This window comes from Ursus americanus, chromosome 27 (assembly GCF_024610735.1).
Source record: "Ursus americanus isolate L20-20 chromosome 27, mUrsAme1.1.p, whole genome shotgun sequence".
NCBI lineage: Eukaryota > Metazoa > Chordata > Mammalia > Carnivora > Ursidae > Ursus > Ursus americanus.
In genome coordinates, this window is record NC_142153.1 from 8209825 (window position 1) to 8281913 (window position 72089).

At 44.5% G+C, this 72089-nt stretch overlaps 1 pseudogene; it reads left to right on the plus strand.

Annotated features, from left to right (window-relative positions):
* Positions 1-37374: 37374 nt before the first annotated feature.
* Positions 37375-38395, plus strand: LOC148107610 (olfactory receptor 4E1-like; annotated as a pseudogene).
* The last annotated feature ends 33694 nt before the right edge of the window (positions 38396-72089 follow it).

Consider the following 72089-nt stretch of genomic DNA (forward strand, 5'->3'; position numbering starts at 1 on the left):
GCCCACGTGCAGTGGAAGTCACGCGGCAAGTGGGCCGGGAGACTGAGCAGGGCGTCCAGTTTCCACGACGAGGACAGAAATGGTCACACCAGGGGTCAAGGGCTCCCACTCACAGAGGCTTTGGGCCAGCCCCTCCTCAGTGACCAGGTCTGCCTCAGGCAGGACTGCCACATCACAGGTGGACATGGAGTAGGAATGGGCTCTGACAGCCAGGAGCCGGGGACCCAGGGGCCCAGGTTCCCACAGGGGTTCCCTGGGGCATCCGTGTGGGAGGTGCCCCGTCCTCTGACACCTCTGCCCACCTGTCTGTCCCCAGGGCCATCTCCTCCATCCTGGGCACCTGGCTGGGCCACTACCCTGAAGATTTCTTCCAGCCCCCAGAATTTCCCTGCCTAAAGACACTACTGGCGTACGCAAGGCTCAATGTGCCAGGCTCAGACCTGGAGCAACGTGCCTGGCTCCTCCTCTCTCGGCTGCGACATCTCGAGCCCGCTGGGCCAGAGGCTGGGGGTGAGGAGGACTGGGGGTGACTGATGGAGGCCTGTGGAGGGGAGAGAATGGGCCACACAGAGCAAGCCTCCGCAGACTGCAGTGTGGCTGGGAGCAAGGAGTGGTCTCAGATCACTGTCCCCATGGGCTACAATATGGGGAGACCACCCAGGGACGGGTTCTTAGACTCAGACAATATTGAGTGGTGGGCAAAGTTGCCTTCATTTGGAAGGGACATGGAAAGACAATCATCATGACCACACTTTCTCTTCTTGGAGCCACAGCAGCGGCCCCAGAGCGAGATCCGGAACCGTGCCGAAAGCTAGTCCCAGCTCCCACTGTGCTGCCTGCTGCAGCTTCAGAGCCTGAGCTGGAAAACCCCATCACTGCTGCTGGAGCTCAGCAACTCAAAAGAGCAGGGACGTCACCTGCCGTGTCGGGCCCAGTGCAGCTGGTGGTCAGAGCTCTGATCCACCGTGAGGATGTGCAAGAGTCACCTGCGCCTTTGGAAAGCCAGGAGCCAGAGCAGGCCCCAGCACTAGCTAGAGAGGTCCCTGAAGGGCCCCTGATGCCACCTGCCCTGTCGGAGTCGGCGCAGGACAGACTCACAGCTCTAAGTCCCTGTCAGAAGCTCCAAGAGCCACCTGTGCCCTTGGCAGCCCCAGAGCCAAAGCAGGCTCCAGTCCTAGCTATGGAGGTCCCTGAAGAGCCCCTTAGGCCACATGCCATGTCAGAGCCAGCGGAGGATATACTCACAGCTCTGACTCTCTGTCAGGAGCTAGAAGAGTCACCTGCAGCTTTGGAAAGCCAGGAGCCCGAGCAGGCTCCAGCAACCACCTCTCTCAGTGGAGCAACCGGCCTCGGCCCCGGAGCAGCAGTTCCTGCTCGCTGAATCCCCAAAGGATGGCTTCCCCTCCCCTGTCCTTCCAGTGTTTCTAATTTTTGCGTTGTTCATGCACCTATTTCATTGCTTAATATATTCTGGTCTATAAATAAAGGACAAATTGAGTTTTCATGGAATTTTACTCTGATCCTTTTACATTGTACTTCCAGGTGTCATTAGGTACAGAGTGTTTCACAGCCTTGTCCTTCTACAGTATTTCCCTCCCAGAGACTCCCGTGCCACTCGTCAGATACTGTTCATTCCCTCAGCCCAGTCCCTGCAGCCACGGCTCCCCTCTCCGCCTCTGTGAGTTGCTTCTTCTGGGTTTTCATGTGTGTGGGATCAGACGGTGTGCCCTTTTTGTATCTAGCTACGTAACCTATGAGTGATTCATATTTTTTTTTCAGGTTTTTTTCTCTTAAAAAACAAACAAAACCAAAAACAGAAACAAACAAACAAACAACAAAAAAACCCCATTTTACTACAAAGGAATATTCCTGATACAATACTGCGCATGTGAAGCCCCAAAATGAAATGTTTTCATGATCTGGGATAGGCTTCCCTTTTGTAAGTGTGACCCAAGAGCCAGAAATATCTGGGTTCATGAGACACCTTCAAAATCTTTCATTTTCCTGGATAGGCCAGGTTTCAATGATTCTAATGTGCATATTAGAAAAATATTAAGACTGCATATTAAATCTTCCTCTTTATTACAAACATATCAGGTAATTAAAAAGTTCTCTAAGGTTTTAGCCAGATTACGTTTTGTTAGTAAAATAGTGATGTAAATATGAAGAAAGGAAGACACATTCCTTCTACCTTCTATCACGATAGCCCATAACACATGGCGGCCCTCTTCCAGTCCTTTCCCTTGGAGTGTATGGGTGAGTGTGTGGGGGGAGGGGGTTTGCCTGTGTGTGGGATAGGGTGGGGCAGGGAGGGTTCCACAGCTGGGCTCTTGTGCGGCCTGAGGTCCCCACAGGGGACAGGCACTGCTCCTCCTGTCCCCTTCTGCATTCTCAGGGGCTACACATCATTTACTCAGCAGCACCACCTGCCGAACAATTGAGACATCTCCAATTCTTGGAGTCTCATCCTTAAAGTGAAGAGTACAATGTGCCCTAAATCTCTTTTGCTTTAGGACTGTTTTCCTAAAAGCACAATTTCTGGAACACACTATTAGATCCCATTGTGGGAGTATTGGCTTCAGGGTCCTCTACCTATACTCTCTTTCTTTCCGTGGAGCCTTGCTCGGGAAAGGAGGGTAAGAGTTAAGATTACATAATGAACGATACGGACGGGATCGCTACTCTACTCCTGTCGCTCACTTCAACTCGAATTGTGGAGCAGGGAAGAGCCTCTCCATACCGCCCTCACGGATCCTCCCTCCACAAGCATCCCTGCCCCACCACACACACACACACACACACACACACACACACACACACACACACCCGTCCTGGAACACCCCTCATCCAGACCCCATCCCGGGACACACCCCAGCCACTCCAGCCCCTCCTGCTCTAGAACTCAGCTTCTAAGTAGAGCAACCGGGTCCTGCTTCCAGGCCAGCAGAGGGGCGTCGGCCAGGCCACACTTGTCTGCTTGCTCCGGGTCCATCCTTTTTGGGCCTTGTCCTCCCAGGAAGGAACCAAGCTCTCATGGCAGCTCAGGTCAGTGAGTCACAGACATGATCTGAATGTGTTCATCCATATGTCCACTAGGTGGCAACAGCAAGAACTGCTTGAACCTCTGTGAACAGGGGGGACCTTTACTGAGGAGGGAAGAGAAGGCTAGCTGAGGACAAAGCCGGAATTGACACCCCACACACACCCCCACCATGGGGTGTACGTGACATTCCTCAGGCACTCCTGGCTGCCCTAAAGGGCAAAGAAATAGTTAACCTATAGACACCACAATCCTGCAAGACTTAAGTCTCCCTCAGTTTCCCAATGTCTTAGCAGTTTACAAGAACCAAGCATTTCTATCAATAACTTAGCTTCCTGAAGGGAAAGTAGATACAATGAAATGTCCTTATACTCTGCAGCCTCCAGGAAGTTCCCAACCGTCTTAATGTTCATGCCTTGCTAGAGGGCAAAACCACCTTCCCGAGACAATGGCAAGGCCTCTGTACCTTGTGAGTCTTCTTTCACATATGCAAGTATTATCTCAACCTCCCTTTTTCCTTACCTTCTCCCAACCCCATAGTCTACCATCAGCCACCCCTCACAAGCCAGGGCAGCATCTCTTTCTGCCATGGGTCCTGTCATAAACCACCAATTTTGCACCAAAGACGTCTCAAGAATTCTTTCCTGGTCGTCGGCTCCAGATTCCACCCCCACTGAACCTCACCTGTATTCCACAACCTCCTCATTTCCAAAGCACACTGGGTGCTCATGGAAGCTGCAGGATGGACAGAGCCTCAACCGGCAGCTTTGGCACTGGGCATAGCCCCTCCACACCCCTCAGGCTCCTCCAGCAGTGACCCCCTGCCCCTGCCAGCCCCAATTCTTGATAACCCTGCAGTTCAGTTGTTGTGAGAGCGGTGCCTACGCTTCCTGCTCCAGACACAAGTGAGGAGAAGGGAGAGATCCCTCTCCTTGCACAAAGTCGGTTGACGGGGAGTCCACTTGATCGGAAGCTCTCCACCTGGGAGCCCTGCAAAGGACAGAAACGCTGTGACCCTCCGCCTTCCCCAAGGAGCTTTGGTGTGGGGAGCACCGCAGAAGTCTACAGAACTTGGTGCACAACAGCATCACACCTCTGCGCCTACAGATGAGGGCGGCCGTTTTTATTCTCACCCTTTCAAGAGGCAGGGAAAGCCCTCTGGGAACACAAGGCACACAGAGCAACCAGCTGACCCTGAGCCCCACCGGGCCCCCTGGCAAGGGGCAGTGCATCCCCGTCCAGGCAAAAACACCTGAGAATCAGCGCACTAGGCCCCCGCCCCCCGAAAACGAGGTGAAAGAACAAGTGAACAGCAAGTTTACAGACCAAAGAGGATGGCCAAACTCCAGCGCTAGGGGAAAATAGCACCTAGAGCTTGAGGCTTTTTCTCATGATTCATTTCTCTCTCCATTCAAAATTTTCCATTTATTTTTTTCCCTCTTTTTTTCCCTTTCCAACTACTTTTTTTTTAATTTTAGCAACTCTTCATTTTTCAATCTTTTCTGAACTGTCATTTTTTACATGGACATTTTATACATATATTCTTCATTTTTGTTTTCTTGTTTTTTTTTTAAAGAGAGTCTTTTTTTTTATATATACATTTTATTTATTAATTCGACAGAGATAGAGACAGCCAGCGAGAGAGGGAACACAAGCAGGGGGAGTGGGAGAGGAAGAAGCAGGCTCATAGCAGAAGAGCCTGATGTGGGGCTCGATCCCAGATTGCCGGGATCACGCCCTGAGCCGAAGGCAGACGCTTAACCGCTGTGCCACCCAGGCGCTCCTATATTCCTCATTTTCGGATTCCTTTCGCTATATATATATGAGTTTGGCTTTCTTTACAATTTTGGGATTTAGTGACTTCCAACACACAGACCAAAAGACAATCGGGACCAAGTGGATCACCCAGTTTTGTCCACCCTGTGAGATCCCAATCTCTCTCTCCCCCATCCATTCTTCTCTGGGAAAAGTGACTAGAGGGAGGGATTCACAGCAAAAGAAAGAGCCAGGGGTAACACTCTCTGCCACTGATCTAATGCATACGGTTTTAAGTAAGATGTCAGAGCTGGAACTCACGATGACAGTTACAAAGTTGCTAGCTGGGCTTGAAAAAAGGATAAATGACACGAGAGACTCTCATAGTGCAGAAATGAAATCGAATCAGGCCCACATTCAAAAGGCTCTAACTGAGATGCAGTCTACATTGGATGTGGATGCTCTAACGCCTAGGGTCAATGAGGCAGACGACAGAGTCAGTGACACCAAAGACAAGCTGATGGAAAGGAAGGAAGCTGAGGAAAAGAGAGAAAGCCAACGAATGGACCATGGGTGGAGGAATCGAAAAATCAGTGATGCCACAAAAGGAAACAATATTGGAATTACTTCTGGCCCTGAGGGAGAAGACACAGAGGGACAGAAGATCTATCTGTGTGGATCGTAGCTGAGAACTTCCCTAATCTGGGAGGGAAACAGGCATTCAAGTCCAAGACGTAGAGAGGACTCTTCCCCAAGGCCATAAGAATAGAGGAACACCCTAACATATACTAGTGACGTTTGCAATTTCAGACAGAAAGAGAAAATCCTGAAAGCAGCTCGAGACAAGAGGGTCTTCACCGACAGGGGTAAGCACATTAGACTAGCCACATACCTATCCACAGAGACCTGGCACACCAGAAAGGGCTGGCGTGATCGAGTCAGGGTACTAAATGAGAAAAACATGCAGCCAAGAATACTTTATCCAGCAAGGAGTCATTCCGAATAGGAGCAGAGATAAAGAGCTTCCAGGACAGAAAGAAACTCAAAGGATTTGGCCGCTAAACCACCCTGCAAGAAATAGGAAGGGGGATCCTGTAAGGGAAGAGAGACTCCAAGAGTAACACAGACCAGAAAGAAACAGAGACCATCTACACAATTAGGGACGTGACAGGTAATGCAATGGACTCATCTCCATCTGCTTTTTAGATTTTTTTCTTTAGCATTGGTCTTAAGCAATTTTATTAGGATGTAGGTTGATAAGGAGGGGTTTTTTCATGATCCTTATGTTTGGGGGTTTTGTTGGCTGGATTCCTGAATTCTTGAATCTATGGGTGTAGAGGGTTCATGCAATTCAGATAATAATCAGACATTACTTCTTCAAACATTTTTTTTTTCTGTACCTCAGCCAATTTCTTATCTACCAGGCCACTTGAAATTGCTACAAAGCTCACACCTACTCTAGTGTTTGTGTGCACGGCGTGGTTTGCACCCTTCCTTTTCTCTGCTTTATTCTGGACAACTGCTATGATCATGCATTCAAGTTCTCTCTCTGTCTCTCTCTCTCTCTTTTTGCTATGTAGTGTCTAACGTGAAAGAAAGCCCATCTACTACATTTTTCATCTTAGACATGCTACTCTTCAGCTCCAGAAGTTGGGTTTTCCTTGTTTTCATATTTTCTATATCTCTGTTTCACTTCATCCTTTGTGTACATTCTTACGTATATAAAACCTCTTTCTAACAGTTGTTTGAAAGTGCATGTGCAATACTTCCATCCTCTTTTTCATTTCTGGGTAGGTTTCTATTGTTTAATCTTTCTCCTCAGTACGAGGTGAACTTTTCTCCTTCTTTGCATCCTGGTAATCTTTGGTTGGAAGGCAGGTATTGTGAATTTTAATGGTTAGATATTAACTATTGCTTATATTTCTACACATACTCTTGAGGATTGTTCTGATGGTGAGGGTCCTGGAGAACTATTTTATCCTTCCAGACTAGCTTTCCAAAGGTTTGTTAGGGGGTATCACAGTAGTCTTCAATATATTTTGCTATTGTTCTGTTGGTATTCTGAGCTCTCTTTGCAATGTCCCACGAATTACGAGGTTTTCCACTCTGCCTGCTGCTGGTAGCACAGACTTTTCCTGGTTGTGTGTGAAGGCTAGTGACATTTTCCTCTCTGCTTCCCCTGGGCTATTATTTTCCCCACACCACATACGTTCCTCACACAGGTGCCCTATTGAGGAATTCTATGAAAACTCAAAAGTGATCCTAGATGGCTTTCTGAGGTCCTCTTTCTCTGTGCAGCTCTCCTCAGTATTCTGTACTGTAAACCACAGCCATATCGACTTCTCCAAATTTCCATCTTGCTGTCTCCAACTCATGGAAATGGCTGAGCTGCGCCTGTATTCTTCATCCCTGACCCATAGACTAGAAACTAAATCTCTTTAGGCAGTTAAGTGAGGGAAATGCACAGTCCCCCATGTCTGTCTTCCCTCTTGCACTAGTCACTTCCCTGCATTGCCTGGAAATATATCGAAAGTGTTCTTTTGCCAGGGCGCCTGGGTGGCTCAGTTGCTTAAGCTTCTGACTCGTGATCTGGACTCAGGTCACGAATTCAGGGTCTTGGGATCAAGACCAGCATTGGGCATCACACTCAGCACAGAGTCGGCTTGAGATTCTGTCTCCCCTCTCCCTCTATCCTCCCCACCCCCCACACTCTGTCTCTCAAGCCAACACAGAAAATCTTTCAACGAAAATAAAGTCAGTTACGTAAGAGACGGCCTCTGCAACAAGGGGAAGACCCTAGCAGGGTCCGTGGCTTGCCCAGAATCACAGACTGGTAAGAAGGCAGAACCAGGCCTGAACCCAGCTCTCCGAGTGTCCTCAAAGGTGGGGCCATGGCTGAACCTAGCTACTCACTGGGAGCTCGGGAAGAGGTGGTGTTCTGGAACTGGCTGTAGACCTGGAGATGGTATGGGGGTGGGAAGAAGCATCGACATCCCAGGCAGGAGGCATCCCAGCACGTACCTGTCTGAGGAGGAGCCCAGGCCAGGGCAACCCACTGACGGCACCCCTGCCCACATGACACCCAGAGGAAAGGAGGGATGGCTCGTGACACACGACTGGCAGCGTCTAGGAGTAAGGGTGGGCTCAGCCCCTCTGAGCCAAGGCTCCAATAGCTTCTGCAGGGTTTGCCTTGGAAATTAGAAAGCCTAAGACCTGGGAAAGCTATTTCCCATCCACCCCTAGGTGGGACTGGGCCTGCACAATAGGAGTACTGGGGCACACACATGTGCACAGACACACACACAACACTAGGGACTGTGGGTGGGATCGGAGGAGCTACAGACTCAGAGAAGGTGAGAAAGGAAGAAAATGTGGTGGCAGGTATTCCCTACGTGCGACACCACTCCCCCAGTTTCTTAGATGGTATCCCACCTATGCCTGTGGACTTCTGCAAGAAGTACACGCTGGAATAATCCCTATCGCACAGGCAAGACACAGACCATCCCTGACAGGCACAACGGCTTCTCCGGGGTCCAAAACAGGGAAGATGGAGAGTTGCATCAGAGCCCAGGGGTGTTTCCAAGCTGGGGCCCTGGCTGCACCCAGACCTTCCCTGGGGCCTGTGGAGAGGGTTGTGTTGGTGTCACTGGGTACACATTTGGCATGGCATGCAGAAAGGGGATGAGCAGTCGGCAGCCCAGAGCACTGTCTGTGCAGGTGCTAGTCCAGGTGTGGACTCAGGGAGGGGATCCCAGGAAGTGAAGTCACTTCCCTGATAACCGACCCCAACGGAACTCGGAACCCCGGTCACCAGGCACCCACATTCTAGTGCGGTCCCGTATCAGGCTCACTTGGCCGGAGACATTCGATAGTGAAAGATGTTCTCTTGCTGCGTGCCCATTTTCCGGGGCTCTGGCTTCCAGAATCCCCGGGGTGAGGGACGTTTCACATGCTGCAGACACTGGCTCAACCCGCGCCCCCGACACCTCAGGGCCTTTGCCAGGAGGTGCCGGAAGGTAATACCGAGCGACCTAGGCCAGGCCAGGCCACCTCTCCGAGCCATCCCTGGGCAGCCCCATTCCCCCAGTTTCAGGGAAAGAGGGGTATGTGGGGGAGGTCCCGCCCTGGGCTGGAGGAGGTTGCAGGGCAGTGGATACCCTGGTGATGCCTTCATGTTCACACCGATGCCACGGGGGGGTGGGGGGGGCAGGGTGGAAAGAGGATTCCCGAGGTGCCTCTCACCAGGGCCAGAGTGAATCCAAGGCCCTCGAGCTGTGTCACTTTTCTCTCCATGGTGGAGCTGCGTGCATCCTGGGGTGTGGTGTGTCTGGAAGGGAGTCCCCTGGGGCTGAGGACCAGCCAAGGCAGCCAGACAGACCTCTGAGGCCTCCCGCCTGGCTGCCGGGCACTGTCTTTACAGAGCTCCACACAGGAGACGGGGCAGGAGCTGAACGATGGGATCCCCTGCCCCACCTCCTTGAAGGACAGGAAGGAGTCCCCTACTGCCAACAAAGTCCAGCGCTGGCTCAGGGTGAGTGGAGGTGCCGGAGGGACCCAGCACCCAGGGCACCGATGCGGCACAAAGGGACCCAGATCCCAGAAACCAGCCTCTGGGCTCCTCGGGGCTCCGTCCTAGACTCCTGCTCCCATGTGAACCCGGATCCCCATCCCCTCCCCAAACCAGCCCTCAGGGCCCTGCCACGGCCTTGGCCCGATGCACAGTCCCTATCCACATATCTGTACGAATATCAGAAAAGCGACCTTAAACCACCTCTCATCCCTTGCTCGAGATCCTGGTGAGTTGGGAGACTTTTCCCCAAAGGGGCATGGGGCTCACGGTACTATGCCTATTGCTCTGCCCTTTGGTTGTAAAGGAGCACATCCCTGGGGCCCCTCCAGGGTCCGGAGCAGGCGCCTCCTTGTGCTGCACAACATTCCAGAAGGCCCATCAGTTACCGCAGCCATTGAGCCCTTCACAGATGCAGGACGTTCATGTGATTCCCTTCTGTTGCCACCTCACAGTGCTGCACGGAACATCCTACGTACCCTAAAATGCTGAGCACCCCCACCCATGAAACAGTCTCTGTGTTCTCAAGCGTGGGATACATCGTCAGAAATCACAGGGACGATGCCCTTAGTGCAGGGAGAGGCTGTCAATACTCAGCTAACGATCTGACCTGAGATACCAACGTCCATTCACACACCCCCCACCTCACATCCTCCTATTGTTGCCATTCTCCCTTTTCCCTAAAAGGATTGCATGAGGTATTTTTTTGAGACACAGACAGAGATAGAGACAGAGACAGAGACGGGGGTGGGAGACACAGAGGCAGAGACAGGATCCTCAAGCAGACCCCGCCCTAAGTGCGAAGCCTGAGGATGGACTCGATCTCAGGACGCGCGCATCATGACCTCAGCCGAAACCAAGAGGCGGACCCCGAACCCACGGAACCAGCCAGGCACCTTGCTCCTTTTGTCTACTGTGGGCCCTCCTGTCCCACCTCTTTGCCTACGTCACCGAGAGCCTGGGGGTTTGCTCTGGGCTCCAACCCCCAACCCTCCTGGTGACTGCAGTGAAGACCGCATGTCTCCCCTGTCCCACCTCAGGCTAGAAAGGCCTCAACCGGGAAGAGCAATGGGACCTGCGTGGTGTGGCCCCAACGGGCAGAGCTGCTGAAGAAGCGAGTAGAACACCTGCTGCCCGCCTTCCTAGCCAGAGACCTCAGCTACGTCTCCACGTTCCTGGCCACATACAGAGCTTTTGCTACCACCCAGGAGGTGCTGGACCAGCTGTTGACAAGGTGAGCACCCTGCCCCTCCACAGCCCAGTGGGATTTGCCCACCTCGTGCTTGGGAGTCTGGGGAATGCCACCCAACTTCCCGGAGCCTCAGTTGGCTCCTCGGACTGGGGCAGAGTTATTACAGGGACTCAGTGGGGTCCTGTAGGCTAAGGACACCTGGGTGCCTGGCCCTGTGGAAAGGTCCGCTACAGGGGCTGTGGTCGTGCTCGTGGACCATCGTCCCGCTCCCCATGAAGAAGCCTCTGCCTCAGCCCTCACCGTCACCACGGTCTTGAGCTGGGCTCTTTTCCCCTTGGAAAAGGACATCTGACACTCCATCTGGGCTCTGTGTCCTGGGTGAGACCAGAGCAGGCATGCCCGGGGATGAGCAGGGGGCCCCAGGCCCACTCAGCTCTCTGGGATGGGGCTGGTGGGGGCCCTGCCATTCATCGAGCATAAAGGATGGATGCCCTTCTAGGTGCAGACCTGCAGACGCTTCCCTGGGCGCTGACTGTGATCCCACGCACACAGCAGACAGCACCCGGGAGCACCCCAGGGCTCCATTCTAGTCGGCAGTCAGACAGTGACACTAGATATGATGAGAGGGAGGGTTCACAGGACATTTCATGCGATCCCCCCACCACCCCTCCGGCCTCCTCTAGCTACGGATGCGTCCTCTCTTCCTGGGACGAGATCGGCGGAGCCCAGGAGCAGCGGGGCATGTGAGTGAGCTTTGGCTAATGCACAGGGCCCTTCCTTCTTTGAGAGGGCAGCGACGGGACTGTGATCTGGGGGCTGCTGGACCCTCATCCCACACATCTGCAATTCCTGTTGGAGGGTCCAGGTCTCAGGGCTTCTTCTGCAGAAGAGGAAAGGGGTCCTGGAGAGCCCTGGGTGGGGTGTGGGCACTGTGGGAGAGCAGAGGGGGCTGGAGGGCAGCCTCAGCCCCTAACAGTGTCATTCCCCATCACCGCCGCCTCCCAGCCCTGTCTCTACCCCAATCCTGGGACCCAGAACAAAGGGCATGGCTTCCACACATCTGGTGGAACGTCGACACTGGGTGCTCAGCAGGTACTCAGAGGAGACCCAGGGAGGGCTCGGGGACTGGACGTCCCCCACCCAGTGGGAGATTGGTGTCCACGGAAGGACACCCTCTCCTGGCACCTACTGAACGAGGCAGCACGTAGGCACAGGAGGGGAAGTGGGAGGTATCGGGAGGGTCCTGGGAAGGCCAGGGATGGGACAGAGTCCCTTTGCTCCCTCCTTGGTTGGATAGACACAGAGCACTAGTGTGCACTGAGGGCAATGACCACGCCAGACACGCCACCCCTCCCTGCCCACGTGCAGTGGAAGTCACGCGGCAAGTGGGCCGGGAGACTGAGCAGGGCGTCCAGTTTCCACGACGAGGACAGAAATGGTCACACCAGGGGTCAAGGGCTCCCACTCACAGAGGCTTTGGGCCAGCCCCTCCTCAGTGACCAGGTCTGCCTCAGGCAGGACTGCCACATCACAGGTGGACATGGAGTAGGAATGGGCTCTGACAGCCAGGAGCCGGGGACCCAGGGGCCCAGGTTCCCACAGGGGTTCCCTGGGGCATCCGTGTGGGAGGTGCCCCGTCCTCTGACACCTCTGCCCACCTGTCTGTCCCCAGGGCCATCTCCTCCATCCTGGGCACCTGGCTGGGCCACTACCCTGAAGATTTCTTCCAGCCCCCAGAATTTCCCTGCCTAAAGACACTACTGGCGTACGCAAGGCTCAATGTGCCAGGCTCAGACCTGGAGCAACGTGCCTGGCTCCTCCTCTCTCGGCTGCGACATCTCGAGCCCGCTGGGCCAGAGGCTGGGGGTGAGGAGGACTGGGGGTGACTGATGGAGGCCTGTGGAGGGGAGAGAATGGGCCACACAGAGCAAGCCTCCGCAGACTGCAGTGTGGCTGGGAGCAAGGAGTGGTCTCAGATCACTGTCCCCATGGGCTACAATATGGGGAGACCACCCAGGGACGGGTTCTTAGACTCAGACAATATTGAGTGGTGGGCAAAGTTGCCTTCATTTGGAAGGGACATGGAAAGACAATCATCATGACCACACTTTCTCTTCTTGGAGCCACAGCAGCGGCCCCAGAGCGAGATCCGGAACCGTGCCGAAAGCTAGTCCCAGCTCCCACTGTGCTGCCTGCTGCAGCTTCAGAGCCTGAGCTGGAAAACCCCATCACTGCTGCTGGAGCTCAGCAACTCAAAAGAGCAGGGACGTCACCTGCCGTGTCGGGCCCAGTGCAGCTGGTGGTCAGAGCTCTGATCCACCGTGAGGATGTGCAAGAGTCACCTGCGCCTTTGGAAAGCCAGGAGCCAGAGCAGGCCCCAGCACTAGCTAGAGAGGTCCCTGAAGGGCCCCTGATGCCACCTGCCCTGTCGGAGTCGGCGCAGGACAGACTCACAGCTCTAAGTCCCTGTCAGAAGCTCCAAGAGCCACCTGTGCCCTTGGCAGCCCCAGAGCCAAAGCAGGCTCCAGTCCTAGCTATGGAGGTCCCTGAAGAGCCCCTTAGGCCACATGCCATGTCAGAGCCAGCGGAGGATATACTCACAGCTCTGACTCTCTGTCAGGAGCTAGAAGAGTCACCTGCAGCTTTGGAAAGCCAGGAGCCCGAGCAGGCTCCAGCAACCACCTCTCTCAGTGGAGCAACCGGCCTCGGCCCCGGAGCAGCAGTTCCTGCTCGCTGAATCCCCAAAGGATGGCTTCCCCTCCCCTGTCCTTCCAGTGTTTCTAATTTTTGCGTTGTTCATGCACCTATTTCATTGCTTAATATATTCTGGTCTATAAATAAAGGACAAATTGAGTTTTCATGGAATTTTACTCTGATCCTTTTACATTGTACTTCCAGGTGTCATTAGGTACAGAGTGTTTCACAGCCTTGTCCTTCTACAGTATTTCCCTCCCAGAGACTCCCGTGCCACTCGTCAGATACTGTTCATTCCCTCAGCCCAGTCCCTGCAGCCACGGCTCCCCTCTCCGCCTCTGTGAGTTGCTTCTTCTGGGTTTTCATGTGTGTGGGATCAGACGGTGTGCCCTTTTTGTATCTAGCTACGTAACCTATGAGTGATTCATATTTTTTTTTCAGGTTTTTTTCTCTTAAAAAACAAACAAAACCAAAAACAGAAACAAACAAACAAACAAACAAAAAAACCCCATTTTACTACAAAGGAATATTCCTGATACAATACTGCGCATGTGAAGCCCCAAAATGAAATGTTTTCATGATCTGGGATAGGCTTCCCTTTTGTAAGTGTGACCCAAGAGCCAGAAATATCTGGGTTCATGAGACACCTTCAAAATCTTTCATTTTCCTGGATAGGCCAGGTTTCAATGATTCTAATGTGCATATTAGAAAAATATTAAGACTGCATATTAAATCTTCCTCTTTATTACAAACATATCAGGTAATTAAAAAGTTCTCTAAGGTTTTAGCCAGATTACGTTTTGTTAGTAAAATAGTGATGTAAATATGAAGAAAGGAAGACACATTCCTTCTACCTTCTATCACGATAGCCCATAACACATGGCGGCCCTCTTCCAGTCCTTTCCCTTGGAGTGTATGGGTGAGTGTGTGGGGGGAGGGGGTTTGCCTGTGTGTGGGATAGGGTGGGGCAGGGAGGGTTCCACAGCTGGGCTCTTGTGCGGCCTGAGGTCCCCACAGGGGACAGGCACTGCTCCTCCTGTCCCCTTCTGCATTCTCAGGGGCTACACATCATTTACTCAGCAGCACCACCTGCCGAACAATTGAGACATCTCCAATTCTTGGAGTCTCATCCTTAAAGTGAAGAGTACAATGTGCCCTAAATCTCTTTTGCTTTAGGACTGTTTCCTAAAAGCACAATTTCTGGAACACACTTTAGTCCCATTGTGGGAGTATTGGCTTCAGGGTCCTCTACCTATACTCTCTTTCTTTCCGTGGAGCCTTGCTCGGGAAAGGAGGGTCCCCGGAGACTAGAGATGAACCCTGAAATCATGAGGAAGACAAGCCCACAGTGAGGCCATCAGGCTACCTGGGCGGGACCCGTGGAGCAGGGAAGAGCCTCTCCATACCGCCCTCACGGATCCTCCCTCCACAAGCATCCCTGCCCCACCACACACACACACACACACACACACACACACACACACACACACACACACCCGTCCTGGAACACCCCTCATCCAGACCCCATCCCGGGACACACCCCAGCCACTCCAGCCCCTCCTGCTCTAGAACTCAGCTTCTAAGTAGAGCAACCGGGTCCTGCTTCCAGGCCAGCAGAGGGGCGTCGGCCAGGCCACACTTGTCTGCTTGCTCCGGGTCCATCCTTTTTGGGCCTTGTCCTCCCAGGAAGGAACCAAGCTCTCATGGCAGCTCAGGTCAGTGAGTCACAGACATGATCTGAATGTGTTCATCCATATGTCCACTAGGTGGCAACAGCAAGAACTGCTTGAACCTCTGTGAACAGGGGGGACCTTTACTGAGGAGGGAAGAGAAGGCTAGCTGAGGACAAAGCCGGAATTGACACCCCACACACACCCCCACCATGGGGTGTACGTGACATTCCTCAGGCACTCCTGGCTGCCCTAAAGGGCAAAGAAATAGTTAACCTATAGACACCACAATCCTGCAAGACTTAAGTCTCCCTCAGTTTCCCAATGTCTTAGCAGTTTACAAGAACCAAGCATTTCTATCAATAACTTAGCTTCCTGAAGGGAAAGTAGATACAATGAAATGTCCTTATACTCTGCAGCCTCCAGGAAGTTCCCAACCGTCTTAATGTTCATGCCTTGCTAGAGGGCAAAACCACCTTCCCGAGACAATGGCAAGGCCTCTGTACCTTGTGAGTCTTCTTTCACATATGCAAGTATTATCTCAACCTCCCTTTTTCTTTACCTTCTCCCAACCCCATAGTCTACCATCAGCCACCCCTCACAAGCCAGGGCAGCATCTCTTTCTGCCATGGGTCCTGTCATAAACCACCAATTTTGCACCAAAGACGTCTCAAGAATTCTTTCCTGGTCGTCGGCTCCAGATTCCACCCCCACTGAACCTCACCTGTATTCCACAACCTCCTCATTTCCAAAGCACACTGGGTGCTCATGGAAGCTGCAGGATGGACAGAGCCTCAACCGGCAGCTTTGGCACTGGGCATAGCCCCTCCACACCCCTCAGGCTCCTCCAGCAGTGACCCCCTGCCCCTGCCAGCCCCAATTCTTGATAACCCTGCAGTTCAGTTGTTGTGAGAGCGGTGCCTACGCTTCCTGCTCCAGACACAAGTGAGGAGAAGGGAGAGATCCCTCTCCTTGCACAAAGTCGGTTGACGGGGAGTCCACTTGATCGGAAGCTCTCCACCTGGGAGCCCTGCAAAGGACAGAAACGCTGTGACCCTCCGCCTTCCCCAAGGAGCTTTGGTGTGGGGAGCACCGCAGAAGTCTACAGAACTTGGTGCACAACAGCATCACACCTCTGCGCCTACAGATGAGGGCGGCCGTTTTTATTCTCACCCTTTCAAGAGGCAGGGAAAGCCCTCTGGGAACACAAGGCACACAGAGCAACCAGCTGACCCTGAGCCCCACCGGGCCCCCTGGCAAGGGGCAGTGCATCCCCGTCCAGGCAAAAACACCTGAGAATCAGCGCACTAGGCCCCCGCCCCCCGAAAACGAGGTGAAAGAACAAGTGAACAGCAAGTTTACAGACCAAAGAGGATGGCCAAACTCCAGCGCTAGGGGAAAATAGCACCTAGAGCTTGAGGCTTTTTCTCATGATTCATTTCTCTCTCCATTCAAAATTTTCCATTTATTTTTTTCCCTCTTTTTTTCCCTTTCCAACTACTTTTTTTTTAATTTTAGCAACTCTTCATTTTTCAATCTTTTCTGAACTGTCATTTTTTACATGGACATTTTATACATATATTCTTCATTTTTGTTTTCTTGTTTTTTTTTAAAGAGAGTCTTTTTTTTATATATACATTTTATTTATTAATTCGACAGAGATAGAGACAGCCAGCGAGAGAGGGAACACAAGCAGGGGGAGTGGGAGAGGAAGAAGCAGGCTCATAGCAGAAGAGCCTGATGTGGGGCTCGATCCCAGATTGCCGGGATCACGCCCTGAGCCGAAGGCAGACGCTTAACCGCTGTGCCACCCAGGCGCTCCTATATTCCTCATTTTCGGATTCCTTTCGCTATATATATATGAGTTTGGCTTTCTTTACAATTTTGGGATTTAGTGACTTCCAACACACAGACCAAAAGACAATCGGGACCAAGTGGATCACCCAGTTTTGTCCACCCTGTGAGATCCCAATCTCTCTCTCCCCCATCCATTCTTCTCTGGGAAAAGTGACTAGAGGGAGGGATTCACAGCAAAAGAAAGAGCCAGGGGTAACACTCTCTGCCACTGATCTAATGCATACGGTTTTAAGTAAGATGTCAGAGCTGGAACTCACGATGACAGTTACAAAGTTGCTAGCTGGGCTTGAAAAAAGGATAAATGACACGAGAGACTCTCATAGTGCAGAAATGAAATCGAATCAGGCCCACATTCAAAAGGCTCTAACTGAGATGCAGTCTACATTGGATGTGGATGCTCTAACGCCTAGGGTCAATGAGGCAGAAGACAGAGTCAGTGACACCAAAGACAAGCTGATGGAAAGGAAGGAAGCTGAGGAAAAGAGAGAAAGCCAACGAATGGACCATGGGTGGAGGAATCGAAAAATCAGTGATGCCACAAAAGGAAACAATATTGGAATTACTTCTGGCCCTGAGGGAGAAGACACAGAGGGACAGAAGATCTATCTGTGTGGATCGTAGCTGAGAACTTCCCTAATCTGGGAGGGAAACAGGCATTCAAGTCCAAGACGTAGAGAGGACTCTTCCCCAAGGCCATAAGAATAGAGGAACACCCTAACATATACTAGTGACGTTTGCAATTTCAGACAGAAAGAGAAAATCCTGAAAGCAGCTCGAGACAAGAGGGTCTTCACCGACAGGGGTAAGCACATTAGACTAGCCACATACCTATCCACAGAGACCTGGCACACCAGAAAGGGCTGGCGTGATCGAGTCAGGGTACTAAATGAGAAAAACATGCAGCCAAGAATACTTTATCCAGCAAGGAGTCATTCCGAATAGGAGCAGAGATAAAGAGCTTCCAGGACAGAAAGAAACTCAAAGGATTTGGCCGCTAAACCACCCTGCAAGAAATAGGAAGGGGGATCCTGTAAGGGAAGAGAGACTCCAAGAGTAACACAGACCAGAAAGAAACAGAGACCATCTACACAATTAGGGACGTGACAGGTAATGCAATGGACTCATCTCCATCTGCTTTTTAGATTTTTTTCTTTAGCATTGGTCTTAAGCAATTTTATTAGGATGTAGGTTGATAAGGAGGGGTTTTTTCATGATCCTTATGTTTGGGGGTTTTGTTGGCTGGATTCCTGAATTCTTGAATCTATGGGTGTAGAGGGTTCATGCAATTCAGATAATAATCAGACATTACTTCTTCAAACATTTTTTTTTTCTGTACCTCAGCCAATTTCTTATCTACCAGGCCACTTGAAATTGCTACAAAGCTCACACCTACTCTAGTGTTTGTGTGCACGGCGTGGTTTGCACCCTTCCTTTTCTCTGCTTTATTCTGGACAACTGCTATGATCATGCATTCAAGTTCTCTCTCTGTCTCTCTCTCTCTCTTTTTGCTATGTAGTGTCTAACGTGAAAGAAAGCCCATCTACTACATTTTTCATCTTAGACGTGCTACTCTTCAGCTCCAGAAGTTGGGTTTTCCTTGTTTTCATATTTTCTATATCTCTGTTTCACTTCATCCTTTGTGTACATTCTTACGTATATAAAACCTCTTTCTAACAGTTGTTTGAAAGTGCATGTGCAATACTTCCATCCTCTTTTTCATTTCTGGGTAGGTTTCTATTGTTTAATCTTTCTCCTCAGTACGAGGTGAACTTTTCTCCTTCTTTGCATCCTGGTAATCTTTGGTTGGAAGGCAGGTATTGTGAATTTTAATGGTTAGATATTAACTATTGCTTATATTTCTACACATACTCTTGAGGATTGTTCTGATGGTGAGGGTCCTGGAGAACTATTTTATCCTTCCAGACTAGCTTTCCAAAGGTTTGTTAGGGGGTATCACAGTAGTCTTCAATATATTTTGCTATTGTTCTGTTGGTATTCTGAGCTCTCTTTGCAATGTCCCACGAATTACGAGGTTTTCCACTCTGCCTGCTGCTGGTAGCACAGACTTTTCCTGGTTGTGTGTGAAGGCTAGTGACATTTTCCTCTCTGCTTCCCCTGGGCTATTATTTTCCCCACACCACATACGTTCCTCACACAGGTGCCCTATTGAGGAATTCTATGAAAACTCAAAAGTGATCCTAGATGGCTTTCTGAGGTCCTCTTTCTCTGTGCAGCTCTCCTCAGTATTCTGTACTGTAAACCACAGCCATATCGACTTCTCCAAATTTCCATCTTGCTGTCTCCAACTCATGGAAATGGCTGAGCTGCGCCTGTATTCTTCATCCCTGACCCATAGACTAGAAACTAAATCTCTTTAGGCAGTTAAGTGAGGGAAATGCACAGTCCCCCATGTCTGTCTTCCCTCTTGCACTAGTCACTTCCCTGCATTGCCTGGAAATATATCGAAAGTGTTCTTTTGCCAGGGCGCCTGGGTGGCTCAGTTGCTTAAGCTTCTGACTCGTGATCTGGACTCAGGTCACGAATTCAGGGTCTTGGGATCAAGACCAGCATTGGGCATCACACTCAGCACAGAGTCGGCTTGAGATTCTGTCTCCCCTCTCCCTCTATCCTCCCCACCCCCCACACTCTGTCTCTCAAGCCAACACAGAAAATCTTTCAACGAAAATAAAGTCAGTTACGTAAGAGACGGCCTCTGCAACAAGGGGAAGACCCTAGCAGGGTCCGTGGCTTGCCCAGAATCACAGACTGGTAAGAAGGCAGAACCAGGCCTGAACCCAGCTCTCCGAGTGTCCTCAAAGGTGGGGCCATGGCTGAACCTAGCTACTCACTGGGAGCTCGGGAAGAGGTGGTGTTCTGGAACTGGCTGTAGACCTGGAGATGGTATGGGGGTGGGAAGAAGCATCGACATCCCAGGCAGGAGGCATCCCAGCACGTACCTGTCTGAGGAGGAGCCCAGGCCAGGGCAACCCACTGACGGCACCCCTGCCCACATGACACCCAGAGGAAAGGAGGGATGGCTCGTGACACACGACTGGCAGCGTCTAGGAGTAAGGGTGGGCTCAGCCCCTCTGAGCCAAGGCTCCAATAGCTTCTGCAGGGTTTGCCTTGGAAATTAGAAAGCCTAAGACCTGGGAAAGCTATTTCCCATCCACCCCTAAGTGGGACTGGGCCTGCACAATAGGAGTACTGGGGCACACACATGTGCACAGACACACACACAACACTAGGGACTGTGGGTGGGATCGGAGGAGCTACAGACTCAGAGAAGGTGAGAAAGGAAGAAAATGTGGTGGCAGGTATTCCCTACGTGCGACACCACTCCCCCAGTTTCTTAGATGGTATCCCACCTATGCCTGTGGACTTCTGCAAGAAGTACACGCTGGAATAATCCCTATCGCACAGGCAAGACACAGACCATCCCTGACAGGCACAACGGCTTCTCCGGGGCCCAAAACAGGGAAGATGGAGAGTTGCATCAGAGCCCAGGGGTGTTTCCAAGCTGGGGCCCTGGCTGCACCCAGACCTTCCCTGGGGCCTGTGGAGAGGGTTGTGTTGGTGTCACTGGGTACACATTTGGCATGGCATGCAGAAAGGGGATGAGCAGTCGGCAGCCCAGAGCACTGTCTGTGCAGGTGCTAGTCCAGGTGTGGACTCAGGGAGGGGATCCCAGGAAGTGAAGTCACTTCCCTGATAACCGACCCCAACGGAACTCGGAACCCCGGTCACCAGGCACCCACATTCTAGTGCGGTCCCGTATCAGGCTCACTTGGCCGGAGACATTCGATAGTGAAAGATGTTCTCTTGCTGCGTGCCCATTTTCCGGGGCTCTGGCTTCCAGAATCCCCGGGGTGAGGGACGTTTCACATGCTGCAGACACTGGCTCAACCCGCGCCCCCGACACCTCAGGGCCTTTGCCAGGAGGTGCCGGAAGGTAATACCGAGCGACCTAGGCCAGGCCAGGCCACCTCTCCGAGCCATCCCTGGGCAGCCCCATTCCCCCAGTTTCAGGGAAAGAGGGGTATGTGGGGGAGGTCCCGCCCTGGGCTGGAGGAGGTTGCAGGGCAGTGGATACCCTGGTGATGCCTTCATGTTCACACCGATGCCACGGGGGGGTGGGGGGGGCAGGGTGGAAAGAGGATTCCCGAGGTGCCTCTCACCAGGGCCAGAGTGAATCCAAGGCCCTCGAGCTGTGTCACTTTTCTCTCCATGGTGGAGCTGCGTGCATCCTGGGGTGTGGTGTGTCTGGAAGGGAGTCCCCTGGGGCTGAGGACCAGCCAAGGCAGCCAGACAGACCTCTGAGGCCTCCCGCCTGGCTGCCGGGCACTGTCTTTACAGAGCTCCACACAGGAGACGGGGCAGGAGCTGAACGATGGGATCCCCTGCCCCACCTCCTTGAAGGACAGGAAGGAGTCCCCTACTGCCAACAAAGTCCAGCGCTGGCTCAGGGTGAGTGGAGGTGCCGGAGGGACCCAGCACCCAGGGCACCGATGCGGCACAAAGGGACCCAGATCCCAGAAACCAGCCTCTGGGCTCCTCGGGGCTCCGTCCTAGACTCCTGCTCCCATGTGAACCCGGATCCCCATCCCCTCCCCAAACCAGCCCTCAGGGCCCTGCCACGGCCTTGGCCCGATGCACAGTCCCTATCCACATATCTGTACGAATATCAGAAAAGCGACCTTAAACCACCTCTCATCCCTTGCTCGAGATCCTGGTGAGTTGGGAGACTTTTCCCCAAAGGGGCATGGGGCTCACGGTACTATGCCTATTGCTCTGCCCTTTGGTTGTAAAGGAGCACATCCCTGGGGCCCCTCCAGGGTCCGGAGCAGGCGCCTCCTTGTGCTGCACAACATTCCAGAAGGCCCATCAGTTACCGCAGCCATTGAGCCCTTCACAGATGCAGGACGTTCATGTGATTCCCTTCTGTTGCCACCTCACAGTGCTGCACGGAACATCCTACGTACCCTAAAATGCTGAGCACCCCCACCCATGAAACAGTCTCTGTGTTCTCAAGCGTGGGATACATCGTCAGAAATCACAGGGACGATGCCCTTAGTGCAGGGAGAGGCTGTCAATACTCAGCTAACGATCTGACCTGAGATACCAACGTCCATTCACACACCCCCCACCTCACATCCTCCTATTGTTGCCATTCTCCCTTTTCCCTAAAAGGATTGCATGAGGTATTTTTTTGAGACACAGACAGAGATAGAGACAGAGACAGAGACGGGGGTGGGAGACACAGAGGCAGAGACAGGATCCTCAAGCAGACCCCGCCCTAAGTGCGAAGCCTGAGGATGGACTCGATCTCAGGACGCGCGCATCATGACCTCAGCCGAAACCAAGAGGCGGACCCCGAACTCACGGAACCAGCCAGGCACCTTGCTCCTTTTGTCTACTGTGGGCCCTCCTGTCCCACCTCTTTGCCTACGTCACCGAGAGCCTGGGGGTTTGCTCTGGGCTCCAACCCCCAACCCTCCTGGTGACTGCAGTGAAGACCGCATGTCTCCCCTGTCCCACCTCAGGCTAGAAAGGCCTCAACCGGGAAGAGCAATGGGACCTGCGTGGTGTGGCCCCAACGGGCAGAGCTGCTGAAGAAGCGAGTAGAACACCTGCTGCCCGCCTTCCTAGCCAGAGACCTCAGCTACGTCTCCACGTTCCTGGCCACATACAGAGCTTTTGCTACCACCCAGGAGGTGCTGGACCAGCTGTTGACAAGGTGAGCACCCTGCCCCTCCACAGCCCAGTGGGATTTGCCCACCTCGTGCTTGGGAGTCTGGGGAATGCCACCCAACTTCCCGGAGCCTCAGTTGGCTCCTCGGACTGGGGCAGAGTTATTACAGGGACTCAGTGGGGTCCTGTAGGCTAAGGACACCTGGGTGCCTGGCCCTGTGGAAAGGTCCGCTACAGGGGCTGTGGTCGTGCTCGTGGACCATCGTCCCGCTCCCCATGAAGAAGCCTCTGCCTCAGCCCTCACCGTCACCACGGTCTTGAGCTGGGCTCTTTTCCCCTTGGAAAAGGACATCTGACACTCCATCTGGGCTCTGTGTCCTGGGTGAGACCAGAGCAGGCATGCCCGGGGATGAGCAGGGGGCCCCAGGCCCACTCAGCTCTCTGGGATGGGGCTGGTGGGGGCCCTGCCATTCATCGAGCATAAAGGATGGATGCCCTTCTAGGTGCAGACCTGCAGACGCTTCCCTGGGCGCTGACTGTGATCCCACGCACACAGCAGACAGCACCCGGGAGCACCCCAGGGCTCCATTCTAGTCGGCAGTCAGACAGTGACACTAGATATGATGAGAGGGAGGGTTCACAGGACATTTCATGCGATCCCCCCACCACCCCTCCGGCCTCCTCTAGCTACGGATGCGTCCTCTCTTCCTGGGACGAGATCGGCGGAGCCCAGGAGCAGCGGGGCATGTGAGTGAGCTTTGGCTAATGCACAGGGCCCTTCCTTCTTTGAGAGGGCAGCGACGGGACTGTGATCTGGGGGCTGCTGGACCCTCATCCCACACATCTGCAATTCCTGTTGGAGGGTCCAGGTCTCAGGGCTTCTTCTGCAGAAGAGGAAAGGGGTCCTGGAGAGCCCTGGGTGGGGTGTGGGCACTGTGGGAGAGCAGAGGGGGCTGGAGGGCAGCCTCAGCCCCTAACAGTGTCATTCCCCATCACCGCCGCCTCCCAGCCCTGTCTCTACCCCAATCCTGGGACCCAGAACAAAGGGCATGGCTTCCACACATCTGGTGGAACGTCGACACTGGGTGCTCAGCAGGTACTCAGAGGAGACCCAGGGAGGGCTCGGGGACTGGACGTCCCCCACCCAGTGGGAGATTGGTGTCCACGGAAGGACACCCTCTCCTGGCACCTACTGAACGAGGCAGCACGTAGGCACAGGAGGGGAAGTGGGAGGTATCGGGAGGGTCCTGGGAAGGCCAGGGATGGGACAGAGTCCCTTTGCTCCCTCCTTGGTTGGATAGACACAGAGCACTAGTGTGCACTGAGGGCAATGACCACGCCAGACACGCCACCCCTCCCTGCCCACGTGCAGTGGAAGTCACGCGGCAAGTGGGCCGGGAGACTGAGCAGGGCGTCCAGTTTCCACGACGAGGACAGAAATGGTCACACCAGGGGTCAAGGGCTCCCACTCACAGAGGCTTTGGGCCAGCCCCTCCTCAGTGACCAGGTCTGCCTCAGGCAGGACTGCCACATCACAGGTGGACATGGAGTAGGAATGGGCTCTGACAGCCAGGAGCCGGGGACCCAGGGGCCCAGGTTCCCACAGGGGTTCCCTGGGGCATCCGTGTGGGAGGTGCCCCGTCCTCTGACACCTCTGCCCACCTGTCTGCCCCCAGGGCCATCTCCTCCATCCTGGGCACCTGGCTGGGCCACTACCCTGAAGATTTCTTCCAGCCCCCAGAATTTCCCTGCCTAAAGACACTACTGGCGTACGCAAGGCTCAATGTGCCAGGCTCAGACCTGGAGCAACGTGCCTGGCTCCTCCTCTCTCGGCTGCGACATCTCGAGCCCGCTGGGCCAGAGGCTGGGGGTGAGGAGGACTGGGGGTGACTGATGGAGGCCTGTGGAGGGGAGAGAATGGGCCACACAGAGCAAGCCTCCGCAGACTGCAGTGTGGCTGGGAGCAAGGAGTGGTCTCAGATCACTGTCCCCATGGGCTACAATATGGGGAGACCACCCAGGGACGGGTTCTTAGACTCAGACAATATTGAGTGGTGGGCAAAGTTGCCTTCATTTGGAAGGGACATGGAAAGACAATCATCATGACCACACTTTCTCTTCTTGGAGCCACAGCAGCGGCCCCAGAGCGAGATCCGGAACCGTGCCGAAAGCTAGTCCCAGCTCCCACTGTGCTGCCTGCTGCAGCTTCAGAGCCTGAGCTGGAAAACCCCATCACTGCTGCTGGAGCTCAGCAACTCAAAAGAGCAGGGACGTCACCTGCCGTGTCGGGCCCAGTGCAGCTGGTGGTCAGAGCTCTGATCCACCGTGAGGATGTGCAAGAGTCACCTGCGCCTTTGGAAAGCCAGGAGCCAGAGCAGGCCCCAGCACTAGCTAGAGAGGTCCCTGAAGGGCCCCTGATGCCACCTGCCCTGTCGGAGTCGGCGCAGGACAGACTCACAGCTCTAAGTCCCTGTCAGAAGCTCCAAGAGCCACCTGTGCCCTTGGCAGCCCCAGAGCCAAAGCAGGCTCCAGTCCTAGCTATGGAGGTCCCTGAAGAGCCCCTTAGGCCACATGCCATGTCAGAGCCAGCGGAGGATATACTCACAGCTCTGACTCTCTGTCAGGAGCTAGAAGAGTCACCTGCAGCTTTGGAAAGCCAGGAGCCCGAGCAGGCTCCAGCAACCACCTCTCTCAGTGGAGCAACCGGCCTCGGCCCCGGAGCAGCAGTTCCTGCTCGCTGAATCCCCAAAGGATGGCTTCCCCTCCCCTGTCCTTCCAGTGTTTCTAATTTTTGCGTTGTTCATGCACCTATTTCATTGCTTAATATATTCTGGTCTATAAATAAAGGACAAATTGAGTTTTCATGGAATTTTACTCTGATCCTTTTACATTGTACTTCCAGGTGTCATTAGGTACAGAGTGTTTCACAGCCTTGTCCTTCTACAGTATTTCCCTCCCAGAGACTCCCGTGCCACTCGTCAGATACTGTTCATTCCCTCAGCCCAGTCCCTGCAGCCACGGCTCCCCTCTCCGCCTCTGTGAGTTGCTTCTTCTGGGTTTTCATGTGTGTGGGATCAGACGGTGTGCCCTTTTTGTATCTAGCTACGTAACCTATGAGTGATTCATATTTTTTTTTCAGGTTTTTTTCTCTTAAAAAACAAACAAAACCAAAAACAGAAACAAACAAACAAACAAAAAAACCCCATTTTACTACAAAGGAATATTCCTGATACAATACTGCGCATGTGAAGCCCCAAAATGAAATGTTTTCATGATCTGGGATAGGCTTCCCTTTTGTAAGTGTGACCCAAGAGCCAGAAATATCTGGGTTCATGAGACACCTTCAAAATCTTTCATTTTCCTGGATAGGCCAGGTTTCAATGATTCTAATGTGCATATTAGAAAAATATTAAGACTGCATATTAAATCTTCCTCTTTATTACAAACATATCAGGTAATTAAAAAGTTCTCTAAGGTTTTAGCCAGATTACGTTTTGTTAGTAAAATAGTGATGTAAATATGAAGAAAGGAAGACACATTCCTTCTACCTTCTATCACGATAGCCCATAACACATGGCGGCCCTCTTCCAGTCCTTTCCCTTGGAGTGTATGGGTGAGTGTGTGGGGGGAGGGGGTTTGCCTGTGTGTGGGATAGGGTGGGGCAGGGAGGGTTCCACAGCTGGGCTCTTGTGCGGCCTGAGGTCCCCACAGGGGACAGGCACTGCTCCTCCTGTCCCCTTCTGCATTCTCAGGGGCTACACATCATTTACTCAGCAGCACCACCTGCCGAACAATTGAGACATCTCCAATTCTTGGAGTCTCATCCTTAAAGTGAAGAGTACAATGTGCCCTAAAATCTCTTTTGCTTTAGGACTGTTTCCTAAAAGCACAATTTCTGGAACACACTTTAGTCCCACTGTGGGAGTATTGACTACAGGGTCCTCTATCTATACTCTCTTTCATTCCGTGGAGCCTTGCTCGGGAAAGGAGGGTCCCCGGAGACTAGAGATGAACCCTGAAATCATGAGGAAGACAAGCCCACAGTGAGGCCATCAGGATACCTGGGCGGGACCCGTGGAGCAGGGAAGAGCCTCTCCATACCGCCCTCACGGATCCTCCCTCCACAAGCATCCCTGCCCCACCACACACACACACACACACACACACACACACACACACACACACACACACACACCCGTCCTGGAACACCCCTCATCCAGACCCCATCCCGGGACACACCCCAGCCACTCCAGCCCCTCCTGCTCTAGAACTCAGCTTCTAAGTAGAGCAACCGGGTCCTGCTTCCAGGCCAGCAGAGGGGCGTCGGCCAGGCCACACTTGTCTGCTTGCTCCGGGTCCATCCTTTTTGGGCCTTGTCCTCCCAGGAAGGAACCAAGCTCTCATGGCAGCTCAGGTCAGTGAGTCACAGACATGACCTGAATGTGTTCATCCATATGTCCACTAGGTGGCAACAGCAAGAACTGCTTGAACCTCTGTGAACAGGGGGGACCTTTACTGAGGAGGGAAGAGAAGGCTAGCTGAGGACAAAGCCGGAATTGACACCCCACACACACCCCCACCATGGGGTGTACGTGACATTCCTCAGGCACTCCTGGCTGCCCTAAAGGGCAAAGAAATAGTTAACCTATAGACACCACAATCCTGCAAGACTTAAGTCTCCCTCAGTTTCCCAATGTCTTAGCAGTTTACAAGAACCAAGCATTTCTATCAATAACTTAGCTTCCTGAAGGGAAAGTAGATACAATGAAATGTCCTTATACTCTGCAGCCTCCAGGAAGTTCCCAACCGTCTTAATGTTCATGCCTTGCTAGAGGGCAAAACCACCTTCCCGAGACAATGGCAAGGCCTCTGTACCTTGTGAGTCTTCTTTCACATATGCAAGTATTATCTCAACCTCCCTTTTTCCTTACCTTCCCCCAACCCCATGGTCTGTTATCAGCCACCCCTCACAAGCCAGGGCAGCATCTCTTTCTGCCATGGGTCCTGTCATAAACCACCAATTTTGCACCAAAGACGTCTCAAGAATTCTTTCCTGGTCGTCGGCTCCAGATTCCACCCCCACTGAACCTCACCTGTATTCCACAACCTCCTCATTTCCAAAGCACACTGGGTGCTCATGGAAGCTGCAGGATGGACAGAGCCTCAACCGGCAGCTTTGGCACTGGGCATAGCCCCTCCACACCCCTCAGGCTCCTCCAGCAGTGACCCCCTGCCCCTGCCAGCCCCAATTCCTGATAACCCTGCAGTTCAGTTGTTGTGAGAGCGGTGCCTACGCTTCCTGCTCCAGACACAAGTGAGGAGAAGGGAGAGATCCCTCTCCTTGCACAAAGTCGGTTGACGGGGAGTCCACTTGATCGGAAGCTCTCCACCTGGGAGCCCTGCAAAGGACAGAAGCGCTGTGACCCTCCGCCTTCCCCAAGGAGCTTTGGTGTGGGGAGCACCGCAGAAGTCTACAGAACTTGGTGCACAACAGCATCACACCTCTGCGCCTACAGATGAGGGCGGCCGTTTTTATTCTCACCCTTTCAAGAGGCAGGGAAAGCCCTCTGGGAACACAAGGCACACAGAGCAACCAGCTGACCCTGAGCCCCACCGGGCCCCCTGGCAAGGGGCAGTGCATCCCCGTCCAGGCAAAAACACCCGAGAATCAGCGCACTAGGCCCCCGCCCCCCGAAAACGAGGTGAAAGAACAAGTGAACAGCAAGTTTACAGACCAAAGAGGATGGCCAAACTCCAGCGCTAGGGGAAAATAGCACCTAGAGCTTGAGGCTTTTTCTCATGATTCATTTCTCTCTCCATTCAAAATTTTCCATTTCTTTTTTTTCCCTCTTTTTTCCCTTTCCAACCACTTTTTTTTTTATTTTAGCAAGTCTTCATTTTTCAATCTTTTCTGAACTGTCATTTTTTACATTGACATTTTATACACATATTCTTCATTTTTGTTTTTTTTTTTTTAAAGAGAGTCTTTCTTTTTTTAATGGATTTTATTTATTTATTCAACAGAGATAGAGACAGCCAGCGAGAGAGGGAACACAAGCAGGGGGAGTGGGAGAGGAAGAAGCAGGCTCATAGCAGAAGAGCCTGATGTGGGGCTCGATCCCAGATCGCCGGGATCACGCCCTGAGCCCAAAGGCAGACGCTTAACCGCTGTGCCACCCAGGCGCTCCTATATTCCTCATTTTTGGATTCCTTTCGCTATATATATATATATGAGTATGGCTTTCTTTATAATTTTGGGATTGAGTGACTTCCAACACACAGACCAAAAGACACTTGGGACCAAGTGGATCACCCTGTTTTGTCCACCCTGTGAGATCCCAATCTCTCTCTCCCCCATTCATTCTTCTCTGGGAAAAGTGACTAGAGGGAGGGATTCACAGCAAAAGAAAGAGCCAGAGGTAACACTCTCTGCCACTGATCTAATGCATACGGTTTTAAGTAAGATGTCAGAGCTGGAACTCAGGATGACAATTACAAAGTTGCTAGCTGGGCTTGAAAAAAGGATAAATGACACGAGAGACTCTCATAGTGCAGAAATGAAATCGAATCAGGCCCACATTCAAAAGGCTCTAACTGAGATGCAGTCTACATTGGATGTGGATGCTCTAACGCCTAGGGTCAATGAGGCAGAAGACAGAGTCAGTGACACCAAAGACAAGCTGATGGAAAGGAAGGAAGCTGAGGAAAAGAGAGAAAGCCAACGAATGGACCATGGGTGGAGGAATCGAAAAATCAGTGATGCCACAAAAGGAAACAATATTGGAATTACTTCTGGCCCTGAGGGAGAAGACACAGAGGGACAGAAGATCTATCTTTGTGGATCGTAGCTGAGAACTTCCCTAATCTGGGAGGGAAACAGGCATTCAAGTCCAAGAGGTAGAGAGTACTCTTCCCCAAATCCATAAGAATAGAGGAACACCCTAACATATACTAGTGACGTTTGCAATTTCAGACAGAAAGAGAAAATCCTGAAAGCAGCTCGAGACAAGAGGGTCTTCACCGACAGGGGTAAGCACCATAGACTAGCCACATACCTATCCACAGAGACCTGGCACACCAGAAAAGGCTGGCGTGATCGAGTCAGGGTACTAAATGAGAAAAACATGCAGCCAAGAATACTTTATCCAGCAAGGAGTCATTCCGAATAGGAGCAGAGATAAAGAGCTTCCAGGACAGAAAGAAACTCAAAGGATTTGGCCGCTAAACCACCCTGCAAGAAATAGGAAGGGGGATCCTGTAAGGGAAGAGAGACTCCAAGAGTAACACAGACCAGAAAGAAACAGAGACCATCTACAGAATTAGGGACGTGACAAGTAATGCAATGGACTCATCTCCATCTGCTTTTTAGATTTTTTCTTTAGCATTGGTCTTAAGCAATTTTATTAGGATGTAGGTTGACAAGGAGGGTTTTTTTCATGATCCTTATGTTTGGGGGTTTTGTTGGCTGGATTCCTGAATTCTTGAATCTATGGGTGTAGAGGGTTCATGCAATTCAGATAATAATCAGACATTTCTTCTTCAAACATTTTTTTTTTCTGTACCTCAACCAATTTCTTATCTACCAGGCCACTTGAAATTGCTACAAAGCTCACACCTACTCCAGTCTTTGTGTGCACGGCGTGGTTTGTACCCTTCCTTTTCTCTACTTTATTCTGGACAACTGCTATGATCATGCATTCTAGTTCGCTCTCTGTCTCTCTCTCTCTCTTTTTGCTATGTAGTGTCTAACGTGAAAGAAAGCCCATCTACTACATTTTTCATCTTAGACGTGCCACTGTTCAGCTCCAGAAGTTGGGTTTTCCTTGTTTTCATATTTTCTATACCTCTGTTTCACTTCATCCTTTGTGTACATTTTTATATATATAAAAACTCTTTCTAACGGTTGTTTGAATGTACATGTGCAATATTTCCATCATCTTTATTTCTGGGTAGATTTCTATTGTTTAATCTTTCTCCTCAGTATGAGGTGAACTTTTCTCCTTCTTTGCATCCTGGTAATCTTGTTGGAAGGCTGGTATTGTGAATTTTAATGTTAGATATTAACTATTGCTTATATTTCTACACATACTCTTGAGGATTGTTCTGATGGTGAGGGTCCTGGAAAACTATTTTATCCTTCCAGACTAGCTTTCCAAAGGTTTGTTAGGTGGTATCACAGTAGTCTTCAATATATTTTGCTATTGTTCTGTTGGTATTCTGAGCTCTCTTTGCAATGTCCCACGAATTACGAGGTTTTCCACTCTGCCTGCTGCTGGTAGCACAGACTTTTCCTGATTGTGTATGAAGGCTAGTGACATTTTCCTCTCTGCTTCCCCTGGGCTATAATTTTCCCCACAGCACATACGTTCCTCACACAGGTGCCCAATTGAGGAATTCTATGAAAACTCAAAAGTGATCCTAGATGGCTTTCTGAGGTCCTCTTTCTCTGTGCCGCTCTCCTCAGTATTCTGTACTGTAAACCACAGCCATATTGACTTCTCCCAACTTCCATCTTGCTGTCTCCAACTCATGGAAATGGCTGAGCTTCGCCTGTATTCTTCATCCCTGACCCGTAGACTGGAAACTAAATCTCTTTAGGCAGTAAGTTAGGGAAATGCAGCGTCCCCCTTGTTTGTCTTCCCTCTTGCACTAGTCACTTCCCTGCATTGCCTGGAAATATATCAAAAGTGTTCTTTTGCCAGGGCGCCTGGGTCCCTCAGTTGTTTAAGCCTCCGACTCGTGATCTGGAGTCAGGTCATGAACTCAGGGTCTTGCGATCAAGACCAGCATTGGGCATCACACTTGGCACAGAGGAGGCTTGAGATTCTCTCTCCCCTCTCCTTCTGCCCTCCCCCCACACTCTTTCTCTCAAACCAACACAGAAAATCTTTCAAATAAAGTAAAATAAGTTACTTAAGAGACTGGTTATGTAAGAAGGACATTCATACCCTTCTCTTTTTCTGTGAAAGCAGGAAATAAGCCTACCATGTGAAAGACATCCTTCCTGTTTCAGGAGGCAAAAAAAAAAAAAATATCCTTATCACAAGAGATAGGAAATTAAGAACCAAGAAAGCTGTGTAAACAACCTTGTTCCTTTTTACTAATTTACTACACCAGCCCATACTCTGTTCGAATTCCTTACGAATTGAAGCTCCTAATGTTAAGTTTCCTATATCCTGCCAATTCCTCTGTGATTTACTGTCTTTTTGTCTAAAAAGTATAAAAACTGCCTGCTTTGGTTATTTCTTTTGGTCTCAATTTGTCATGCCCCTGTAATAAAACTTTGATTTTTTTTTCTTAATCTGTCTCATGTAAATTTAATTCTTGGTCCAGCCAGAAGACCATGGGGTAGAGGGAGAATTTTTCCTTCCCTTCTACGCATAATCTCTTCTAAGTTTCTGACAATTTCCATAATGTGTTAGTTTCTGATTGCTGCTATAACAAATTACCTCAAATTCAGTGGCTTAAAGCAACACAAACGTATTATCTTACCGTTCTGCAGATCAGAAGTCTAAATCGGTTTCATGAGGCTAAAACCAAAATGTCAATAGGGCTACAGTCCTTCTGAAGACTCTAGGAGAATATCTGTTTGTTTGAATTTCCCAGCTTCTAGAATGAATGTAGCCTACATTCCTTGGCTTCTCCCCCGCCTCCAACCGGCAATCTCGTCATTCCTACCTCTGCTTCTGTGGTCACATCTCCTTCTTGAACTCTGCTTCTCCTGCCTCCCTCTTTCACTCAGGAAGACCCTAGTGATTATTTTGGACCCACCCAGATATTCCAGGAGAATCTCCCCACCTCAAGGTCCATAACCTAATCACATTTGCAAAGTCCCTTTTCACAGATTCCCCAGATTCCAAAAGCAACATCTTTGGGGGAATTATTCTGCCCACCACACATGACATTAACAAATTCTTTCTTATCAATCAGAATGAAACCCACAGTAACAGTATTCTTCACTGTCTCCAATGCATTCTTCACAATAACATTGTCCAGTGAGTCAAAACTGATCAAATGTTTTCTCAGTCAGGATGGTTTCAATTATAAGGAACAGAAATCTCAACTCAAATTCCTAAAATACAAGTCACCTTAATTCACTGTATTGTAAATTCCATGTAGGATCTTTTTATCTCATGTTACAGTAAGTGTGATATTGCACACACCCTAGATTATAAACCCCTTATTGTCTGCTTTTAGCAGAGAGTCAGTGACCTTTCAGAAGGGAGGAGTATGGCACTTTGATCTTTTGGAGTGGACAGAATGGAATGGGAAGAAGGAAAGAGTCAGTCAGGAGGATCAAAAATATGAAAATGTGGGGCACCTTGGTGGTTCAGTCAATTAAGCATCGGATTTTGTTCAGGCCATGATCTCAGGGTACTGGGATCTGGCCCCCTGATGAGACCAGAGTGGGGGCTCCCTGCTCTGTGAGGAGTCTCCTTGTCCCTCTCCATCTCCCTCCCCCCGCCATGCTCTCTCCAAAAAATAAATAAATAATCTTTAAAAAAACCAAGGTAACCAAGGTAACCAAGGTAACCAAGAAGTTACCTATCCCGAAACCAATGAAACCTTTCTATGCGATTCAACAAGCAACTCTTTTTAGTGTGGCTTCTCTCAGAAATACAGCATCCAAGTGAAGTAATGGAGTAAATATCAGAATCAGCAGCAGAAGACCTGGTTCAGCTGCTTCCCTGATATATAAACTCTGAAAATCACTTAATGCCAAGTCTACTTTTTCTATAATGCTCCCCACAATATCACAGGGATATTGTGAAGATCAAATAAATTAATGAGTGTGAAAGAGCTTTACAAGCTCTCAAGTGCTATGCCAGTGTCCATAATTCTCATTTATTCTGCAGAGGAAATGGGAACACACAATTTTTGGAGCATGAGGGACTTCCTGGGAGAAAAAGCCTGAGTGGGACATTCAGTATACAGTCAGAGAGGGACGTAGTGGGCCAGGGGAGAGGGCTACCCAGAAGAAGTGGGAAATACAGACACTGTAGGTTAGGCCAAAAATTAATTTCTCAACCTTGCATAGTATCAGTGACAGTGGTGATAGTAATTGCCCTATAATCAACTGAACATCATTTTCTATATTATCCTTGGTGTACTATGCCTAGGATAAAGGATCTCAATTACAAAACTACTTGAGAATGAGTACGGGCAGTATACCCCTCTTCCTTATGCATACCCTAGTTGCCAACGTCACAATATAATACAAGCCCCACATGGATCAAGTAGCAGTATCTCTGTGTTCTAGAAGCTCTGAGTTTTTCAATCCCTTCAAGTCTGGCCTCTGATCAATGGTAACAAACGCAACAAGACAACTGGGGAAAAGGAGGCCAATAGTGATGCCAAAAGAGTTGGCTGTTACGGGGTGGTGGCTTTCTTGTTTGTTTGAATTGCATATTGCTTAACTGCATTAACTTAAGCAACATATTCACTAAGTGCCACAGGCTTTGCAAAGATTTCAAGAGTCCTAAGAAACAAAAGACCATTGTTATTGATGTTTTATGGATGAGAAGCTGAGGCCCAGAGAGGTTAAGGAACTTGCCCAAACTTACACATCTAGGACTTGCACTCACACAACCTGACCCTCAAGGCCAAACCCTTGCCCTCTCTGGCAGAGAGCTGATTAAAATCTTAACTCCATGGCCCGTGCCTCATCTCTGTGTTTGTATGTGGATTACATGAGAAACCATGAAAGCCCCTCACCTAATACTTAGCACAGACTAGTAGTTCATTTAATCATGTCTAAACACATCCTAAAGGTTTAGATGTGGAAGCCCTGCTTTCCCTTTAAATTCCCCTACTGACAATTTCAAAGTCTGTAACGTTAGTCCCCACAGAATTAACTTTTTCTAACTATGACTAGGGTAAGGTGATGACATTGCTTAAAAGGTCCCAAGGAGATAAAACCTATGTAATTCAGGTAAACACTCTCTCTCTCTCTCTCACACACACACACACACACACACACACACACACACACACACACAAACCAAAAAACCACCCAACCCTGCAGCTGCCAGCCCCAGCTGCTCTCTTTCTGTACACATTTCCCTTCAGTACTCGGTAGAATAATCTGTCTGAAGCTAGCCATATAAAACTTACACCCAGAGAGTGTGCTGCCAAGGAAACAATGCCTCCATCACACTGGTTGTGAATAATTAGGACAAGTTTGTGTTAGAAATCTCCTGGTAAGCTAGCATGGCCTGGAAAAGTGGTTGATAGTGACTTTGAATCATTCCACTGCCAATATCATCTGAAAAAGTGCAAAAAGTTTATCATTCTTACGACACATTTCCAGCTGACTGGAAACCAATTTTCGAAAATCTTAAGGCAGAGTTACATGCACAACATACTAATAACGATGATAATAATATAGGCGCTAAGGTGTAAAATTTTGCAAAAACCCTGGAGCTCTCCTGGTAAAATATCACCATATGTATTTACCGTGACTGATCACCAAAAACTGAACAAGACCCAGGAGAACTTTGAGGGCTCTGGCCATGCTTATGGAAAAATCAAGGTAAACAAGGTTATCTGATGTGCCCAACTTTAAATTTGTCTGATTAGTTCTTTCCACTAGAAAATAATTCACTATCAAAACTTGACATTGAAACTACCAGACCGTGACAATTCAGTTCTCTTTGGAGGGGACGGGAGCACCGGAAACAACCCAGGGTGATTTTACAGACACTCTGTCTTACTCTGGTTTTGTTCTTAATTATTTTCCTACATTTTTCTGAAGCATATGCCACAGACATTCGATTTTCTTTTTGTGCACCATATTCTCAACATAAACTGACACCAAATTTCTACTGCAGTGGGGCACATCTCCATTTCTCAAAGCTTTTTTTCCTGCAGCTCCAAAGAAATAGAAAAAAAAAAGTGATGATGATGGAACACAAGTCTTCATTACAGACCTAGTTCTCCATCCACTCTGTGCGGTGAAATTCTCCAGATTAATTTAAAATAAACCCCTGGCTTCATTCTTGCTCAGTTCTTTAGTTTTCTAGTTTGCAATCATCCTTTCGGTTGATTAGTAAATTAAAAAGGGAACAGATGTAAATCATACAACTTTTAAAATAGCTTTCTGGGGACACCTGAATGGCTAAGCTGGTTGAGCATCTAACTCTCAGTTTCAGCTCAAGTATGAAAACACGGCTGTGGGATCAAGCCCCCTAGCGGGCTCTGTGCTAGGTGTGGAGTTGGCTTGAGATTCTTTCTCTCCTTTTCCTTCTGCCCCCCCCCACTCACACACACATACACACACACATACTCTCTCTTTCTCTAAAAATAAGTAAATCTAGAAAACAATGAAATAAAGTAGCTTTCTAGAGCAGAAGCTTTAAGTGAATACTAAGAAATATTTCACTTTTTTTAAGATTTTATTTCTTTATTTGAGAGAGTGAGAGAGAGCATGAGAGGGGACAGGGGAGATGGTCAGAGGGAGAAGCAGACTCCCCACTGATCTGGGAGCCAGATGCTGGACTAAATCCCGGGACTCCAGGATCATGACCTGAGCCGAAGGCAGACGCTTAACTAACGGAGCCACCCAGGCACCCCCACTAAGAAAAACTGCTTAATAGTAAAGTTAATCCGTCACTACATTAAGATGTTACAATAAATATTAATCTAAGCTCTAAACACTCTGAGTTTAATTCAAATGTTAACTAAAAGTCTTCTCGTGCCCCAGAAATACCTTCTTTTCCCATGACTCTACTTTGCTAGTTTCCTAATTTGACACTACCTTAATCTTCCCTCTATTGATATAGACTATCAAAAGGGCCACTGTCTGCAGAAGACCAGCACGATGAGAAATAGGAAATACTGGAGATGGAAAAGATAAGTAGAGGCAGAAGATAAAGAGTTCTCTAGTCCTTTTTCATAACCAATGTTAAGCTGATTCTTTTGTCTGGCAGAGAGCCTGCCCTTGAGGAATGAGGGAACACTCCAGTAGTGATCAGTGATGGGAAGAAGATAGCACAGGATGAGCGGATCCCGGGAACCAAGAGAGCAGCATGCATGGGTGGGCACCCCTGGAAGACTGTGCATCCAGGCTGTGACATGAAGACAAGCGAGAGAAGAGAGACTCCCCACAGATGCCCAACCAGGCTGGTGGGGTGCACCTAGCAGAGGAAGAGGCAGCTCACCAAGACCCATTCCACTTAGCGCCCTAATTATGCCAACCATCACATAAACGATTCAGGTCAGAGTGGTGGCATAGAGAGCCTGGTCTGGGACTCAGGAGGCCTGTGCTCCAGACACAGCTGTTACTGCAATTCTCTGTGAACTTAAGCCCATTGCTTTACCTCTCTCTGCCTCATTTTCCCTATCTATAAAATGAAAAAAAAAAGAAACAAAGAGAGGAGAGGAGGGGAGGGGAGGGGAGGGGAGGGGAGGAAAGAAAGAAATGAGGAAAACTCTCAGCTCTTTCTAAGACACCCCAACCACCCTGCCCATTGTTCAGCCGACTGGGGAAAAGCGTCTACCGGCCACAGACCAGGTCACTGCCATGACAGTCCCAGGGCATCACGGCAGAGCGCGCAGGGGTGGAAGTCCTTCGGACGAGTGAAAAACGCAGTCAACAGGCAATAGAGAAAACCATGCTCAAGGCCAGGCTGTGTACAACTTTGAACATGTTACTGGCTTGGGGTAGAAAACTCCTGGTTTCTTCTCTGCTAAAGATTTATGAGTAAATATAAGCCCTCCGCTCTCCAAGGCTGCCTTATATCTCTTGGTGAATCATGGTTCTCTGCACTATTTTCCCAAAAATGTCTCTGTGGTGCCTACTGTGTATGCAGCATGATTGAAGACGCTGAATGGGGTTTTTAAAATAAGATACTGGACCATAAGCTCCAGATGGAGGGAAAAGCAAACACAGAAGAAATTAAGTGACCAGATGATTGATACAGATGCTAAGTGTTATTTTTTTTCCTAATTCTTTGCAGAGTGTCCAACAAAGAGAATGGAAGAGGCGGACCTACTCAATCAAACCACTTCCGTGACATACATTCGGCTTAGAGGCTTATCTGTCAATCAGAAGGTGCAGATGACTGTGTTTGCCCTGTTCCTCACTTCCTATGTCCTGACACTGATTGGGAACATCCTCATTGTCATAACTATTATCTATGACCGCCGGCTCCATATCCCTATGTATTTCTTCTTCAGTAACCTATCTTTTATTGATGTCTGCCACTCCACGGTCACTGTCCCCAAGATGCTCAGAGATACATGGTCAGAAGAGAAGCTCATCTCCTTTGAGGCCTGCGTCACCCAGATGTTCTTCCTGCACCCCTTTGCCTGCACCGAGATCTTTCTCCTCACTGTCATGGCCTACGATCGGTACGTGGCCATTTGCAAACCCCTGCAGTACATGACAGTGATAAACTGGAAAGTATGTGTGCTGCTGGCTGTGGCCCTCTGGACGGGGGGTACCATCAACTCCATATCGCTGACCTCCCTCACTATCAAGCTGCCCTATGTGGTCCTGATGAGATTGACAGCTTCTTCTGGGATGTGCCTCAGGTGATCAAACTGGCCTGCACGGACACCCACATCATTGAAATCCTCATCATCTCCAACAGCGGGCTGATCTTGATGGTCTGTTTCGTGGTCCTCTTGGTGTCCTATGCAGTCATCATGGTGAGTCTGAGGCAACAGATCTCTGAAGGCAGGCAGAAGGCCTTATCCACCTGTGAGCACACCTCACCATCGTCACACTCTTCCTGGGATACTGCATCTTCATCTATTCTTGTCCATCCACCAGCCTCCTGGAGGACAACGTGGTGTCTGTGTTCTTCACCGCAGTGACCCCTCTGCGGAACCCCGTCATCTCCTCTCTCAGGAATGAAGACATGAAGAATGCCTTGAACAAGTTCATGGGGAGGTTGGAGGGGAGAGGGAAAAATGACAATGTCTAGGCTCTTAAGAGGCCTGGTGCTCCACATCCAAGAAAAGCCTTGCAAAGAATAAGTCACCTAGGACCTGACCCGAAGGCAGACGCTTAACGACTGAGCCACCCAAGGCGCCCCAGAAAGTTTTGATCAAGATTTAAACTGTCCAAATAGGGGGGAGGAATTAAGATGGGGGAGGAGTAGGGGACCCCTTTTTCAGCTGTACCCCTGAGTCTAGTTGGATAGGTACCAGACCATTCTGAACATCCACGGAATCAGCCTAAGATGCAGGAAGATACATCTGGATCTCTACAAACGAACATCTCCAGCACTGAGTACTGAGGTGTGAAGCGGGGAGCCATGAAACTGTGCACAGATATCGTAAGATAAACAGAAGGGGGAGGGAGCCGCTGCGTTTGGGCGCCAGGAAGCGGTAGCCACCGGCAAGGGGGAGTGGGCGGACTCCCGGACCCGGACCGGCACCCGCGAGAGAGCTGACTGACACCGTGAGCCAGGGAACACGCATGACCAGACTTCTCACGGAACTCCGGTGTGCTCACTGGAACCAGAATGAGACCGGGAGCTCCAGGAGCACTCGGGGGCTGCTGGTGGCTGGCGGTGCTAGAAACGCAAAGGACAGAGATGCGCCGGCCCTGGAAATAAGGGCTGGGACGCCGGGTGTGGGGCACACATCCCGGTATGCTGCAGGGTTGAGCAGCACCAACAGTAACAGAGTTAAAGTGGCCAGAACATCAGTGGAGAACGGTCCACGATTCCTCTGTTCTGAGATAGAGGCTGAGATTCAGCCACTGCTGCTCTGACTCTCAGAAGAGGCACAGCAAACCGCCAGGGAAAGCTGCCAGAGAACAGAAGCCTGGAAATACCAGCTCAAGGGTGCCCATCCCCATCCCCCCCTTGCAGGGGACACAGAGACTCTACCCAAACAGGGTTGCCTGAGTATCAGCGCAGCAGGCCCCTCCCCGAGAAGGCAGGCTGAAAAATCAAGAAGCCCACATCCCTAAGATCCCTATAAAACAAGTGCATACTGCCTGGGTCCCGGTCAATAATTTGTGCTCTGGACAACCCCGTAACCTCTCCTCATCAGAATGAGGAGAAGGAGAAATCCCCCCCAGCAAAGAAAAGACAATGGGTCTGTGGCCTCTGCCACAGAACTAATGGATATGGATGTAACCAAATTATCACAAATGGAATTCAGAGTTACAATAGTCAAGATGATGTGTAGACTTGACAAAAGTATTAATTAAAATTTTAATGAGAATATAGAATCTCTAATGGTGGAAATGAGAGCGAATCTGGCAGAAATTAAAAATTCTATGAGCCAAATGCAGTCAAAACTAGAGGCTCTGACGGCCAGGGTGAATGAGGCAGAAGAACATATCAGCAAATTGGAGGATGGGTCAGTAGAAGAGGAAGCTAAAATAGAATCTGGCTCAAAAAAATCCATTCTCAAGAATGTAGGTTACGGGAGATTACTGACTCAAAGAAATGTTCCAATGTCAGAATCATCAGCATCCCCAAGGGGGTGGAGAAAAACAGAGGTCTAGAAGAGATATTTGAACAAATTGTAGCTGAAAACTTCCCTAATCTAGCAAGGGAAACAAGCATTGGTGTCCAAGAGGCAGAGAGGACCCCTCCCAAGCTCAACCATGAGAAACCTACACCACGTCACATCATAGTGCATTTCGCAAATATTAGATCCAAGGATACAGTATTGAAAGGGGCCGGGGCAAAGAAATTTCTCACGTACCAAGGCAAAGTATCAGAATTACGTCAGACCTGTCTACACAGACCTGGAATGAGAGAAAGGGTTGGGGGGGGAGCATTTTTAAAGCTCTTTCAGAGAAAAACATGCAGCCAAGGATCCTTTATCCAGCAAAGCTGTCATTCAGAATTGATGGAGAAATAAAGACCTTACAGAATCGCCAGTCATTGACCAATTTTGTAACCAGGAAACCAGCCCTACAGGAGATATTAAGGTGGGTTCTATAAAAATTAAAAGCCCCCAAGAGTGATACAGAACAGAAAGTCACAATCTATAGAAACAGAGACTTTACAGGCAACATGGCATCATTAAAATCATATCTCTCAATAATCGGTCTCATTGTAAATGGCCTAAATGCCCCCATAAGACGCCACAGGGTTGCAGATTGGATAAGAAGACATGACTCATCCATTTGCTGTCTACAAGAGACTCATTTTGAACCTAAAGATACATCCAGACTGAAAGGAAAGGGATGGAATACCATCTTTCCCGCCAATGGACCTCAAAAGAAAGCTGGGGTAGCAATTCTCATATCAGACAGTTTGGATTTTAAACTAAAGACTATAGTTAGAGACACAGAAGGGCACTATATTATTCTTAAAGGATGGATCCAACAAGTGGATATGACAATTGGAAATATATATGCCCCCAACAGGGGAGCAACAAGATACACAAGCCATCTCTTAACCAGAAAAAAGAGACATATAGATAAAAATATGTTAATAGTAGGGGACCTCAACACTACACTACCAGCAATAGACAAATCACCAAAGCAAGAAATCAAGAAACAAGTGCTTTGAATACCATACTCGACGAGTTGGACCTCATAGATATATATATATAGAACACTACACACCAGAACCAAAGAATACTCATTCTTTTCTAATTCTCATGGAACATTCTCAAGAATAGTCCATGTTCTGGGTCACAAAACAGGTCTCAACTGATACCAAAAGACTGAAATAATTCCATGCATATTCTGAGACCACAACGCTTTGAAATTGGAACTCAACCACAAGGAAAAATGTGGAAGAAACTCAAACACTTGGAGACTAAGAACCATCGTGCTCAGGAATGATTCGATAAACCAGGAAATCAAAAATCAATTTGAACGATTCATGGAAACCAACGAGAATGAAAACACAACGGTCCAAAAACTATGGGATACTGCAAAGGCAGTCCTAAGGGGAAAATACATAGCTATCCAAGCCTCACTCAAAAGAATAGAAAAGTCTAAAGTTTTTATATTCTCACCTCAAGAAGCTAGAACAGCAACAGAGGGACAGGCCTAATCCACACACGAGGAAGCAGTTGACCAAGATTAGAGCAGAAATCAATGAATTAGAAACCAGGAGTACAGTAGAGCAGATCAATAGAACTAGAAGCTGGTTCTTTGAGAGAATTAATAAAATTGACAGACCACTGGCAAGACTTATCCAAAAGAATAGAGAAAGGACCCAAATTAATAAAATTATGAATGAAAAAGGAGAGGTCACAATCAACACCAATGAAATCGGAAGGATTATTAGAAACTTTTATCAACAGCTTTATGCCAATAAATTAAGCAATCTGGACAAGATGGAGGACTTCCTGGAAACCTATAAACTACCAAGATTGAAACAGGAAGAAATTGATTTTTTTTTAAACAGCCCAATTAATTATGAAGAGATTGAGTCAGTGATAAACAACCTTCCAAAAAACAAAACTCCAGGCCCGGACGGTTTTCCTGAGGAATTGTACCAAACATTCAAAGAAGAAATAATACCTATTCTCCCAAAGCTATTTCAAAAAATATAAACAGAAGGAAAGCTACCAAACTCATCCTATGAGGCCAATATTACCTTGATCCCCAAACCAGGCAAAGACCTCATCAAAAAGGAGAATTACAGACCGATTTCCCTAATGAATATGGACGCCAAAATCCTCAACAAGATCCTGACTAATAGAATCCTACAGTACATTAAAAGGATTATCCATCATGACCAAGTGGGATTCATCCCTGGGATGCAAGGGTGGTTCAACATTCGCAAATCAATCAGTGTCATAGATTTTATCCAGAAACAAAAATTCAAAAATCATATGATTCTCTCAATAGATGCAGAAAAAGCATTTGATGGGGCGCCTGGGTGGCACAGCGGTTAAGCGTCTGCCTTCGGCTCAGGGCGTGATCCCGGCGTTCCGGGATCGTGCCCCACATCAGGCTCCTCTGCTATGAGCCTGCTTCTTCCTCTCCCACTCCCCCTGCTTGTGTTCCCTCTCTCACTGGCTGTCTCTGTCTCTGTCAAATAAATAAATAAAATAAAATAAAATAAAAACTTGAAAGCTTTAAAAAAAAAAAAAAAGAAAAAGCATTTGAGAAAATACAGCATCCTTTCCTGATTAAAACCCTTCAGAGTGTAGGAATAGAGTGTACATTCCTCAATCTCATAAAAACCATCTATGAAAAGCCTACAGCAAATATCATTCTCGATGGGGAAAAGCTGGAAGCCTTTCCCTTAAGATCAGGAATACGACAAGGATGCCCACTCTCGCCACTATTATTCAACATAGTACTAGAAGTCCTTGCAACAGCATTCAGATAACAAAAAGGGATAAAAGGTATCAAATCGGCTAAGAAGTCAAAATGTCTCTCTTTGCATATGACATGATACTCTATATGGAATACCCAAAAGAATCCACTCCCAAACTATTAGAAGTTATAGAGCAATTCAGTAATGTGGTGGGATACAAAATCAATGCTCAGAAATCAGTTGCATTTCTATACACGAATAATGAGACTGAAGAAAGAAAATTAGGGAATCCATCCCATTTACAATAGCACCAAAAATCATACGTTACCTTGGAATTAACTTAACCAGATACGTAAAGGATCTATATTCTAGAAACTATAAATCACTCTTGAAAGACATTGAAGAAGACACAAAAAGATGGGAAAATATTCCATGCTCATGGATCGGAAGAATTAACAGAGTTAAAATGTCCATGCTACCCAGAGCAATCTACACTTTCAATGCTATCCCGAGCAAAATACCAATGACATTTTTCAAAGAACCGGAACAAATAGTCCTTAAATTTGTATGGAACCAGAAAAGGCCCCGAATCGCCAAGGAACTGTTGAAAAAGAAAAACAAAGCTGGGGGCATCACAATGCTGGATTTCGAGCTGTACTACAGAGCTGTGATCACAAAGACAACATGGTACTGGCACAAAAACAGACACATAGACCAATGGAACAGAATAGAAAACCCAGAAATGGACCCTTGGCTCTTTGGGCAACTAATCTTTAATAAAGCAGGAGAAAACATCCGGTGGAAAAAAGACAGTCTCTTCAATAAATGGTGCTGGGAAAATTGGACAGCTACATGTAAAAGAATGAAACTTGACCACTCTCTCACACCATACACAGAGATAAACTCCAAATGGATGAAAGACCTTGATGTGAGACAGGAATCCATCAAAATCCTAGAGGAGAACATAGGGCACAACCTCTACGACATCGGCCACAGCAACCTTTTTCATGACACATCTCCAAAGGCAAGAGAAACAAAAGATAAAATGAACTTGGGATAAAATGAACGTGGGATAAAAGTCCCACTTCTGCACAGCCAAGGAAACAGTCAAAAAAACTAAGAGGCATCCCACGGAATGGGAGAATATATTTGCAAATGATACTACAGATAAAAGACTGGTATCCAAGATCTACGAAGAACTTCTCAAACTCAATACACAAGAAACAAACAAATCAGAAAATGGGCAGAAGATATGAACAGACACTTTTCCAATGATGACATACAAATGGCCAACAGACACATGAAAAAATGTTCAAAATCATTAGCCATCAGGAAAATTCAAATCAAAACCACACTTAGATACCACCTTATGCCAGTTAGAATGGCAAAAATTGACAGGGCAAGAAACAACAATTGCTGGAGAGGATGTGGAGAAAGGGGATCCCTCCTACATTGTTGGTGGGAATGCAATTTGGTACAGCCACTCTGGAAAACAGTGTGGAGGTCCCTTAAAAAGTTAAAAATTGAGCTACCCTATGACCCAGCCATTGCACTACTGGGTATTTACCCCCAAAGATATAGACGTAGTGAAGAGAAGGGCCATATGCACAAACACCATATCTTTTACCTCCTCAGTTCAGTGAAATTCCTGCTTTCTGCTGAGACTTTATCCTTCCTTCCCCTCATTCTTTCCCACATGCCTCCATATCCCCATACTGTCCCCACCCAGGGAACTGCCAAACATCCATAGGAAAAAGCACCCAAGGTGAATGTAGAACTCATTTCCTTGTCCTTCCCTTCTTGGAATTGTAACCCCTGAAGTCTTGCCTGTGTTGACTGTTCTCCAGTGCCTTCAAATGATTGTGTTAGGTATTCTGTCCAGATGTTACGGTTACTTTGTGTGGAAAGGTTAGTTTACTACAAGCTACTTAGCCATGACAAAACCAGAAATTTTTTTCTGTTGCTTCTCAGTTCCTTCACTTTCTAAAGATGATCTTGTAGCAAAACCATGCGAAAGTGCAGGGACAAATTAGAAACAAGTGATTATAGGGACTGGCATACACACAAGTTTGGGATGCAGACCTGCTTTTCTTTTTATTGCAAGCAGCTCCAGATTCCCAAGGAGAAGTGGGAGTGGGGGAGTCCTGCTTACAGTAAAATAAGAGGTAACACCAGAACCACAGAGAACAGATTCAGGATTTTTTTTTTTTTCCTGTATAGGAGGTGCACAGCAATTGTAAATCAGTAAATATATTACCCAGGAGTTATATTAGTCACTTGACTAGTTCTCCTTGAACTCCCTCCCAGGTCCTAAATGAAAGGTCATCTTAATATTGAAATGTCTTTACCAATTCAACAACCCTGATCTGTAGATGAAGAGAATGAAAATTAGGAATCAGGAGTGGCATGTTGAGGACAATAACTTTGGTGGTAAAAAATAAACGTTTCTTATCCACCACCCTTTTCACTAGCCCAAGTTGCTTTTTTGTTACCAGCTAATCCTATATTTCTATCTTAAGGACTTTTCAATTATTTTCCCCTCAGTAATTAAGGAAGTCTCAATCATTTGCCAGTTAAACAATGTTCGTTTCCTTACTATACATAAAATTCTATGAACAGTAAGAGAACAGAACAATACCCCAATAGGAAAATAAGCAAAAGGATAGAGACAACATGCAGAAAAGATTCTTTTTAAAAATTTATTTAAAGATTTTATTTATTTGACAGAGAGAGACAGACCTCAAGCAGGGGGAGCAGGAGGCAGAGGGAGGGGGAGAAGCAGACTCCCCACAGAGCAGGGAGCCCAATGTGGGGATCCATCCCAGGACCTTGGGATCAGGACCTGAGCCGAAAGCAGATGCTTAACCAACTAAACCACCCAGATGCCCCATTCAGAAAAGATTCTTAAACATATGGAAGGTAAGGAGGGCATGTGTTCTGATGAGCACTGGGCATTATACACAACTAATGATCATTGAACACTACATCAAAAACCAATGATGTACTATATGTTGTCTAGTTGAACATAATTTTAAAAAAGCATATGGAAAGAGAACTAATTCATTCATAAAAAGATAAAGGTAGAATAAACCTATAACTGTATCTCATTTTTAACCCATTGGAGTGACAAAGATCAAGCAATCTGATAACCACTGTGTGACTGAGGATGGTGAAATGGCTTCCCTCACGCTTGCTTGTGGGAGAATAAATTTTACAAGCTCTATACAGGACAATTAGGCAACTTTAATCAAAATTTAGAAGACATACCCCCAGTAACCCAGCAATCCAACTTTAAGGTACTCAGTCTACAGATATTCTCACACGTGTGGGAAATGATGAAAGTATGAGAATAGTCATTGCAGTATTGCTATCATAACAAAATGTTGAGGAAAATGTCAGTTCCTATTAACAAAAGACTAATTAAATAAGCTATGGTTCCGTCATAGAATGGAATACTGTCTTTGATCTTATAAAATGTGAGGTAGCTCTATATGTAATGTTCTATAATATCTCCAAGACTATGTTTTGGGACTTATTATTATTGAAGTATTGTTGACATCCAAGACATACTGTTAAATGAAGAAAGCAAGGTGAGTAGCCAAGTATAACTAATTTTCATGTAAATGTATAGACTCTGGGAAGGAGATCCAGAAACTGATAACAGAGGTTGGTTCAGGTGAGGAGAATTTGGTGTCTGGGGAACAAGAGAGTAAAGGAGGTGTTTGTTTCATATCCCTTTTGAACTCTTTAAATTCTTTGGTATATGTTTGCATTATTTACTTTAAAAAATGTTTTTAAATAATAATACAGTTGTTTTTAAGCAGATTTTCTAATAATTATATCTAGAAAACCATTCCTCTTACCCCCACCAACAATTCTAGGAGTCCTGAGGAACCTATTCATTAATTAAAAAGTTGAAGTAGGGTCCAAAAAACATCTTAACATATTTTCACTCAGACTTTTTGGCACTTCAGAGAAAATATGATAAAGGTCTTTTCCCTCTTAGAGCTTCTACAAATATCTTGTGACAAACTGTAACTACTCTATCACATTTATATTTAGACATTCTCCCTCTCGTTGTTCAACTATATACTCTCGTTTTTGTTGTTGAGAACCTACAATACCAGACATTGAACCAGGAAATAAATTTGAAATGTAAGTACATGAGACATTTTCTTCCCTCATAGGGCTCGCAGTCTCATAGTAGAGATGTATAATAAAATTGCAAGTGTTTTCTTTTTATTAAATGGTACAAGTGCAATAATAGGGGAAAGACTAAATACTATGAAAGATCATGAGAAGTAGCATGTGCGCAAGCATGGATTTATGTCACATGAAAGAAGATTTAAGCATAGCTAATCGTAGGGCATTTTCTTTTTGCGAGTACACCTCAGGTTACCAAACAAAAGTGCTTCTAATAAAAGACATCCATATTGGTAAGGAAGAGATAAATTGTCACTACTTGCAGATGACATAATATTCATTGAAAACCCTAAAGACTCCACCAAAAAATTATTAGAATAAATGAACTCAGAGACAAACCATAAAGGTTCTTAATCATAGGAAACAAACTGGGGGTTTCTGGAGGGGAGGGGAGGTAAAGATATGGGGTCACTGGGTGATGGACATTAAGGAAGACACGTGATGTAATGACTACTGAGTGTTATATAACACTGATGAGTTACTGACCTCTACCTTGGAAACTAATAATACTTTAGGTGTTAATCACATTTAAATAAAAAATTAATTTAAAAAAAGAATTGTAATAATTATATAGTATTTGGATGGAAATAAGGGGTTGTTATGTTTGGAGAAGGTGATGTTTAAATTTGTGATTTTGGATTAATCTTTTTTTCCAAAATTAAGATATAGATACCATGAATTATGATACATGAAAAAAAGAACAAATGAATTCAATAAATTTTCAGGACACAAAATTAATACTGAGAAATCAATTGTGTTTCTATATACTATTAATGAAGTAATAGGGAAATTAAGAAAACAATCCCAATTACAGTTACACCAAAAAGAATAAACTACCTAGAAATAAACAGCACTAAGAATGTGAAAGATCTGTACTCTGAAAATTATAAAACATTCATGAAAAAATTGAAGATGATACAAACAAATGGAAAGATATTCCATGCTCACGTTTGGAAGAATTAATATTGTTAAAATGTCCATACTACTCAAAGCAAACTATAGATTCAATCTCTATCAAAATACCAACAGCATTTTTCACAGAACTAGAACAAATAATCCTAAAGTTTGTACGGAACCACAAAAGACTCCAAATATCCAAAGCAATCCTAAGAAAGAAGAACAAAGCTTGAGGTATCACAATTCCAAATTCCAAGATATACCACAAAGCTGTAGTAATCAAAATGGTACAGTACTGGCAGAGGGCTGCCTGGGTGGCTCAGTGTGTTAAGCATTCAACTCTTGATTTCAGCTCAGGTCATGATCTCAAGGTCATGAGATCAAGCTCTGCATTGGGCTCCATGCTAGGCATGGAATCTGCTCAAGATTCACTCTCTCTCCCTCTTCCCCTCCCTCTCTCTATCTGAAAACAAAAACAAAACCAAAAACAACCAGTACAATCCTGGCACAAAAAATAGAACACAGATCAATAGAACAGAGAACCCAAAAATAAACCCATGTCTATATGTCAATTAATCTATGACAAAGACAAAGAAGACAAAAATAAACAGTGGGGACAAGAGTCTCTCTTCGATAAATGGTGCTGATAAACCTGGACAGCTACATGCAAAAGAATGATACTGGACCACTTTCTAACATCATACACAAAAAATAAACTCAAAATGGATTAAAGACCTAAATGTGAGACCTGGAGCCATAAAAATCCTAAAGGAAAACATAGGCAGTAATTTCTTTGACATCAGCTGTTAGTAACAATTTTCTAGATATGTCTGCTAAGGTGAGGGAAACAAAAGCAAAAATAAACTATCGGGACTACATCAAAATAAAAAGCTTTTGCACGTGAAGGAAACCATCAATAAGACAAAAACGCAACTTACTGAAAGGAAGAAGATATTTGTAAATGACATATCACATAAGGGGTTAGTATCCAAAATATATAGAGACCTTACACAACTCAATACCAGAAAATAATAATAATCTGATTAAAAATGGACAGAGGACCTAGATAGACATTTTTCCAAAGACATACAGATGTCCAACAGACACATGAAAAGATGCTCGACACTACTAATCATCAGGGAAATACAAATTAAAACCATAATGAGATATCGCCTTAGACCTGTCAGAATGACTACAATAAAAAAGATAGGAAATAACAAGGATTGGCAAGGACGTGGAGAAAAAGTAACCCTTGTGTGCTGTTGGTGGCAATGTAAATTGATATGACCATTGTGGAAAACAGTACAAGAGTTCCTCAGAAAATTAATAATAGAAATGCCATAGAATCCAATAATTCTAGTACTGGGTATTTATGGAAAAAAATACTATTTCAAAGGATACATGCACCCCCAATGTTAATTGCAACATTATTTATAATAGCCAAGATATGGAAGTGTCCCTCAATAAATTAATGGAGCCAAAAGACATGGTATATACATACAATGGAATATTACTGAGCCATAAAAAAGGATGAGATCTTGCCATTTGCGACAATGGATGGACCTAACGGGTATTATGCTATTTGAAATAAGTCAGACAGAGAAAAGCAAGTACCATATAATTTCACTTATGTGTGGAATCCAAAAAACAAAACAAACGAGTAAACAAGAAGCAAAATCAGACCTACAAATACAGAAAACAAACTTATGATTGCCAGAGAGATAGGAGTGGTGGGATGGGCAAAATGAGTGAAGGGGAGTGGGAGATACAGGCTTCCAGTTATAGAATGAATAAGTCATGGGAGTAAAAGGCACAGAATAGGGAATATAGTCAATGGAATTGTAATAGTGTTGTATCATGACACATGATAGCTATACTTATGGTGACCACAGAATATCACGTTATCTTCACAAGCACTGAGTACTGTATAGAATCAGTGAATCAGTATATTATACACCTGACATCAATATAACAATGTATGTTGACAATACTGAATTAAAATTTGAAAAATAAAGTTGTTGAATCACTACATTGTAACTGCCACTAATGTAACATTAGGAGTCAACTACTCTCAAAATTAAAAATTAATTAATTAATTTTAAATTTTTTTAGAAAAAGAATGTAAGTGCTTCTAGGAATTCCTCTATAAGCCACTATATAACCACTCCTCAAGAGTAATGAGCTCCCCAAATTAAAATGACTATAAAATACAATGCAAATTAAAGTCCAAATTAAAATATTATTTCAAAATTTTTAGTAGGGGTTTCCCTGGGTGGCTCAGTCAGGTAAGCCACTAACTCTTGATTTCAGCTCAGGTCATGATCTCAGGGTCATGGTATTGAGCCCCACATCAGGCTCCACACTGGGCAGTGGGGCCTCCTTGGGATTCTCTCTCCCTCTCCCTTGGCCCCTCCCCCATCTATAAAAAGGTTAAAAAAAAAAAAAAGAACGTACAGGCAACCTTTAAAAAAGTAATAATAATTTTTATTAGGGGTACCTAAGTGGGATTTTCTTGGGATTTTCTCTCTCCCTCTCCTTCTGCCTCCTAGCACGCACATGTGTGTGTGCACTCTCATTCTCTCTCAAATAATAATAATTAAAATTTTTAGTAAACACAATTTTTCATAATAGAAAGCTGGTTACTTCAATCCACCGTCCTGATAAGAATAAAGAAAAACACTGAATTTTTAAGTAATCTCTATGCCCAATGTGGGGCTTGCACTCACCACCCTGAGATCAAGAATTGCTTATTCCACTCACTGAGCCATCCAGACACCCTGAAAAATGCAGACTTAAAAAAAAATAAAACTTAAAAATATCGACAATCTGGAGAGACAACATGAAACTCCTAAGTCAACTTTTTTTGGAAGTCTGAATGGTAAGCACTAAAGTCATTCATGTTCAGAGTGCACTTGCCTGTAGTTTAAATCCTTATGCATCATGGCAGTGCCTGGCTGGAGAGATGAAGATGGGAAACCAGGGATCACATCAAGTTGACGGGACCTCATAAGGGCACCCTTAGTAATCTTCGTCCTCAAATAAGTATGAACGAGAGAACTAAATCTGACACCAGAGGAAAACCGAAAATTAGCCAGCCCTCGAAGTGGCCATGGTTCAGCTGTTGCTTGGATTTATACATACCATTTTCTCCAATTGCCCCAATATTTTTCCAGGGGCTATGGGAGCCTGGAATGGGATGTTCTTGTTTAATTGGTACAGGGCATTAGTTTGGAATGATGAAAAAGTTCTGGAGATGAATGCTGGTGATGGTTGCATTATAATGTGAATGTAATTAATGCTTCAGGATGTATACTTTAAAATGGCCACTTTTATGTTATGTGTATTTTACCACAATACAAAATATTGTAAAACCATGAAAAAGAGGTAATAGAAGAAAAAGACATAAAAATACTTACATGATACAAATACAAAAAAAAAAAAAAACACAAACAAACCACACATACACACACAAGAGAGAAGAAACAAAGTAGTAAAGAACAAATGAGACAGAATGAAAACAAATGGTCTATCAGTAATTCAGGACTAGAAGCAAAAACTTCCAGATGTCAAGTTTGTGAAGAAAACACACTCCCAGGATATAAACAATGTATGTTGTAAACATTTTTTTATATTTCAAAGTAAAAAAGATTTCTCCTGAAAACAAAAGGAAATTCTCTCCAAATCACACAGACACCTCACCATTGCCTTTAAGACATGATTCCTGCCTTCACGCTGGGGGCCAGTTTAACCCAAACTGTATGAAAACTATGGATAAAGAGAGGATGTCACACCAAACTATCCCAAGGGGAGCCTGAAGACTTCACAATAATCTAAGATGAAACTTTAATTGCACCCTCGAGTCTCAACAATACGCTCTTCACCTTTATTCATCTGTATCCCCATCTTGAAATCTCCTCATGAGGATCAGATCTCACATCTTTCGGCCATTCTACAGCAAAAGTAACCAATATATAAAAGTCACCTGTTAAATTTCCTCTGCTGAGTGAGACAAATAAAAGATCTAGGTGTCTGGGGGTGATTGAGTTCTCTTAGCTCTTCATGAAAATATCAATATGTCAATTAAGGCCCACACCTCAAGGACGGATTATAGGGCTGTGCTTCTTTTCACTAGCTATTCTATTGTCCAACAGAATTACTCTATTGCTGTAACTGCTTCTTTTGAGCACTTCAGGAAGGGAAAAAAAGGGGCTGTCAGCAGTTACCTTTGTATATCCCAGGGTTCTCAGGGTCAGGCCGCTGCATTTTGAGTCCACTTAAAGGAAAGAGAGGAATCAATGAGAAGATAAAGACTCAATGTTTATTCCCATCTTTCTCTACACTATCACGAAGGGTAGACCTAACATGAAGGATAACTAACTTTTCTGTCTAGGTATCACTGCATTTTTTCTAAGACAGCTACGAATGGATGCTAGCTCCAGTAAAATCCCACTTTAATATTAATACATTTTTGCAAACGTGTGTAGATTTCATATCTCTAGATATGTCATTTTATCCAAAGTACCTCCGGTAACTTGATAATAAGTTGTGTTACATGAACTGTTGAGTCCAGGGCCCAGCGACTCAGATCTCCCTCAGCTTAACAATCCCTGAAAATGTCTTGCCTAATGATTCACAAAGGAATGCCTCATTATTCAGAAATTTGAGAAATTACATAATTTCCTATTAGAAGACTGTTCGATGTTCTGTTCAATAACTCATTTTCTACATACAACACCCCAAATTAAATATAACTTATTCCCCCTTAACTCTTATGTACATCACAGTTAACATAATGCCCTTCCTTTAACCATTTATTTTCTACATCTAGAATTATTAACACTACCATGTTTTAATGTCTTCTTCCTTTATATCGGATGAAGCTCTATGTTTTTAAGTGACAGAATATATAAGAAAGTCAGTAAAATAAATTTGAGCAAACAAAGAGAGCTACCCATAGCTCTGCTGTGTGATACATGGAAACTTAATGACTTTTTAATGTTTCTTAGGTTCATTTAATATTTTTTTCACTCAGCCATCAGAAAGAACGATTACCCAACATTTGCAGCAACATGGACTGGACTGGAGGAGATTATGCTAAGTGAAATAAGTCAAGCAGAGAAAGACAATTATCATATGATTTCTCTCCTCTAGGGAACATAAGAACTAGGAAGATCAGTAGGGGAAGAAAGGGATAAAGAAAGGGGGGTAATCAGAAGGGGGAGTGAAGCATGGGAGACTATGGACTCTGAGAAACAAACTGAGGGCTTCAGAGGGGAGGGGGTGGGGGAATGGGATAGACTGGTGATGGGTAGTAAGGAGGGCACATATTGCATGGTGCACTGGGTGTTATACGCAACTAATGAATCATTGAACCTTGCATCAGAAACCAGGGATGTACTGTATGGTGACTAACATAATGTAATAAAAAAAACATTAAAAAAATAAAAAAAATAAAGTCCTGTAAAAGGAGGCACTCTATCTGTCCAATCAGACAGCCTCTGAAAATTATAGGAACATTATAGCTAGAAAACTGACAGCTATGAAGTTTCTAAGTGAACTTCTAAACTCTAAACCACTTTCCCTTGGTTCCGTGAAAGAAAACATTTTATTTCAAAAATTCACTTGACACTTATTCTGTTGTTGTTGCTGTTGATGACTGCTCTTCAGTTCCACCTGAAAAAGTATATTTCTCATTTTGATAAACCTAGCACATTAGGCATCGGCACCCACTGCCACCACTGCCTTCAAAGCTTCCACTTCAAGCTTCAGTCTCCTTACCAGCCTGCAAGTCTCTATTTCTTCGTTCAGCCTGAACTAATTGTGCCCACAACTCTGTCTCTCATTTTCTGCTTCCCTCCTGGAATTCAGCTACCTCATCCTCAGCTTCCTGGAAGCTAATCAGAAACAAAGTGGGAAAGAGAACTATTGTAAAAACCACGAGGGTCCTCTTGGAGATGATCACAGAGCAACTCAGGAATTGTTGCCTGGGTGCTCTTGCTACTACTGTAAAATCTATTTCACAAACAACAACAACAACACCAAATGCGCACGCACACAAAAGAAAGGAAGTCACGGGATCCAGAGAGCCCAGGATCTAACACCAGGAAAGGCTATAGTAACCCACAGGACTGTGGGCCTGAAAGCAGCTAACCCAGACTGGAGCAGTCAAGACTGAAGGAGCAGTACTCTCAAGATGAAATGATAAAGTTCCTGCTGTGCTTGAAGGTCCAGAGAAGAAATTTACACAGCTGGGGAGTGTGGAGATAAAGGAGGAGGTAGAAAAATAAGCCTTTTAAAATAAAAAGAAGCATTTGAACAAAAGAGCAATTAATGACATCAAGAAAAACAAAACTTTATGCAAGAAATTGTAGTAAACTATTGCAGCTACAGATACTATTTACAAGGTCATAATAATATAAACGTGAACACTGATCTAACAAAATCATATTACTGAACTGGGAGGCTCCCAGGTCTGATATATATATAGGCTTTCCATGAAAAAGTCATTCCAGCCCCTCAGGAATGCTGGTCCCATTAAAACCGCGGGAAAGCAGGTGTGTCTCCGCACATACCAGTTTGCTTCTCTTAAAGGCGGTTTCCGAGGCTGGTGCAGCTGGAGCAGTGAGAAGGGACGCTATTCAAGGTGCTCGGTAACATGAGCAAGCGGCCCTACTGGTTCCACTCCAAGTATCTGAAGAGTCCGAAGGCAGTTCACCTCCAGGCGTGGCTTCGGCGGGAGGAGAGCACATCTGGCACATCGAGTGTTTGTTGCAGGCCCTACTTCATGGTAACCAGTGGGACCCTGAAGGCGAAGCTGAGATCTTGATATTTGGTCGGCCTTATTACCAGAAAGATGTAGCCAAGATGATCATGAATTTGGCTGACTATCACCGCCACCTTCGCACACAAAGCTCAGAGGAGGTCCCTGCCCAGGATGCATCGACCCAGCGGTCCCCCGTGGCTGCCCTCGAGGCAGCGACCCAGTGGTCCCCTGAGGCTGCCCGCGAGGCGGCGACCCACTGCTCCTCTGGCACAGCCTGCCAGGCGGCGACCAGGAGCTCCCCCTCACTCCCCGTCACTCCCCACGCAGCCCGGGAGGCAGCGACACAATGGTCCCCCAATGCTACCCAGGACCAGGTTACCAGGTCATTAAAGCACTTTAGGCCCGGGAGCAGGAGCCAGGCAAGGATAAAGTGGAAGACCTTGCTGCTGCTCTATTCATCTAAGTCCCGCTTTTTCAGGCAGAAGCTGGGGAAAGAATGGTGTGGGTAGTTCTCGGTCCCCGTCCCCAGGTAAATGTTTGCAAACACTGATCTAAAGAGTTCTAATAAAGAATCAAATTTCCCTTAAAAAAATAGGTGATGGGGATTAAGGAGGACACGTGATGAGCACCAGGTGTTGAATATGTGTTGAATCACTAAATTCTACACCTGAAACTAATATTACACTATATGTTAACTGAAATTTAAATAAAAACTTTAAAAAGGAGAAAGAAATGAGCTATCAAACAATGAAAAAACGTAAAGGAACCTTAAATGCTATTACTAAGTGGAATAAACCAGTCTGGAAAGGCTACAAACTGTATGATTCCAACTATGACATTCTGGAAAGAGCAAAACTATGGAGACAATAAAAAGATTTATACAGGGTAAGAGGTAAAAAACGACCCACGCAGAAGCATTTCCACTGCGTTTCCCAAGATTCAAACTTTACCGCTTAGGTTTGATACATTCAGGGGAAGAATGTCAGGGACAAGAAGGAAACCTTAAAAGCATTCAAACAGCAAGATTAAAAATTCAAACAGTGAGTTGATGTGGCTGGCCATGCCTCCTACCTTGGGCTGACTGAGTCTCTCCCTGGAGATTTACTTGGGGCTCAGGAGGGCCGGCTCAGCGCTGCGGGACCACAGGCCATTCCCCACCTACAAAGCGGACTCCAGAGCCAGGCGGGGGATGGTGAAGTCTGTGCCTGAGCATGCGCTTTATTGGCTCCTGCCCAGAGGCCTTTGGGGAGCGCGCGCTCCCACCTGCAGCCAGTTAGCTTCCAACAGGGGTGCACGTGCTCTTGGCGCTAGGGAGGCCCGCAGGCAGCTGTGCTGCTTCCTTGTTGGTTACTAAGGCACTGTGATTGGCAGCCCTGGAGAGTCTACTTTTTCTAACTGTATCGAGGAGACCCAGGGGGAAAAAATTAACGCTTGCCAGGGGTGGAGGTGGAGGAAAGATTAACAGAGGACACAGGATTTTTAGGGCAGTGAGAATACCCTGTATGCTATTATAAGGATGGCTGGGTCATTATATATTTGTCCAAAACCATGGAATGTACTCCAAGAGTGTACTCCGAGAGTGAACTTTAAGGTAAACTGTGGACTTTGGGTGCTTAGGATGATGTCAATGTTCACTCATCCTTGGTAACAATGTACCATTCTGGTGAGTGGTCAGTAATGGGGGAGGCAATGGAGGAGAGAGAGAGAGTGTGTGTGTGCGCGCACACACGCGCACACACTCACGCAGGGGATATATGGGAAAATCTCTGTGCCTTCCTCTCAATTTTGTTGTAAACCCGAAACTGCTCTAAAAATGGATGTCTTAAAAAAAGAATGCTGTAAGATGTCTGTCAGAAGATATAGTAGGTATAAATACACACCCAAATAAAGTACAAAAAAGCTTAATAAAATATATGATACACCAGCACACTCATCATACATAAGAAACATAATATTGTGAGAAACAACAGATCAGTAAAAACTTCAATTTCAGAATAAACATCTTTGAGCACCCCAGAATCCAAAGCAAAAAAGGAAGCTAAATAAATTATAGTGTTCTAATTGTATAATGAGACAATATAAATCAGAGAAGCAAAATTTTACATAGCATGATACTTGGAAAATAATTGATTCAATTGGGTTCCCCATGGTTTTATTTTAAAAATTATTTTACAACTTTCCTATAAAATACAATATGCAGCGTAAAATGCACAAAATATGTATGTAAAGTGTAATAAATATAAAGGAAACATCCAATAGCCACTACCAAAGATAAGTAGGGCATCGCAAGAACTCTGGAAGCCCCTTTGTTTTTTTATCACACCTAATTCTCCCCCTAACTTCTCTTGTAAACTTCTTTGCTTTATACTTTTTATTCATCCACTAAAAAATAGATTTACCTGTTTTAAAACTTATATAAGTGGAATCACCTTTAATATATTCTATTTTAAATGTATTTCTTTTTACTTTATATACAGTAAAATTCACTCTTTGAATTAATTTCACCTTGATCAGATTTTGCTTACGTATTTCGAAGCTCTGTTGTTGGGTACCTCCCACCTTTGGAACTGTTATATCTTCCGCAAGAAATGACCCCTATTGAAAAAAAAAAAAAAGAAAGAAAGAAAAGAAATGACCCCTTTTGAATCATGCGATGTCCTTCTCTCTGGTAATGTTCCTCATTCTGAAGTCTGTTTTGTCTAATATAATGTAGCTACTCCAACTTTCTTTTGTTTAATGTTTGAATAGTATGTATTTTACTTTTTAAATTATTTTTTAGATTTTATTTTACTTTTAGTCTATCTTTTTTTTTTTTTAAGTAGACAGCATATTGTTGGGTCTTCCTTTTATTTCTAATTTATCATCCCAGTCTCTTGGTTTCTTTAGATCATTTATATTGAATCTAATTTCTGATATGGTTAGATTAAAATTACCATTTTGCTAATTGCATTCTATTAATTCTATCTAATCAGTTCTTTTTCTGCCCCCTTTTGTGTTAGTTTTTATGAATCCATTTTAACGTCATCATTTCCCTATTATTTATATCTTTTTAAAATATTTTAAATTGTTGTTCTAGGATTAAAAACATTTAATCGAAGTCTAACTTCAAATAATATCACTACCTGATGTGTTGTAAAAGAGATTTACACCAGTATATCTCCAATTCCTCACTCTCATCCTTGGGGTGATTTTTTTTGTCATAAATTCTACTTTTTCTTATGCCATCAACAAAAAATATTGCTACAATACATATTTCTTTTATTCCATTCCCAATGCTTTTCATTTTTTGGTGAATCCATGTGTCGGTCTGGTATCACACTACTTCTGCCTGAAAACATTAAACATTATTCAGAGTGCAAGTCTACTTGGCAGTGAATTCCCTCGGTTTTGTTTTTATGAGACAGTATATATTTCTCCTTCATTCTTCTTCCTGCTTTATTGAGGTATGATTGACAATAATCATATGTATTTAAGTTGTACAGTGAGTTTTTTGAAGTTATACAAGTTAATGATGCCTTAATATATGTATACATTGTAAGGAAATGAGTACCACCTCAAGTTGATTAACACATTTATCGCCTTTCACAATTACACTTTTTGTGTGGTGAGAACACTTAGGATATATTCTCTTGGCATATTTCAAGTATGCAATACAATACTATTAATTATAGTCACCATGCTACATATTAAAGCCCCAGAGCTTATTCATCTTACCAACATCTCCCCATTCCACCACCACCCCCATCCTTGGCCACCAGCCCCTGGCAGTCACCATTTTACTGTCTGGTTTGATGAATTCAACTTTTTTAGATGTAAGTGAAAGAACTTGTAAGTGAAAATCACACAATGTAAGTGAAATCACACAATATTTCTCTTTCTGTGTTTGGCTTATTTCACTTAGCATAATGTCCTCCAGTTTCATTCATGTTGTCACAAATAGAATTTCCTTCTTTTTTATGGCTGAACGGTATTCCATAGTTTGGGCTATTTGGGGTCTTCTGTGGTTTCATACAAAGTTTAAGGTTGTTTTATCTACTTCTGTGAAAAATGCCATTGGAATTTTGATAGGGATTGCATTAGATCTATAGATGACTTTTGGTAGTATGGACATTGTAATCATATTAATTCTCCTAATCCATGAACAAGGTATCTTTCCATTTATTTGTGTCTTCAAGTTCTTTCATCAATGTCCTACAATTTTCAGTGTACAGATCTTTCACCTCCTTGATTCAATTTATTCCTAAGTACTTTTACTTTTTGATGCTTGGCAGCAGGAGTGTTCCCAGCCTGTGACTGAATTAAAGGGCCATATCAGGATCTACAGTTGGACCAAGCTCAGAGGGCCTGCCTCAGGGACACGGACAGATGTGTCTACCACCCGGTCCCTTGGCATACACAACTAGTGGCTAAAAGGGACCAGAATTGGGTCACAGGCCACTTCAAGGTCTGAGGTTCGCAGGACTGCTACCTGTGGCACAGGCAAGTGTGACTCCTAGTGGTCCTGGTGGATAGATGGTGTTGGTGGGGAGACCAAGACCAAATATGGTTTAGCCAAGTCTACAGGGAGACTGCGGCTGTTTCTGAATCTGTACCCAGACACTAGATCAGTGAGTTTTCCACCTGGGCATGGGTCTGCCTACTCAAAATGGCCCTCATTGATCATGGGTTACACTGGGATTTTCACAATCTCTTAACTAGATCCCAAAGCTCCCACAAAGGCACTTTTGTCCATGGATGGTTGCCAAATTATTGTTATTGAGGGGGGATACGAGGCCAGCATTACCAAAGCCAAAAAACACACCACAAGGAGCACCTGGGTGGCTCAGTCAGATGAGTGCCCAACTCTTGGTTTTGGCTCAGGCATGATCTCAGGGTCTTGGGATAGATCTATGTGTTGAGCTCTGCATTTGGTGTGGAGTCTGTTTGTCCTTCTCCTTTCTCCTCTGTCCCTCCCTCTCCTCTCTTCCTCACCCTCTAAAATAAGTAAAATCTTAAAAAAAAAAAAGACACTACACGAAAAGAAAACTACTGCCAATATCCCTGATGAATATACATGCAAACATTTTCAACAAAATGTTAGGAACCAAATTCAACAACAAATTAAAAGGATCATATGTCATGATCAAGTGGGAATCACCCCTAGGATACAAGAAAAGTTTAACAAATGTAAATCAATATATGTGAGACACTATATTTAAAAAAATGAGGGATAAAAACCATATGATAATCTCAATAGATGTAGAAAAAGCATTTGGCAAAATACAACACCCTTTCATGATTAAAAAAAAAAAAACTCATAAAATGTGAGTGGAGAAGAAATATACCTCAACATAATAAAAGCCATAAATGACAAGCCCACAGCAAACATCATACTCAATGGTAAATGTAAAAAGCTTCTCTGCTAAAGTCAGAAACAAGGTCAAGGTGTCCATGCTTACCATTTCTATTCAACATAGTACTGGAAGTCCTAGCCAGAGCAATCAGTCAAAACAATAAATAAAAGGGATCAAATCAGAAAAAAAAAGATAAATTGCTTTTCCAGATGACATATTCAATAAATGTCAATAAATGGTGCTGAGAAAATTGGACAGCTACATGCAAAAGAATAAAACTTGGCCACTCTCTCACACCATACACAAAGATAAACTCCACATGGATGGAAGACCTTGATGTGAGACAGGAATCCATCAATATCCTAGAGGAAAACATAGGCAGCAACCTCTATGACATTGGCCAAAGCAACCTTTTTCATGACACATCTCCAAAGGCAAGAGAAACAGAAGATAAAACGAACTTGTGGGACTTCATCAAGATAAAAAGCTTCTGCACAGCCAAGGAAACAGCCAAAAGAACTAAGAGGCAGTCCACGGAATGGGAGAAGATATTTGCAAATGATGCTACAGATAAAAGACTGGTATCCAAGATCTACAAAGAACTTCTCAAACTCAATACACAAGAAACAAATAAACAAATCATAAAATGGGCAGAAGATATGAACAGACACTTTTCCAATGAGGACATACAAATGGCTAACAGACACATGAAAAAAATGTTCAAAATCATTAGCCATCAGGAAAATTCAAATCAAAACCACACTAAGATACCACCTTATGCCAGTTAGAATGGCAAAAATTGACAGGGCAAGAAACAACGATTGCTGGAGAGGATGTGGAGAAAGGGGATCCCTCCTACATTGTTGGTGGGAATGCAAGTTGGTACAGCCACTCTGGAAAACAGTGTGGAGGTCCCTTAAAAAGTTAAAAATTGAGCTACCCTATGACCCAGCCATTGCACTACTGGGTATTTACCCCGAAGATACAGACATAGTGAAGAGAAGGGCCATATGCACCCCAATGTTCATAGCAGCATTGTCCACAATAGCTAAATCGTGGAAGGAGCCGAGATGCCCTTCAACAGATGACTGGATTAAGAAGTTGTGGTCCATATAGACAATGGAATATTACTCAGCTATCAGAAAGAATGAGTTCTCAACATTTGCTGCAACATGGATGGCACTGGAGGAGATAATGCTAAATGAAATAAGTCAAGCAGAGAAAGACAATTATCATATGATTTCTCTCATCTATGGAACATAAAAACTAGGAAGATCGGTAGGGGGAGAAAGGGATAAAGAAGGGGGGTAATCAGAAGGAGGAATGAAGCATGAGAGACTATGGGCTCTGAGAAACAAACTGAGGGCTTCAGAGGGGAGGGGGTGGGGGAGTGGGATAGACTGGTGATGGGTAGTAAGGAGAGCACATATTGCATGGTGCACTGGGTGTTATATGCAACTAATGAATCATTGAACTTTACATCAGAAACCAGGGATGTACTGTATGGTGACTAACATAATATAATAAAAATAAAACACTAAAATAAAAAAAAATTAAAGAAGATAAGTAACCATCTAAAAAAAAAAGAACTCTACAATCATACTCTCTTATAAATAATATGGATGTTATACCAAATCCATTAGGATATTTAACCATTCGACAAAGCAAGTAACTTAAGCAAGGCAGTAGTAAGCTAGCAACAAGCATCTATTTGTGCCATCCCTGAGCACTGTACCTTCCCATCTACTAAATTCATAGACCTGGAGGTAAAGTCAGAGCCCATGGGAGAAGACCCAAACATCTGAGTCTTTTTTCCACCTATGGAAAAAGGTGAGAAGCCACCTTAATTTGGCCAACAATAGATTCAACTGTCTAAAATTCAGTGTTTATTATTGCTGCTCAGCTGACTTCCAGCTGACTCCTACATTCTGCATGTTCTCTATTTCATCTACTTAATTTCATTTTTCTTGGTCCTGCTTTTCGGTTAGAAAACCATTTGGCTTCTCCTCCACTGCTATGCCCCTCACTATTTTGCAGTGTAGAAATAGATTTCAAGATGAAACCTCTTCTTTTCCCATGGACTGATAGATCTATAAAAATCTTTTTTATTCTCTAAAAAAAGGCGGCAAGGAATTTCTCAATTCTTTCACCAACTGACATATCACTTTTCTCAAGATTAATGCAGATATGACTTAGGTATTATCAGCATCAATCTTGTTCAAACGTCTCAGTTTTTGGCAGAAATCCCTCATAACCTTTGCTAAGAAATTGTGTCCATTTTTCATTCAAAAAAATTTTAATTCAATATTGTTCAACACTTTTGATTCTTTTTGCATATTTCAGTGGATTGTAGGAAGAGAGTTAAGTGAATATGTATTGCATCTCTCAACTTTACTTCACAGACTTTATTCTAATTTGTTTTGTTTTGTTTTAGGTAACATATGCCAATATTCAAACAAATGGAGAAATAAAATCACTCCATGGAGTCTGACTTTATTTTCCTGGGAGTCACAGAGTTTCATGAGTTACAGATTTGCTTTCTCTTATTTTTTTTCAATTATCTACATAGCCACTGTATTAGGTAAACCCATTATTACCTTCGGAGTAAATATGGACCCTCACTTACACTCTCCCATGTACTTCTTACTGGTCAACCTCTCCCTTATTGATATGACCCTGGCCTCCTTTGCTACTCCTAAAATGATCTGTGACCTAATTAGGGGATATAAGGCTATCTCCTATGAAGGCTGCGTGGTCCAGATGTTCTTTCTTCACCTTTTAGGTGGAAGTGAGATGATGTTGCTTGTAGCCATGGCAAGTGATAGATTCAGTGCCATATGCAAACCCCTCCATTACAAAACTATCATGAGCCATCGTGTTTGCACTGGACTTGCAGTAAAAGAAGACAACAATGGGTAACTGGGTCTCATGACTCATTGGTAGGAAAATGATGATTATATTAACTAAGAATATTTTCCTCCTGAATTGTCTACTATGGTAAAATTGTGTATTTATGATATTTATTAAGAATTTTCAAATTCACTTTTTTCTTTTATTTTTCCTCACCAAGAAGATGTTGGTGATTAACTTTACCACTTAGTCTCTAAGTTAAAGAATATTCCTGTGGGATTATAACTAAACTAGAGGAAATCCCAACACTAACCTGAGATGAATATAGTAATCTATGAGAATGTTTAGCTTTCCTTTTGGAGAAAAAAGGGACAATATCTTAATTTGTAGGCAGGACAGATGAGTCTTTATGCTGAAGCAACTGTCATTGATTGGAAATTTAAATAAAGGTGGAGTGATGTGCATGGATGCTGAGCAACCAAATGGGAAGATGATTCTGAATATTTTTCTTTTGACTCTCAGCCCCATATTAGCTCTCCTATAGTCCCCTCTCTATAGCTACAGTTCTGAAAATTACATTTCCTGAACTCCCTTGCAGTCATATGCCTATCAGGTTCTATCAGTGGAAGACACTAACGTGATACTGGATGGCAGGAAGAGAGGAAAGCCTTTGTATTCCTCTGCTTTGGGATCAGGCAGCAGCAGTATTGGGCAACTGTGGATTCCAGAATTATTTTGGGGGGCTCAGCAGCATCAGCAATGTTGAAGGGTTCAAGGCTCCTAAAGCTTCATCAAGTGCATGGGCTCTTATCTTCTTATTCAGTAATAGGATAGAGGTTCCAACATCAGAAATGGTGACACTGTCCCAGCAGCATTTATGGGTTCTGGGTAATGCCTCTTCCTCTTGCTCATCCGGCCTTCAAGGTGGTAGTTACTGTTTATACTTACTCTCAGTAATATCATTTTCTCCTTTCTGCTCATTTCTGAGCTGCAAATTTTTATTTGCAACTTCCTACTGAACGATTCCCTGGGTATCTTGAAGACATCTCAAGTCCAATATGTAAAAACTAAATTAGTTACCTACCTTCCCAAACCTGTTATTCTTCCTGAACTCCCTATTTGAATTTATAATATCTTGATGAGATTAATGGTCCAATCTAGAAGTCAAAATTTACATCCTATGACATATATATTGGTGTATTTAATGGTGTCACACGTTCTTCTAATGCTTTGTAATTTTTCCTCATTTTCTATTGTACTATTTGTTCTTGAGATTGCATCACTGCTACAGATATATCTTCAAATTCACTGGTTCTTTCTTCTGATAGCTCACATTGACTGGTGAGTTCCTCCGGTGAGTTCTACATTTGAGTTATTGTACTTTGCAACAACAGAATCTCCATTTTTAAAAAATAATTTCTATCTTTTTTGATACCCTCTACTTGATATTTTCATACTGTCCTCTACTTCTCTAGGCATGCTTTCCTTTAGTTCTCAGAAAATAATTATAATAGCTACTTCAAAGTTTTCGTCTGCTAAGTGCAACATCTGAGTCTCCACAAAAGCAATTTCTATTGACCTTTTATTTCATGTATGGGACATAACTGTGTTTCTTCCAATGTCGCATTAGTTTTGATTAAAACTGGACACTTTTTATAATGTATTGCAGTGACTCTGGTAACTGATCTCTCTTCTCTCCAACGTTGATGCTCTTGTAATTATTTGATTGGTTGGTTGTAGTTGTTTGGTTGTAGTTATTTGATTTGTCTAGTTCCTTGGCTGAATGAACTCAGAAGTTTATTGCCCCTGCAGTGTGTTGCCTCTGATGAACCTGCTGAGATATTTTTTTTTCCTTGTTTCTAATCTTGCCATTTCGCTACCATCGGGACATCATAAGCCACTTATCAGTCAATGGTTTTGCTTAAGTCTCCTAGGCCAGGTAGAATTTTATCCTTTACTAGGAGACGTGTGTGGCTTAGAAGCTGCTACTGCAGTGCAAAGATTTTCATTTGTGTCTCACCTTCAGCCAGGGACCAATACCTGGATGCTAACTCTGCTGTGTTTCCAGGGAGGTACACAGGCTTGGGTGCTGATATTCTCTTCTAGTCTAAGATGAATTTGTGTAACTTTTTAAAACTTGGATCCCTAGGAGTGGCCTTTGGGTTGGTGTTGCTTATTTTTCAGACACTATTTGGTTAGAGATTGTGCTTTTGTCTTGTGTCATCCTTTGTACAATCTCTGTTACCAAAGTTTCACAATTCTACCTGACAAGTTAATCTGAACCTCTGCTTCATTACCCTCTGTAGCCTTAGGTCAGAATTCCATCATTTCTTTTTCTTTCTTTTTTTTTAAGAATGTATTTATTTATTTTTTTAAAAGATTTTTATTTATATATTTGAGAGAGAGATACAGAGACAAAGATAGCAACAGAGAGCAAGAGCTGGAAGAGAGGGAAGAAGCAGGCTCCCCGCTGAGCAGGGAGCCAGACAAGGGGCTCAATCCCAGGACCCTAGGATCATGACCTAAGCAGAACACAAATGCTTAACTGACTGAGCCACCCAAGGTGCCTTAGACCTTCATCATTTTTTACCTAGGTTATTAAAATAATACAGGAGTTACTTCACGGTGTTACTACCATCACTCTGTAAAACATCAATACTTTTCAGTCTCTGTTTTACCATTTCAAGCACTCCTAAGTAATTATAGAATATATTTCAAACTACTTTGAATCATATTTAAGACCCTTCAAAGCTATCATTCTAACCTTTCTGTCCTCGTCACAAATTCTCCCTTCTTCACCATCCAAGCTATACCATAATTCAAACATACTAGCTATTTTCTGTTCACTCAATATGTCAGAATACTCTATGCTTCCATACCTCCCTACATATAATTATCTCTGCCTAAAATTTTCTTCTTGCTCCTCTGTGCAGCCAATCAATGCCTATCATTAAAGACAAAGTTGCCTCTTTGGGGAAAGGTAGCTTCTTTTAGGAGAAATTTGCAAACTCCATAAAACAAAATTTGCCTTACTGCATACCTGTATCATCACACTTAGCAATGGGTTATTTGGAGTCAGTGTTGAAGAGTAAGATTCTGAGATCCTTGAGGACAGGTTCCTGACATACAGTATGGGCCCAAGAAAATTTGAGACTAGCTGAGTTCAATACCTATTTCAAGGCTTCATTTTACTCACTTGAGAGCTAGTAGTAAATAAAGAGTTTCTGCACTATAAGTACTTATGCTGCTACTAAACAAATTTAAAGATGGAACACCAAAATTTTGTCCCTAGAATATTCTTTAGAGGAAATCAAAGAACCATACATTCAACACGAGAGAGTTGAAGGATATTAGAGAACAGAAAGAAAATTTGCTCAATAAATTCGTCAAAAGTAAGAAATTAAATGAAGGGTGAAAGCTAAATACAATCCCTACCACCAAGGAATACACAGTGACCTAACAGAAATTGGAAATATTAAACATTTGAGGACAAGAAAGGAATATTTGAGGAATTACATAATTTTACCCTGGTTAGCAATGTAGGATGAATATTGAATCAAGAAGTAAAGAACTATGACTGTGGAAAGTCATACATTAATACATGACTGTATTAATTGGGTCAGACCCATTGTTGAATCAAAAGAGAAGACTGCAATAAATAGTCATTAAAAGTTATTTAAATCCATTGTCCCAAAGGAGGGTGAACACATTTTAAGCTGTCTGTAGCCAATTGATCGAGTGTAGTTTAAAAATGAGAACATCTATTTATGTGTCTTTTAATTTCAAAAAATAAGTAAGCTTTACTAATGTTTAACAGATTATTTTTGGTACTCTGAATTAATCTATGTAATACCTGGTCACTTTACACATGATACTTAAAATATGTTAAACAAAAGACAGAGGGATTTAGAGCAGTTCTCTTTGCAGTTATTTGCTTTGAATACATTGCTATGTATTATAGCTTAGGTGTGCCAAAACTGGAAGAAAGGAATACTTAAAGATTATTTTATCTTCTTTTAACTTAATTCATTCCCCAGAACTTTGTAAGGAGTTTAAAAAGATCTGTGCCAATGAACTTTGCATTGAAGATAATTCTAATTTTTTAAAATTCACATAAACAATTACAAAATGGTAGAGCTGACAATTCTACCCATAATATGAACCCTTTGTCAGCTAAATCAGAAAGTAAAAGAGCAAACAGCAATCAGAACTGACAACAAACTGGCTAAAAGATTCCAAATTATTAAGAAATATTATTTTAGAGTATGGATTTAATCCCATTATTATTAACAATGAACCTGACAATCTATACTGTACCTTGATATATTAGCTAGTGATCACAATAAGCAAACAATTTTAAAAGTAAAAATAAAAACATAAAATAGAGGTACCTGGGTGGCTCAGTAGGTTGTGTGTCCAACTCTTGATTTCAGCTCAGGTCATGATCTCGGGGTCATGAGTTTATGACGTCAGTCAGGTGCCAGGCTCACCGTGGAGTCAGCTTGAGATTCTCCCCTTTTCCCTCAGCACCTCCCCCGACTCTCTCTCTCTCTAAAATAAATAAATCTTTAGAAAAATAAAAAAAAATGTTTGCAGTATTAATACTCGCCAGCTAATAAATGGTTTAAAATTTTCACTAAATGTAATAAAGTGTTCTTGAATGTTTCTTACTAATACCAAAAGGACAAAAGTCACACTCTAGTCAGAAAATATTTCACTTTTTGGCCACTGTAAAATGGCTTAAATAAGCATATGGCAATAAATAAAATGCATCTCTTATCAGCAAACAATATCAAAACGTACACAGAAAACTATTTCTAATGATTTGCAAATTTAATGAATTGCAGTAGAATCATGTCTGTCTTATGGCAAGGAGACTTGCATTATACAAAGTATCTATGATTTTAACATCTGTACCTAATATTCTTTCACCAACTGTAATGATACAATAAATGCAATGTCTATGACAAAAACACATTAATCCGTGGGTTAAGTGGTGAATTTGACTGGAATTAAATAAGAACTTCCATAGAAGTGACAGTGATATCAGCCAATTTCAAACTTATTCACTACATCTTTTGTTGGCAAGTTATTGAAACAAACTTTGAAGCCTGTGGTGCAAAGTACACCAAGATCATCAATTATTATTAATTTTATAAAAGCAATACCTATAGAACAAGAATTTATTGTAGCATTTTACAGTAAAAGGGACAATGATTATGAAACTGTTTTGGGCCATATAGGTATTCTTTGAAAAATCTCATAAATAAAAAATTATTACATTTTGGTGAGCATAAGATAGTTGCATCATCAATGTATCATTTCAAATTTTAAATTACTTAGCATAATTTATTTTAAATTTGTCTTTTAAAATTCCTACTTCCTGAATATATTAACGTTGAACATAATATATGTTGTCACTAGTAAATTTATAACATACAGAGATCTATTTTTATGTTGAGGGTATTATGGTCAGCAAAGTCTGCAGATTATTCATCTAAAAAATTATCCAATGTTGTTAGAAAGAAGGTAAGAGGATAGCTTAGAGTGATATGAGGGAAAGCAAGTGTCCATTAATTCAAAGATGTCTACAATTCCTATAGCACAACCAATCAACCAACATTGTCACGCCCATTGTAATCAAGCCAATGCTCGGAGAGAACCACAGCATGTTGCAGGGCCAGAAATTAAGTGTAAACATCTCTCCTGGTCCTGCTAGGGCAGCAGCCTCTGTGCTCTAACAACTCCCAGTGAAATTTGGATTCCTAGAGCTCCAACACATCTGCCTTCAAGTGATTCGCATCTTTATAAAAGAAGCAGATGATACTATATACATTCCTATGCAGAGCATCGCAGAGAGTGAAAAGCAGATTTTTAATTTTGATTAACCCTTGAACATACTGTTCTTCATACTGTGCCTTTAGAACAGGTAAGTGGAAACATCATAGAGAGCTAACTTGTTAGAGGTTTAATATACTGAAGATGGTATTTTAATTAATTTTCTGTTGGCTAGAAAAAAAGGCTGTGGATTCTGAGACATCAAATCCTCTCTCACGGGTGCCTGGGTGGCTCAGTCAGGGAAGTGTCTGCTTCAGCTCAAGTCATGATCCCAGGTACTGGGAAGTAGCCTCACATTAGGCTCCCTGCTCAAAAGAGAGTCTGCTTCCCCCTCTCCCCACCTTGTCATCCCCCCATGCTTGCTCTCTCTCTCTCTCTCAAATAAATAAAATCTTTTAAAAAATCCTCTCTCACTGGGCAATCATATTACAATTTCACAATGACATAAGGACAAAAATTTTTATACAAATTTAAAGGATATATGCTCTTGACATGACATTGATGAGTAAAACATGACAGCAGATGGTCAGTGATTGAAAATGATGACTAAAATTAAGAAAAGCAAACTGTGAGTATCTAGGTAACTCATACTAGCTTTGAAAACAATGTAATAGCTAGAAACTCAACTTTTTTTTTTTTAACACAATGGCAATATTTTTCTTTTCATCATTTCAGGTGCTGATAGGACATGCAAATAAGCACATCATAATGAAAACTAGAGAAGGAGCAGGTGAGGGAGAATTAATGACCATAGCTAAATAGGTAGAAACTCTCTGCCTAAAACTGACCATTACAGCATAAATACAAATGAGATCTTAGGAATAAAGAGGGAGAAGTCCTTACAAGATGTTCATATGCAGGCAAAGGAAGGAAGCTGAATAATTCAGGAAACTCATATGAGTATTCTAAATAGTAGAAAGAGTATCAAGAAAACCTTTTAACAAAAAGAAAGTAGTTAGTTGCCAAATGCATAAGGGTGTCAAAAACATAATTCAAACAGGAGACATTAAGAAATTTAAAAACCTAGTTGTATTGAATATGCAGTATGTCATTTTGTCTCATAGTGAAATATCTTTGAGTCCAAGTAGCTGGATAGTATACAAAATACTAAACGAATATATTAAAGATACTTCAAACTTAAGAATAAAAGCAAAAAACCTATAGCAGTTTCTGTGTTACTGAACATAACTCATATACTATGAAATATACCTGATTTCAATACATAGTACAGTGATTATTATTGTATTCACAAAGTTATGCAACCATCACAATTTCATTTTAAATCATTTTATCACCACAGAAAGAAAAGACTGCCCATTTACACTCACTCCCTAGCTCAAAGTGATCACTAATGTACTTTCTATCTCTAATGATGTGTTTAGCAGACATTTCATATAAATAAAATCATACATGTGGCCTTTTGTGTCAGGCTTCTTTTACTTAGCCTAATGTTTTTGAGTATGCATACTTTAAATAAGTATGCATAAATTTTGAAAAACATAAAATCAGTGATGATTGAAATTTTTATTTTCTCTTCAAGTGCCTACAATGAAAGGAGGAAATATTTACTTGAATCAGTTATTTTTATATTAAGTAACTTATATTGTATACATGTGAGCAAGAGCAGAAATGCTCATATCCAGCTACTTAGTAAAACAAGTCTTGGCTTGTGCCTTTCCTAGTGAGGATTTAAAAGGAAAATTCTCGGCTTGTAATCTTGGATTTACAAGAATGATTCAGAATTCAGTGCATGCCATTTTGGTGCTCATTCTGTGCCTGGCGAGAATCTTACACATACACCGTCTCACCTAATACCACATCTCTTTAGGGTAGTCCTGCATCTAGGACCTGGGAAATTTACTTCTTCATGTGGATCTAGATTTTTCATTTACTAATGAAGATGTGGGAAATATATGATTACAAAGTTCCCTCCTAGTCAAATATATAATTATTCGACCTTCAATTTCCTCCAAAGCACATAATTATGAGTAAAATGAGTAAAATAATTATAATAAAATATGCAATCGATTATTCGAGAGGAAGAAAATTTTCTTCACTAATAGAATTTCTGTCAAAACTATATACTTTCTTTTGTTTCATTTATATTGCCTTTATTCACTCATCATGTAAGGTATGTTAACTGTAGAACTAAAGAAATAGTGGGTTTTAGAAATTTGCTTGGGAAAGGAAAGAGAAGAATAAGAGAAACAAATGCTGGGAAAGCTATCAACATAAGTGAATGCCAGCTTTCCCTCTAAAGTAAAATTAGAAGGCAAAATAAAGCTATGAGGTAGGCTTTATTTGTATTAACTCCATTCCATTTCACTGAATTCATTCCATATTCAAGTTTTTCTGTTGTCGCTGTATCACGGGGCATGAAATTCCATGTAGCAAAGGTATTCCCAAATTGTAGGTGGCATATTCACTTCATAATCATTCAATCATCAAGCCTTCTCATTTCTCCAAAAAGATGTAATTATTAAAATTACTTTTGGGGTGTCTGAATAGTGGGTTGGTGAGCATCTGGCCCTTAATTTCAGCTTAGGTCATGATCTCAGAGTCATGGGATGGACCCCGCATCAGGCTCCATACTCAGCATGGAGTCTGCTTGAGATTCTCTCTCTCCCTCTCTCTTGCCTTCCCCAATGCCTCTCTCTAAGTAAACAAACAAAGAAATAAAATCTTTAAAAAAATTTACTTTCACAAAGGTCTCCAACACAAAATTCCTGCTCGCTCACCCAATAATGATGAAACACAGCCCTTCGAAGAGGATGTGGTGGGTGGCTGTCTTCTCTGCTCTTCCTGACCCACTATCATCATTCAACATTCACTATGTCTACTCCTGGAGGTTGACTGACAAGAATATCACTTTCATCTTTATTTTCCCTAATTTGTACACATTATCCAGTTCTTAAAAATATCTAAGATAGGAAAGCAATCGAGGGAATTAAGGCTGGATAATGGTGGTAGGATATTTTGACAAGGGCCAGAGTAGAAATAAAAACAAGGAGAAAGTTACAGGTCATTGGAGAAAAGAGAACAGACACTTCATATGCACCTTCCTATCTGCATTCAGTCCCTTTTCTAAATGTACCACTCCTCTTACTGCTCTGAATTCTCTTCTTCTCATAAATCTTCACATATGCTCTAAGGTTTGTCCTTTTGGTCTACCATGAGGATTTTGTTTATTTTTTAAGTGTTTTGAAGAAAACGGAAAGCAATCCTAAAGCCATATCTGAAAATGTCACTTGGAATTGGTCTCCATTCTTTTAAAATTCTTACAACATGCCACATACAACATGTACTAACTTAAATACTTTTATTTGGTTTATTGCTATTTTTGTGTGTGATAACTATGTTTCTCTAGATTGTCCCTAGAAGTGGGGCGGGGATTCACTCTGCATAAGAAAATACAGTGTAATTAACTGTAACACAGAAAGAGTCCAACATACTTGTTGAAGCATATCTCCTAAGGAATTCACATGGAACATATGAATTCAATCAATACTTGTTGAATTGACCATAAAAATATGTTCCTTTAATT